At 39.4% G+C, this 63,092-nt stretch overlaps 7 protein-coding genes across 8 annotated transcripts; 5 read left to right on the top strand and 2 right to left on the bottom strand.

Annotated features, from left to right (window-relative positions):
- The first annotated feature begins 10,307 nt into the window (after positions 1 to 10,307).
- Positions 10,308 to 15,433, top strand: mpx (myeloid-specific peroxidase). Its single transcript, XM_041058891.1, has 16 exons — positions 10,308 to 10,425; positions 10,556 to 10,621; positions 10,746 to 10,833; positions 11,051 to 11,226; positions 11,408 to 11,540; positions 11,961 to 12,087; positions 12,192 to 12,398; positions 12,490 to 12,853; positions 13,217 to 13,377; positions 13,464 to 13,722; positions 13,808 to 13,978; positions 14,082 to 14,319; positions 14,431 to 14,648; positions 14,821 to 14,843; positions 15,094 to 15,135; positions 15,291 to 15,433. The coding sequence occupies exons 2-16, from the start codon at positions 10,558 to 10,560 to the stop codon at positions 15,297 to 15,299; spliced, it is 2,280 nt and encodes a 759-aa protein (XP_040914825.1). The 5' UTR covers positions 10,308 to 10,425; positions 10,556 to 10,557; the 3' UTR covers positions 15,300 to 15,433.
- A 7,086-nt stretch (positions 15,434 to 22,519) lies between these two features.
- Positions 22,520 to 28,071, top strand: loxa (lysyl oxidase a). Its single transcript, XM_041059782.1, has 7 exons — positions 22,520 to 23,343; positions 23,675 to 23,783; positions 24,263 to 24,400; positions 26,093 to 26,249; positions 27,046 to 27,141; positions 27,306 to 27,421; positions 27,522 to 28,071. Exons 1-7 carry the CDS (start codon positions 22,716 to 22,718, stop codon positions 27,526 to 27,528), a joined length of 1,251 nt encoding a protein of 416 aa, XP_040915716.1. The 5' UTR covers positions 22,520 to 22,715; the 3' UTR covers positions 27,529 to 28,071.
- Positions 28,072 to 28,722: 651 nt separating this feature from the next.
- Positions 28,723 to 32,541, top strand: snx24 (sorting nexin 24). Its single transcript, XM_041059580.1, has 7 exons — positions 28,723 to 28,908; positions 30,657 to 30,740; positions 30,967 to 31,071; positions 31,312 to 31,406; positions 31,538 to 31,567; positions 31,784 to 31,848; positions 31,994 to 32,541. Exons 1-7 carry the CDS (start codon positions 28,840 to 28,842, stop codon positions 32,062 to 32,064), a joined length of 519 nt encoding a protein of 172 aa, XP_040915514.1. The 5' UTR covers positions 28,723 to 28,839; the 3' UTR covers positions 32,065 to 32,541.
- Positions 32,542 to 34,204: 1,663 nt separating this feature from the next.
- Positions 34,205 to 41,014, bottom strand: ggcx (gamma-glutamyl carboxylase). Its single transcript, XM_041059534.1, has 15 exons — positions 40,767 to 41,014; positions 40,280 to 40,480; positions 39,520 to 39,678; positions 38,612 to 38,777; positions 38,430 to 38,508; positions 38,200 to 38,306; positions 37,925 to 38,088; positions 37,537 to 37,838; positions 37,040 to 37,171; positions 36,631 to 36,782; positions 36,318 to 36,487; positions 36,091 to 36,221; positions 35,846 to 35,993; positions 35,378 to 35,582; positions 34,205 to 35,260 (listed from the first exon to the last, which is right to left on the bottom strand). Exons 1-15 carry the CDS (start codon positions 40,789 to 40,791, stop codon positions 35,101 to 35,103), a joined length of 2,301 nt encoding a protein of 766 aa, XP_040915468.1. The 5' UTR covers positions 40,792 to 41,014; the 3' UTR covers positions 34,205 to 35,100.
- A 688-nt stretch (positions 41,015 to 41,702) lies between these two features.
- Positions 41,703 to 48,791, top strand: gmcl1 (germ cell-less, spermatogenesis associated). Of its 2 annotated transcripts, XR_005895522.1 has the most exons (16): positions 41,703 to 42,042; positions 42,891 to 43,073; positions 43,194 to 43,317; positions 43,424 to 43,520; positions 43,618 to 43,715; positions 43,835 to 43,947; positions 44,050 to 44,115; positions 44,322 to 44,406; positions 44,504 to 44,594; positions 44,698 to 44,838; positions 45,273 to 45,342; positions 45,488 to 45,563; positions 45,669 to 45,814; positions 46,272 to 46,359; positions 46,465 to 46,660; positions 46,976 to 48,791. XR_005895522.1 is itself a non-coding variant. In XM_041059633.1 (15 exons), exons 2-15 carry the CDS (start codon positions 42,898 to 42,900, stop codon positions 46,603 to 46,605), a joined length of 1,512 nt encoding a protein of 503 aa, XP_040915567.1. In that variant the 5' UTR covers positions 41,703 to 42,042; positions 42,891 to 42,897; the 3' UTR covers positions 46,606 to 48,791. The 2 variants fall into 2 exon arrangements, 1 of the variants encoding a protein (XP_040915567.1); XM_041059633.1 differs by having other exon boundaries at positions 46,465 to 48,791.
- A 1,374-nt stretch (positions 48,792 to 50,165) lies between these two features.
- Positions 50,166 to 51,489, bottom strand: fam136a (family with sequence similarity 136 member A). The gene is made up of 3 exons (XM_041059115.1): positions 51,189 to 51,489; positions 50,952 to 51,092; positions 50,166 to 50,796 (listed from the first exon to the last, which is right to left on the bottom strand). The coding sequence occupies exons 1-3, from the start codon at positions 51,273 to 51,275 to the stop codon at positions 50,608 to 50,610; spliced, it is 417 nt and encodes a 138-aa protein (XP_040915049.1). The 5' UTR covers positions 51,276 to 51,489; the 3' UTR covers positions 50,166 to 50,607.
- Positions 51,490 to 52,279: 790 nt separating this feature from the next.
- pcyox1 (prenylcysteine oxidase 1) lies at positions 52,280 to 55,580 on the top strand. Its single transcript, XM_041059814.1, has 7 exons — positions 52,280 to 52,487; positions 52,714 to 52,858; positions 53,326 to 53,532; positions 53,644 to 53,818; positions 53,943 to 54,154; positions 54,268 to 54,420; positions 54,538 to 55,580. The coding sequence occupies exons 2-7, from the start codon at positions 52,744 to 52,746 to the stop codon at positions 55,206 to 55,208; spliced, it is 1,533 nt and encodes a 510-aa protein (XP_040915748.1). The 5' UTR covers positions 52,280 to 52,487; positions 52,714 to 52,743; the 3' UTR covers positions 55,209 to 55,580.
- Positions 55,581 to 63,092: the final 7,512 nt, after the last annotated feature.

The raw sequence follows: 63,092 nt of genomic DNA, 5'->3' as shown, positions 1-63,092 counted from the left end.
AACAGTAATGGAACAAATGATGCTCCTGCTTTGAGACAACCCTTTCAGCTTTCCAAGAACTGTACTGTGTCAGCAAATAGACAAAACATCTAAGGCATTCAGCGCCACCTGATTTCTCTCCTCTAACCTTAAAGAAGTATTTATTTAAACCTGAACCATGATCTTTTCCAAAACATAAAATAAAATAAAATAACCAAGTTGTTTTCAAACTATATCAGATATCAACTTTATGCATTCATGGTCCCCAGGGGACGAGTTTTTCTTTAGCACCACCATCAGGTCAAAGTTTTCACCTACCCAGTAAAATACCTCAACATCTACTACGTTAATTCAAAGGTTCATGTGTCCCAGGTGATATAGCCTAATGACTTTGGTGATCCACTATTCACTGGATTGCCATGAAAGTTGTTTAAATCTATCCTAGATTTTCCATTTTCTGTAAACTTCACAGTTGTGTTTTTAGTAGTTGCCCACACTTCTCAGTAGTAGCAGTAACTTCTCATTTAAACCTCTTTTCTTGCACTGCTTCATTCTTTCTACCTGTTCAGCCTGAGAAACTGCTTTGACATTTCTAGCTTGAGTTATCTTTGTTCCACATGTAGCTTCCTTGTTTTTTTTTTAGTTTGTTTTTTTTTTTTTTTGTAGTTACCAAACCACGAGCCTGTTATGTCATAGACCTCTAAAGAAATTCTAACACAAATGCTCTTGTTTTTCTCTTGTGAGCTTTTTTTCCCTCTCTCTGTCAAATAATCAGTCAGGAGCTAGAACAGTTAAAGCAATGATGTTAGATATACTGTAGAGGCCCAAAGAGAAAATGTTAAGATGAAAATATAAAAATCACATGACATGAAGTCTCAATGGGAAGAGGCTGTAAAAATGAGCACATCGTAAAGCAGAAAACCAAGAATATCGTTCCTGTTCTGGTTTTCTGCTTATGTTATAAACAATGACTGGTAAAACTGGCTACAGCGGACGTATAGATTGATGTACACACACCTTAACGTCGTCAGTAATGGACAGTTGTTTAAATGTATTCACCTCAAAAGCTGATGAGACTTTCACAAACTGATTTGGGTGAAATAAAGTAAAAAAAAAAACACAGAATGGTCACCAAATATTTATTTGTTACAGTATTGTTTGGATGCAGTATGTTTTCAATATTCTTTTCATTTGAAGATCACATCCTTTTTATGTTCTCAATATTAAGTCAAGCTAAGTTCTGGTTAATATAGACTATATAAGTCAAAAGAGGAATTTGGAAATATAGTCATATGGTGTTGTTTGCTTATTATCTATTTCATTTGTCACAAAATTGTCACAGCGTCCCTACCTTAACTCACAACTGGAAGAAACATAATAATTCAGGACATATAGGATCCAATTAGCAGCGATTATTCATATCCTCTTGATAGCACACACAAAGAAAATGACTTGACAACTGTTTTGATAATGGATCAATAACGTAAATCATTTTTCAGAGATCATTAAGTATTTGCTGATTTCAGCTTCTCAAACGTGAGGAATTGCTGCTTCTTTCTGTTTTATCTCATTGTTCTATACACTGAATACTTTTTTGACTGTTGATCAGAAATAAAAAAAAAAAAAACACGTGCCCCTGGAAGCCATGCAGTTCACTTTTCCCAATTTTCTTTAATAGATGAAACAATCAATTAGTCAAATAATAATAATAACTAAGATATAATGACATCAGTGGAGATCTTTATTGAAAATAATCATTAGCTCATCATTATGAGTGAATGTGTGCATTGCAGCGGGGGAGTCCATCCACTCGATATGCTTATCAGTTATGTTCTGATGGTACAGATGATCTCCAGCACACTCCAGCTGTGTGTGTCTGTATGCAGCACTAAGAGATGTTGTTTGTATTTGTGTGCACTTGTGTTGCTTCCCTGAATGAGTGTGACTCACCTCAGTTCTTTTATTAGGCAGCAGGTTGATATTCGCTCAGCAGAGTGTGTATGTGGGCAGCACGTGACTCACAGACACAAACAGTAGAGGGAGTTAATCACAATGAGATCAAACTGACAGATAACATTGTGATGTTCGGGTGTTCTCACCCAAGCTGTAATCAACTGGCGTTTTCACTTCACTGCAATGAGAGACCTCAGCTTAGTAGCTGAGCAGCTTCTTCTGATAGTCACAGGGGTCATGGGCCCCGAAGGGTTCTGCAGACCTGACCCAGCTCCTTTCAGACAAAGACACTTTTTAACATTTATTGTTTGGCTTGCAGATCTCACAGATTCATCTGAAATACAGAAGAAGCAAAGAAACTTAATATCAGTCTGGGAAATATTCCAGACTGCATCTTATCGTGACAGTAATAATCATGAGGATGGCCACTGGAAGCATTATGTTCATGTCTCCATGGCAGACTTTTGAAATAGCGTGTGGCCCAGACAGTTGATTTGATCACAGAGATATTCAAAGCCATCTCTGATCTATTCCTGGAATAGTTATATTAGCTACGCTGGCACCGTTGTTGCTCTGTTCTTTTTATGTGTGTCTGGTTATGTTTGTTTTTCTTTCTCTTTGCTGACCTCAGGCATCTCCTGCAAAAGAGATCTCAATCTCAATCTCATTAGTGAGATTACATTCTTTAATTTATTTAACATTCTCTTTGTTCTTTCTTTCTTTTTTTTCTTTTTTTTTGATGACAGGTTCGACTCTTCTGGGCATGGATGGCACCGGTCATGAACAGATTCTGGAGAAATGTTCTGCCATCCTTCACAAAGGATTCATCTCAGTGCTCTCTGGACACACTTGGTCAGTTCAATTTTTCTTTTTTTCTTTTTTTTTTTTTTTTTACCTTTAAAAACTGCTGTGTTCTCTATGCAGTGTGTTTGGGATCATTGTCATGTTGGAAAGTCCTTCTCTTGAGCTTCTTATTTTTGCTCAGTGTTTGGTCCCCCATACACCTTTTCCACTCATAAGTTTGAGTTTAAGTTTATACTTTATTGATCCCTCCTGGGGAAATTACTCTCTGCATTTTACATGCAGCCCAGTGCACCCCCTTCTCCTGGCTAGGTCCACACAAACATGCTGGACCCTATATTATCTAAGCAAATTTACTATATTTTCATCTGACCAAAGGATGTTATATTCATCAGTCTTAGGGGTTTTTACAAGAAAGATATAAAATGATCCTTTTCCCCTGTCTCACCACAACAGGGGTCGAGGTCAGCTGTAAAAGGTCTTGCCATGTGTCACTCACAGTTTTTTATTTTATTCAGAAAAGGAACAAAAACTTCCTCTGAAAGTTAATTTCAGTCTTTGTTCAGTTCTCAGTTCTCTAACATAGGAACGGACCGCTCCATCACTGTGTGTATGTTCACTATTGTGGGAGTTCTCTCCAAGTGTGAAGAATGTCTTTTATCTGATAAAAGAACATGTGTAAAGATTATCCATTTGATTAAAGTGTTTTTTTTTTGTAATGAAAACTATGCAAGCACTTATCTTAACAAGCACTTCAGACAGTACAACTGTACTTCAATTTTGACGAACGAACATGGAAATACACAGTATCAACTATATTGTCACTGACAAATAGTATTCAGTAATCCTTGGGAATGTTTAGTTGATTGTTGCACTCACCTCAAGATCTGTATTAGATCACAAGTCAATAAGACGTTTAAATATTTGAGTGCAGCCCCGGCAGACTTCTCCTGTCTGAGTGACCTATAAAGTTATATAATGAAACTAAATCAACACTTTAAACTGGTTTAATGACTTACACACACAAGATGCCTCGTTCAAACTAGTTGCGTGCGTCAGACACATTTGTGAATGGCACCTCTTTGTAACTGCTGAAGTGAAAAATCTATTTAATGTTCATTCAACGTGTTTTTTTGTTTTTTGTTTTTGTTTTTGTTTCGGTGTTACTAAGAACAAAACTGAAACACTAAAAACCAAACCAAATAGCAAGTTGCTATGCACATGATGTGTAAGTCACATTAAATTTCAGTAGTGAAGAGTTACCCAAGTAACAGTTTTTACAGTTTTAAGGTGCTTGTATTTTATAAGTATCTTTCAAATTAAGATCTAATATACAAAACATATGATCACTTTGTAATACGTTACAAGTTAATATACAGAATTAAGAAGCAGTTAACCCTGAATGACTACAACATCAAAGTACTCCTTACATGTTAACACAGAGAGGGGCCATTCTGCATAAGAGCTACTTTAACAACCTGCTCTAAGTAAAATGTGTTGTTAGTACTTTTGAACTTTCAGTTAAGTGCAATTCTAAATGCAGGACTTTGACTTGTAATTAAGTATTTCTACCCTTTGGTATTGTTATAGTTTAATTAAGTGAAGGATCTGAGTATTTCCTTCATCACTGTGGACCTGTTCCCATTTTTAAGTTTTATATTGACTCAGAGTGTTTCCCTTTCTTATGAAAACCAGTCCTTTATTAATGTAATACAGTTATCATTAGCACTGGGAGAAGAACAATCGGTGAAACCATGTCAGTATTGTTTCAATATAGACTGAAAAGATGAAAAAATACTCACATTTGTTAAACTGATTGCTCCTCTGCTATGTGCTATGTACATTACAGTAGTATTAAAGGATAGATTCACCTTTTTTTTTTTCAAGTTTCAAGTCTTAAATCAGTACTCACATGTCCAGGGAATAAACTCTTTTAGCAATCAGTCAAATCAAGCAGGATTACTTCTGAGGAAAAAAAACTGAGGCCAGTTTGTTACAGTAAACAGGTCCTTCACCTTTTAAAGAGGATGTTAATATTTGTGGTCAACATGACGAATGTTTCATAATCAGTTTCTCATGTGAAAGCAGAAAAACTCAATACTGTAAATTTGTAATGTGTGAGATGTAGTTAGATGTACATTTAAAATATCCAGTCAGTTTAGTCAGTTCATCCTACTCTGTTTCTTTATAGTTATCAAGGTCTCCAGTCACAACTAAATATCAGTGCTGTAGTATATTATACAATATTAACCAAGAAACATCCACTTTTACTGAATTGTATCTCAAGACAATGAGATAGTGTCAAGGTGCCACTTTCCAGACACTGTGACCCTTTCCTGTCTTCCTTTATTTTGAAGCATCTTTCCCACAGCTGTCATTTTTTGACTTTTACTTTTTGCCACTTCTGCAAATAACATTATCTAAGTACAGAGGAACTAATCTCCAAATTTAATACTAATTTAACCATTTTAGATTTATTTTAGTAACTTTCAGGTCCACTGTCCACATATCCAACAGATCTCCTCAAGGTTGGAGTCGTTTCCCCCAAATCTTTTTTATGTGCTCATGTGACTGTTGGAAACAGTAATGAGAAGGCATATAAAACAAAGTTTATATGTCACGGTATGACATCAATGTCCAGGTGTCAATGTCAATGTCCAGGCTTTGTTGCTTGCGAGGTAGCTGAGGAGACTTGACTGGTTTGTTGGTGGTTCATGTTTTTCATCTGAAAAAGACACAGTTTGACTTCCTCATGTGATGCTGTGTGTTTTATTGTTTCCCAAACATGATTCTAGACTTATCTTAATAAGTAATTTATGGCTGAGTGAGATTGTCATTCCAGTAATTCAGCAGGTCTCATGTGCATGTATTTATCTCAACCTGCAGACTGATAAACACATGCTTGAGGTGAGTACGATTGCATTCTTACAATATAAGATTGTACTTCCCGTTGAGCATGTAGTGAGGTGAGCAGCCTATATCACTTTATAAGGGTTAGGCTTAGGGGGTTAGGGTGAGTGCTGATAGAGGCTAATAATAGAAATCATTAGAACTGTGTCCACAGGCCGTTGAGTGATCCAAATACCTGGCATCACAATAGCCATGAGGGAGGAACAGTCAGTGAGATTCCATGAGCCATTGCAACATTTTTTTTTCCATTCTGAGTTTCTTCCTCCTCATTTTTCAAGTTAGTACTTTTTCCTTTGCGTTGGTTTCACTTGTGAAATCACTTTGGCCTTCTGTGCGTAGCTGCTCCCTCCAAACACAGTTCGCAAGTTTTACTAACTCCAGGCAAAATATAGGCTTTTCTTTGCCAAATGTAGTTCACCTGGATACACTGAAGCATGTTTGTCTGTGCAGTTTTAGACTGAACAGTGACCACAAAACATAAAGCAAACATAATCAATTACGGCTGCCAAGGAATCAATATCCATCTAATCTACCCTCCACTACGTGTTTATCTGACAAATATTTCTGAGGTTCAACCAAACATCTGTCCTGTGTGTTTGTGATGTTCGAATGCATGCTGGAATACAGATGTCCAGATGTTAAAATGTAACTGCACTGAATCCAGTAGCAAATAAATTTCAGTTTGACTTGTAGAACATTTGTAGAACATCTGCTCTGTCAATGAGAGTAATACACCGTAGCGGCCATGAGAGTATTTTATCTCATTCTGGGGAAAATTTGTTTGTGGAAAGGCTTTGGCAATAACTTTTCCTGTTTTTAAACATGAAAGGACATTGTACATGTAGAGTACATGTACAATTAGTACAATTAGTAGTTACTTCCTCACAGAGGTCATTAAATGTTCATAAAAGTAGCTTTGTCAAATATGTACATAAATATAGAAGCTATATTGAAATTTCATGCAGACACTACAGAACATTTTTACTGGGTGGGATGTCCTTGAAAAATTCATGACTGAATGACATTTCAGCAGATTTTGTGAGAAACTCTTTAACCATCTTTACTGTTTAAATAGAGTAACGTTAATGTTTACCTACTGCTCACTGATCAGGAAACAAAAATCTAAAAACCTTTTGTGTAACTCTGCTGGTCAAGGATGAGATCATCCCAAAAGTTTTCCAGTTCAAAAAGGGAAAAGAGAGGAAAAAGCCAGTAACCTCATACTGAAGCTTGGCTTTGTCACATGCAGGACAACAGCAAGACCATATCTGTGTTTATGTGTAACAACAGCAATCGTGAGCAGTCTCTCAAACCAAGAACTAAAAAATTCAGAGGCCAGAGAGGGTGGACACAGTGTTGGGGTGCGGTTGGGAGAAGTGTAAGTTTGTCATTGTAATTTAGTAAGTTACTGAAAAATTTGCAATTGAATGAGTGCAAATGCTGATTCACACAGTACATCTCCAGGTCGGGCTTCCTCTCTGAGAGTAATTTTGCTTTTGGGTGAAAAAAGGAAATGTGCACACAAAAAAAAGAAAAAAAAGAACCATGCAAGATGTGACCTTGTGTTCCTCAAACTGACTTTTAGTTAAGCAAGATGGCACAACACTGCTGCTTAAAATTAATACACAAAATGCTTTTTAATTATGTTTTAATTAATGCAGCTGCTAAGATGCCACATGTCAGTCAGGATGATGAACCACTCATACAGGTCGCCAGTTTCAAGAAAAACCAGTGCATGTGGCTTTTATAATAACACTGAAACATATCCGGCCTGTCTGTGCCAGCTTGTGCTTGTATCTGCTCACCGCTAATAATTTCACTGTCGCTGCAACAAGATGGACTCAGACAAGAGATCTGTCATACGAGAAAAATCCATTTTCTCTGCAATTTTTGTTGCCCAATCTGTCTAGTTTCTTTTATCCATTGAGGTTTGCTGCAGAAATGATGTTATTTAGTGTTGTATTTATTAGCTTTGGGCAAGTTGCATCTTTGTTCATAAAACCTCAAGTTTTGCACATGGATGGACACAGAAGCTCCTTCACTTGTTTTCTATATTCTATATGCATTCATAAAATAAAACAGGGTTTAATTAAAAATAAAATAGTTGAAATAATTGCATAAAAGTGATCAATAGTAAGATAAGATAAGATTTCCCGCACGGTGTAGACTTTTTGTCGTGATCAGTTTGGAGAGAGATGCCTTGAATAACTGCATCCAGTACTAAGTATACTTCTTCCTTATTGCGTTCATGGAACAAGTGAGGCCCGCATTTCTTAACATTGTATACTAAGTTATTGTTATTACAAATGGCATAAATGACTCAGTGATCCATTGTCAAAAACAGATCTGCTTCCTTGACACGGGGAATTACAATAATCAACAACAGAAGTATGATTGTAAAAGCAGAGTGTCCTAACAGCTCGCCAAATAAACAAAGGCTGGCATCACTCTAAGCAACCCACGGGTGAAATGTGATTTCTTGCTAAACTCTGAGGTTGACTAACAACATTTCAGCCAATGCTGTTTATTTCTGCTTTTTTTTTTTCCTAACTTCTTTTCTAACTTTTCTAACTTCTTTGAAAGAAGGAACTGGACGGGGCTAGTGCAACGCTCCTGTGGATGTTGCAAACACATTATTGTTCTGACAGAAAATTGACCCTTTTCTTAGACAATAAGTAGACAAAGTGAACAAGTTCCTTTACATGTGAGGAAACCAAAGAATCCCGCGCACTGTCAGTCACTTGTGCTGGCTTTATTGACAGTTATTGCAGAGTTTATGATCCCATGCACCTGTGAATCAGACTTAATCCTGTGTCAGAACTTTTGTTGTAAAGCTCTTGGTACTTTGCTTTAGCATAAGGATGCATCCTTTAAAGCAAGCACATAGAAATATGTGTGTAATGTTCAAACTATTACTCAGGTTTTTATTGTGAATGAATGAAGAATGAAGCTGCTCTAATTAACAGTTGTGTTTTAAAAAATAAAAGTTGGGTTCAGGTTTAGGATGAATAAAAAAAAGTTTGGGAGCTTGCAGATTTCTTTACCACTGAACAATATTTCCTTTTTCTTTAAATAGTTTTCACACCTCACTTGGTTGGATCAGACTGCAGGATGTTTAACAACAGAAATCTGAATCCAGTTTGTTAGTCTGTGGCTATAAACTGTCATCAAACATGTAATGCTGGCTTCTTCATAGACAGTGAGGATTTTTGAGGTTTTCCAGTGTGTTTAGGGCTTCAACAGTGTGGCAGTGTGGTGGTGCTCTCTCAGTCCTTTTATCAGAGTCAGTCAGTCAGTTATTGTAACTCAGGTTTTTCAAGGGCCAATGGACTTTCCCCTAACCTCTTTTCCTTGTGTTGTTATCATTAAAAAGTATGAACAAGTCTTTGTATGGACAGTAGCCACAAGGCTTCACACCCTAACACACTTCACACATACAGTTTCAAGGAAAATTTACATTTGACAATATATCTGCTTTTCCTTTTCCTCATTGCCTGCATGTCTCACCCAAATAACCTGTTACTTATCTACCTACAGTAGGCTTCTCTGTAGTGAACTCCTTAGGTTAATACAGTTTTGAACTCTTGTGTGTACGTCAGTGGTTGTTTGTCTTTGTGTGTCAGGCCTGCGATTGACTGGCAACCAGTCCAGGGTGTACCCCGCCTTTTGCCCATAGTCAACTGGGATAGGTTCCAGACCCCCAGCGACCCTGATGGATCAAGTGGTATAGAAAATAGATGGATGGATGGATGGTTCTTTCAGAGGCTTTCAAGTTTGTTAATATTTTGATATGTTATTATAAGTGAGGAGAGTGAATTGCTTCCTCTTTTTAAAGACTTTCTCAAGTTTATCAGTTTGTGTTTCAACATGACAGCCCGTCAGCCACAGCATGGCAACATCAGTAAAGTAGTAAAACGAAGAAAAACACTGCAAACTGCACAAATCCTCATTTTAACAATTAAATTAATGAGGTGACATTAACATTTCTCCGAAGAGGAGAGTAGGAGAACAGTTAGGTTAAATATAATGACAAGAAACAGAAAAATGTAAGAATGCAGTCCAAAACAAAATTGTAAAAGTGCAAAAATCAAGGTAAATGGTATCCCTGGTGGTCAAGGGGTCACCACGATTCATGGCTGCATCCAAGACGGGGCCTTTTTTTTGCTATTCTCATTTTACTTTCATCTCTCCACTGTATATCATTAATAGAATAAAATGCCCCCTGAGGACTAGACAACTGAGAAAAGACTAAACTTAATCTAGTTGTGTCAGATTATGTCTTTGAAAAAGACAAAGTATGTGTGATTTACACAAAGATGAAGTTAGATGAATAATGTCAGAAAAGTAGACCAAATCATTTCTAAAGTTTGACATTAAAATGATAATAAAATAAAAATAAAAAAAATTCTATTTATTGAAATAGATTCATACTAAAAACAAAACAAAAAAAAAAACAACAAAACAACTTCAAGTACTGACAATGCAAATACAATATAATGACTGTTACTAACTGACTGTTATCAACAGGGCCATTAGTACAATTCGTTTTGCTGCTCATTGAAGAGTTTGTACTATCAGTTTGCCAGAAATAGCAACTGATAATGATGAAAGATTTTCTATAGCACAAAGAGAAGGAAGAAGGAACTCCTCTTTACTGACAGTAGCTTCACCTGGACAGCCCAAGGGCGAGGCCACACTGTATATAAGGAAGGTGACAACGTTGGACACAACATTAGTCTTCTCACAGATCTCAAAGACCTTCTGAAGTCTTCACAGGCACAGGTAACAAGATTCTTTTTTCTATGTTTTTTAATGTGTAGGGGATGTTTAGATTTTTTTAAATGTTACATGGTGCTTAAGAAGGTTTTTGTGCATGCCTTTTGACAGATAAACTTTTTCTTTTTTTGTCCAGAGATGCTTTACTCTGTCCTTCTGGTGCTGGGCGTCTGCCTGGTGCCTACTCAGTCTAAACCAACAGGTAGGCTCCGTCCTTCACACTGTAGACATGTTTCTAATTCCCATTTATTTCCCCCTCCCCTTATTTTATTTTTTTTTTCTTGTCAAATTTTAAATCCTTTGGACCCATGTGTTGTTTTTTGCAGGAGAATATCTTGGCAGTCGTTTCCTTGAACACTGTTTTGAGCAGGCAAAGAAAATTGTGGATGACTCTTACATGTACTCCAGAGAAGAGTGAGTTCAACTTATGGCTTATTTCATCTCACAGAGTAAAATACTAGATTATCTTTGAAATGGAAACAACATGCGTTAATACTGAAGGGCTGTTTCTTTGGCATGTCAGCCATTCATCTGTAGCTCAATAATTGTGAGAAAAAGTTGCAGAATTAACAAAAAAAAAGTCCAGTTTGGACTTTATTGTTCAACTGTGTGACTTTTTCTCCCCCTCCAGGAGTCTGAGGCGCGTCCGCCGTGAGGTGGTGAATCCTCACGATGCTCTTCGTCTCCTGAAGCAGCCTCGGGGTGACACCCGCTCAGCTGTGAGATCTGCAGACTACATGGAACAAACCCTTCGCCTGCTGCGCGACAAGGTGCACCGTGTGCACAAACGCTCGCTCAACGCAACAGGTCAGACATGCAGCACCCACACAAAGACAACACACAGCGCCTGCACTGTTTTTGTGACAACTTTTTGGCTGAGGATCAGTGATTTACTGTTTTGTGATGTGGTGCAGCACAGACTACGTATAGCTGACAGACATGTATGCACCCTGTGAGTGAGTGACAATATGTCATTCGCATTCCTCAGATTTGCTGTCTGAAGAAGACCTGAGAAAGCTTGCCAATATCACGGGGTGTGCAGCTCGAACCCGCCCTCCACAATGCCGCTCCACACCAAACATTAACAAGTATCGCACAGCCACCAGCGTCTGCAACAACCTGTAAGTAACTTTAAGTAGCTTTCCTCTGCATTTTCACTTCTGTACGATCGTCTTTTTCAGGTCCCTCGGACAACTGGGACATTTTAAAGGGACAGAATTTCTGCAGCATCGGCTTTGGTTACCTATCTTGGCTTCTTGCTTTCCAGAATAAGTTTCCCCAGTATATGTAGGAAAAAGGGAGTTGTGTGGTTTCTTTTCAAAAAGCAATTTGTGTTGAATTAATGGAAACGTGGCAGGACTCAGTAGATTCTGTGACCGGATGAGACTCAGTTTATGAGACTGAGTGGTGCTTGCATCCACAGGACATGCTTGTGAAATGCACATTAACATCTTAGGCCATACACCGCAGAGGATGTGTACACTTCTGTGGGATTTCTCAAATAGTGTTTCTAAACATGGATGCTTCTTGTTTGTCTTTAGAAATAATCCTCGCCTTGGAGCCTCCAACACCCCTTTCACCCGCTGGCTGCCTACCGAATACGACGACGGCATCTCCCAACCAAAAGGCTGGAACAACCGAACAGTGAACAACTTCTTGCTCCCACTGGTACCACCTTGAAATTACAGAAGATCACCCTGATTAATACATGTAAATTCTGATTTGAAATTAAAACAATTCCCAAATAAAATACAATTCCCCTCCACTCTCAGGTGCGACAGGTGTCCAACAACATCCTAAGCACAACTGATGCAGGTGTGGTCAGCGACAGAGAGTTATCTTACATGGTGACCTTCTTTGGCCAGTGGAACGACCACGATCTGTCCTTCACGCCCTTCTCTCCCAGCATCCGGTCCTTCAGCAACGGAGTGAACTGTGACGACAGCTGTGAGAAAACCGAGCCTTGCATCCCCATCCCGGTTGGTGTCACAGCTCAAACCCAAGCACTGAGATGGCTTTTTCACTAAAAAATTCACTTCACGACCTTTGACCTCTCTTTCCCACAAACAGATTCCTCCTGGTGATCCTCGCCTGCCCTCCCGCCCAGACAGCTGCATCCCTTCATTCAGGTCTGCCCCTACTTGCGGAACAGGATACTCGGCCTACAATTTTGGCGGAGAGCCCAATAAGAGAGAGCAGATCAATGCCTTGACAGCCTTCTTGGATCTCGGCCAGGTGTATGGCTCAGAGGAAAAGCTTGCCCTCTCTCTTCGCGACCTGACTAATGATGGCGGCCTGATGCGTGTGAACACAGAGTACAAGGACAATGGGCGTGAGCTGCTGCCCTTCCATCCTCTCCAGGTGAACATGTGTGCCACTCGCAAGAGAGTCACCAATGACACAAACGCCAAGGAGGTGCCCTGTTTCATCGCAGGTCAGTCGTGCCCTGAGTTGGTTTATGAGTTGTAAATGGTTAATTGATGATTTATTAACAGGTAGATGAATAACAAACCATAGGAGTGGTCATGAGAATTTTGGGTTGCCAGGTTGTGAAAAACTGTTCTAGCCTCTAACCTGCTGTCTGTCCAAATTATCTGGCAACACTTTATTTTAAACCCCCCATTGCAGCACTTGTAAGAAGTATGCAAACACTTAACACATGGTTCATAAACCATGAAGAACCCGTATAAACATCTTAACTAGATGCTGGTCTGATGAATGATGATCTAATATAGCACAGTTGTAATAATTTTAAACTATGTGAACACCTCTGTATTTTCCATTTCTGTCCGTGAAGGTGATGTCCGCGTGGACGAGAACATCGCTCTGACGTCCATTCACACTCTGTTTTTGCGTGAGCATAACCGCCTGGCTCGTGCGCTGAAAGCACTGAACCCACACTGGGACAGCGAGACCCTCTACCAAGAGGCCCGCAAGATCATGGGCGCTTACACGCAGGTAGACAATCAGCACTCGACTTTACACTTTCACATCTCTAAAGCATGTGACAAACACTGAAATTAAAAATCTCTCTGTCTCTCCAGGTGATTGTGTTCAGGGACTATCTGCCACACATTGTGGGTACTGATGCCATGCGTAGACAGCTTGGCCGTTACCCCGGCTACAATCCCAACGTCGACCCCACCATCTCCAATGTCTTTGCAACAGCGGCTTACCGCTTCGCCCACTTAGCCATCCAGCCATTCTTGCCCCGTCTGGATCCAAATTACAGGGATAATGCTCAGTTCCCCAATGTGCCCTTGTTCAGGGCCTTCTTCACCCCCTGGAGAGTCATCTTTGAAGGTGAGCTGTGCAGAGAAAACTGTAGCAACCGTTCTGTGATTCAATCTTAAACCATCGCCCTAATTTTTCATTGACATCTCTCCAGGTGGTATTGACCCTCTGCTGCGTGGTTTGCTCGGCCGTCCTGCTAAACTGAACACCCAGGATCACATGATGGTGGATGCTCTGAGGGAGAGGCTCTTCCAGTTTGTGCAGCATTTAGCTTTGGACTTGGCCTCTCTCAACATGCAGAGGGGACGTGACCATGGCTTGCCTGGTACATCGCTCACTCTGATTTTCATCCTATTAAATTCTCCTTCCAATGTTTCCTCTCTTTCTTAATTGCACTCTTTGTTCTTACTTGTTCTTTACTCCTTCAGGCTACAATGCCTGGCGCAGGTTCTGTGGTCTGTCTCAGCCCAGAAACCAGGCAGAGCTCGGTCGAGTTCTGAACAACAGCGATCTGGCCCGAAAGCTGCTGCAGCTCTACGGTACGGCCGACAACATTGATATCTGGCTTGGAGGTGTGGCAGAACCATTTGTCACAGGCGGCCGTGTGGGGCCTCTGTTTGCCTGCCTCATTGCAACCCAGTTCCAGAGGATCCGCCAGGGTGACAGGTCAGTATGTGTGTGGTTACATATAGTACACTATCACAAACCTAAATGCATTTCAAATACAGTTTCTGTTGACACAAATTTTTTTTTTCTCTTCTTGTTTGAAATTTTCAGGCTGTGGTATGAGAAACCAGGCGTCTTCACCCCAAGACAGAGAGCTGCTCTGTCTTCTATCAGCTTGTCCAAGATCATCTGTGACAACTCTGGCATCACGTCTGTCTACAGAGACGCCTTCAGCGTGCCCTCAAACAGTAACCAGCTTGTCCTCTGCCGAACACTCCGAGGCCTGGACCTGTCGGCCTGGAGGGAGAGACCCTGCTCCGAGAACTCAGGTGAACCAACACTGGATCCAACTTTCTGACTGCGGGGAAAACTCTCAGCACCAAATTCACAATCATTTGTCACTCACTGTATTTTGAATTCTGATTTTAACCTGGTGTATTTACTTCTTCTCTGATCACTTGAATGAAAATCGTTCTTCTTATGTGGTGTTTGATGTTGCAGGCCCGGGTGATAGCTGTTATGAGGTCAGTGGAACTGAGGACGGTTTTAAGCATTGAAAAGTGGTAGTCACATTTTAAGAGCACCCTGCAGCCACACCTCCTTAAAAAGTGCACATTCAAATCACGCAACACTTATACTTAACTCTGTCATTTTGGTGAAGGTGATCCTCACTCCAAAAAAAAAAAGTCTCATGGTTTTACTGATACAAGCACATTTTGAAAAATTCCTTAAATGATGAGGCTGCATATGTTTAACAATCTTCTTGATGTACAGGATGCTACCCAGCAGGACCCCCAGGGCCTCCAGGACAACGAGGTAATCGATTCTGTTATCTTATGCACTGTTCATGTGAAAGCTCCGGATTTTATCAACGTAGATTCAAAGTTGAAAATATGGACAATTACAAATCGTTGACATGCTGTACATTTTGACAAAATTTTTAAGTAATCTATTCTTTCGTTTCTCTGCAGGTCCAGTAGGACCTCCAGGCCCGAGAGGCCCTCCTGGACCACCAGCACTCAACATCAATGCCACACAGCCTCAGTCTGCCTTCTCCATCATCCTGGGCGAGTATAACCCATCCTCAGAGAAAATCCTCCGTTTCCGTCAGGTCATCTACAACGAACAGAACCACTACAGCACACAGACAGGCTTGTTCACATGTGTCATCCCTGGTGTCTATCAGTTCAGCTTTCTCTGCACGTCCTTCATCGGTGCAGGAAGCGTGGACCTTCAGCGAAACAAAGAGCTGGTGCTGCGTAGCTTCAAAGCTTATCAGGGAGGTCGCTACTTGTATTCAGGGGACACGCTGCTAAGGCTGGAGACAGGAGACAAAGTGTGGTTGGAGGCCAGCGACGGGACCACCGGCCTGAGCACCACAAGCTTCTTCTCAGGACATCTGCTCTTCACTGTGTGACACAAAACCTCTTCTCCAAACTGAAATGCTACCCTGTTACATACCGGTGGTTTGTCCAGTTTATGATCTGTTTTCAATTCTCTCTGCACTGAAATTTGCTTTCCATTAATCTGGTCATTCCAGTTTATTATTAATACTTATCTGTTTTTTTTTTTTCTTCTAAGCCAAAGGACCAGACTAGGGCACAACAACTATGCACTTGTTTTATACTTTAGTGAAAAATGAACAAATTTTGGATAGTTTTAGTGTGTAGTTTCATGAACAAGAATTGTGACAAATCTGTTAACTTCTGTTACAGCAGGCAGTCTACTGGACCAAAAAATTTATCAGTGGGCAATTTTTGAAGGTGGGATTTACAAGTATTATTACGAATATTTTATGCACTGATTAAATGTAAGTGTGCCTTGAAAGAGTTATGGTTTGTTTGCAAAGCTTGTTTTACTGTAACTTTCTTATCTGTTGTATTTTTAATTCAATAAAATCTGTAGAAGCTGAGCTGCAGATAATGGGTTTTCATTTACGAGACATTAGGAATTCTTTCATGAACATACAATGTGATTCACATTGCATGTTCATGAAATTAAAAAAAAAAAACAAAATGAATGTAGGCTACTGCTGTGAAGTATGAAAGTACCGGATAAATGTACAGAACATTAAAACCTAAGCTCAATTTGTACAAAAAAGATGTGCAAAAAAAAAAAAACACCTAACCAACCTTATGTGCTGCATGTCTCCTGTAGATGGAGCCATTGTTCTTTTTCAAACTAACAAAAAAAAGAATGAATGTATGACAAATGAAGTGACACCACTGGTTCATTTTGACAGCTAAGCCTTGAAAACACTGCATCTGATGACCAGTTTTGGGGGGGGGGGGGGGGGGTTTAGCACTGCATTTATTTTACATCAATGCTGAATTATCCCCTTGATCGTGAACTTGACTCTTTATCTTGACTCATGCTGTCACAGTCTATTTGCTGCACTGATTTTGACCATGCTTTCTTTAATCTGTCTCTGCAAGCCTCCCAACTTCATGCAAAGTGTCAAACTACACAGAGAAACAACTTGTCCTTTATGTTTTTGTTTTCTCTGTCTCACATATTATATATATTTCAAATGTTATATTAACTAACACGCTAACATTTACTCCTGTGGCTAAAGTACCTGTGGGCCGGAGTTAGTGGTATCTAGCGGTGAGGTTGCAGATTGCATCCTGCTGAATACCCTTGGCCTCACCTTTCCCTTTCCAAGCATGTAGGAGACTCTATGGTGGCCTTCAGGTAATGTGAAAACGCAAAAGGCCCCTTTCTAAAGCAAGCCTATGTTTGGTTTGTCTGTTCTGGGCTATTGTAGAAACATGGTGGGGCAACACGGCAAGTTCCATGGAGGACCTTCCATTTCTGCCAATAGATCCACCTAAATCCCACACAATGGTCCTTTAACTTAGCGTCTGTTCTTCAGCCCACCTGGGGTGCATGTGTTTGCACTGCAGAAGGAAAAGGGAGAGTCCACAGGAAACCGAGGGGAACGTGGGAAGAAACATGCAAACTTTGTATGGGAAAGGGTTGAGATTCAAAATCGGTTCTGTTTTGCAGAGAGGTGACAGTGTTAACCACTGAACCTGTGTCTTTAAAATTCTACAGTACATTTGGGAGGGATTTGACAAGTGTAAGATTTCTTTTTTTTTTTTTATCTGACACTTGAATGCTTTACTAACTGCACACCTTTAAACCTTTCAAGACTCAATAAATCTGTACATACTCTTTTCATTCAGATAGACTCAAAGCTACAATAAATCCATCCTCCAGAGAACCCGTATGTGGTGTGATAGGACATAGATGTACAGTAGCTGATAGATGGTCCAACTTAAAGCTTCCATACTAACCGCTTTTATATTACCAGTAGATCACATGACTTCTTGTGTGTGTGTGTGAAAGGTGTCATTCATGGCAATGAACCCAAATATCACCCAACACCCAACTTTTCCCTCTGCTCTCCTTTCGGAGCATTGTTTTAGCAAACAAGTCTCGTTATTGCTGGATTTACTGGAATCTCTCCCTGTATCTCAAGAGACAGTGGGAGTGTAAAAGAAAAAGTACATCTGCATGAGTCACCGCACAATGTAAAGTTTGCTGGGTTGTGTCTAGATAAAGTGCTCCTCCTCCTGGTTGCAGAGGCTACAGTGCATGTGCAGAATGCCACGTAGTCCACCAGACTGTCTGCGTGTGTGTGTGTGTGTGTGATGAGTGAAAGTGTGTGTGTGTGTGTGGTGCAAGCCCCAACTTGGTGCTCCAAGAGTAATGGAAACCCAGTATTTATGAAAGAGGAGAAAATATTTGAATTGTCTGTTTCTGTCGTTGAGTTTCGAGCTGAGCAGAACTTGGGCTCATTTGAGTAGCTTGAGCTTTGCAGAAAGGTGGAGGGAAAATCTACAGCCAGAAGGAAATGTAAGAGTGTAAATCTGAGTGTGTAAATATCTGAAAAGGAGATTAACAGAAGCGGAGATGTTATGGGACAGAGCGTGTGGGGTTTAAGTAGAGGGATGTGTGTTTGGAATAGATCAGAGACAGCAGGCCTTACCGTGGATGTTTTGAGAGATGTGTGTGGTCCTGCTTCACTGTGAAGGGCTCATAATGATGACACGATGAAAATTAATAATTAAATGCAAATGGGAACAAAAATCAGAACTCAAAGTGATACTTCTGAAGCTGGATTTTTAAAAGGTTTTCAAGGACTCATTTGAAAAAAATAAAAACAGAGCCACTAAAGTTGCAGCAAAGTGGATCTTATAGCAGTAACTGTTATAATATTTAATAAAATGTCTATATTTGCCTTAAATAGAGATGTTGCCCAAATATAGGCCTCACGTCTCAGGGAAAGTGGCAAGTGTCTGCCAGATGTTGACTCAGTGATGGCACTGAAAAATTGATGTTGGTTTTATGGTAAATTTAGCATCATGAAAGGATGGAGACCTTTTTTTTTCTCCTCTTTACACAATGACGTGTCTTAGGCAGGAGGCCTTGTCACTACTTTCTCTCCTTATTGTGCAACTGAGATGTGGATTTATTCAAATTCTTTCAGCTCAATCGAGTGCCCAAAAATCAGGAAAGGGGGTGAATTCCAGCAACGTGGACAAAAGAACTCAGTTAATTTCTTGCAGATGTGTTTCTGAGCAGTGCGAGGGAACACTGCGCTGCCCTAGCTGCAGAGAAAAAGGGCTCTGCATGGAGAAAGTTCAACGAGTTACGAGTGAAAAACATTGGTGACCGAGTACAGCTGGTTCTGACTGTCTGTCTGGTGTTCCAGGGAAAAGAAAGGAGGCAACCCAGGAACACATGCACATAGTTTTCACTCTCTGGAGGAACTGTCGGTATGCAGAATCACAGAGGTGTACATTAGTCATCCTCTTAGCAAAAATGCAATCACATATCGGCCAAAAAAAGTGCATCCATAGCTGTTTTCTACTGGAAACTAACTCTACATAGTTGAAAGAAAGTACTGCTAGAGGGCATCTCTGAGGACAAAACAGGAAACATTTACAAAAGAACAGTCAAATTCATTCCTGTGATTCAGTCAGGAAGGGTTTTTACATGAGTGAAAAGGCTTTTGTTCATTTCTTTTCATTTTTTTGAACCTCAGGAACTGATTACTACAAAACTATAAACGTCTCTGTTTTGCAAGTACATCTTGTAGTACATCTGGATTAATGACCCACTGACATCCTCATCCAGTGTCTGCATCAAATATTTTATCTGTAACTCTTGAACAGCTGAAATAAGTCTGCAAGGAGGACACATTTTCAGGAGCTCATGTAACTCCACTTGGCGCTCAATCAGCCCCACAGATTACACAAACTGAAAAGTAACCGCACGTGACTGCAAACCCTCTGTCATACAAGAACAACACAACTAGCTAAACTGTTTGCATGTTTTAATCAGTTGTCTTAGCATGTTTTAATCAGTTTGCTCTACCGTTGAATAGAACCCATTGTCACATGGTAAAGTATTTATTTGTCTGCCCTTCTTTGTCTTTATGTGTCCTTCAGCTAGTTTTTATGTAGAATAGATTTTCACTGGAATCATGTTTACGTTAATTCACAAACCACCCACACTGTGTTTTTAAAGCTCCTGAAATAATTTGATATGAAGTAATTCTCTTTAAAATTAAACGTTCATGACAAAAAGAAATGCAACAATCAAAGTTAAAGGTGCCTTGTGGAGTTTTTTTGTTCAACACATTCGTATGACCTCAACGATACATACAATGCATTGTGTGTATTTAAACGCACAGGCACTTTGTCTGTGCGTTTAAATACACCGCATCTTTAAAGGTTGGAATAAAAACCTTCTGAGTTACTATTTATTTTACTACTTAGTTGCTAGTGATTGAGGAAATATTTTTTGAGCCTTTAAATGGGGCAGCGGTGGCCTACAGGTAATGGCTCAAAATGAATGTAAAAGTGTGTATAACTGTTCTGGACTGTCTGAAAGCTGAGGCACAGTCTGCCATTATAGAAAGAGGTGAGACATGATAATTGCTCAAATGAGGACATGGGTTCACACTGTAAAACAGTCTGTCCACAAAGGCATTCATAGTGTTGTGCTCCTCTTCATAGGCAAAAAGTTCAAATCCTGCCTCATTTCTAACCTACGCACATGTGGCCAGTCGCTGCCTTGAGGTGGATGTGAATGTCAGATTGTCTGTTTTCTGAAAGTTACACACATTTTTGGACAATACCAGTTTAATCTGTACAAAAAACAAAGTGTAAAAATAACAACTTGCTATTTTTTTTGGTGGGGATTATGAGCCAAATTTGTTACCTTCAGTGTGACCAGCTGTTTCCCATTGTTTACAGTCTTTGTGCTAAGCTAAGCTTGGCTGTAGGCTTGCAGTACAATTAGCAGGGGTGAAAACTATTTCTTTAAAGGATAGAGAAGCAGGCTTGTGAACGGACTGTTGCCACTTCAACTGTAGGACTGACTGGGTCAGTTTCAGCTGCAAAAGTGAAAGAGCAAATCTTGTCCCTCCCTCATTAACCACCACTGAGGTGAGCAAGGCCCTCAACCCCCAGCTGCTCCAGTGGAGCTGCTCAGTGGAAAACTGGTCAGACTGTGATTGTACTGGGCAGCTTCCAGGTGTAAATGTGGGTATAGCTGTGTGACTGCGAACAAAACATTCCTGAAAAAGAAAGCATAGCCCTATTACTCTGGATAAATAAAGGCTAGGAAACTGCTCAAACTGCTGCTGTTAGAATTTTTTTTTTCAAGTTCATACATAATGAGAGGCACTTGACTTGATTTGTATTGAGCCTCTGTGGGAGCTACCGGCAACTATTTTTGTTTTTAAGTCTGTTTATGTTTCTCCAGTATTTGGTTCTAGACACAAGTTCATGAATCAGAAAAGTAACTAAATCTGAAGAAATGTGTGAAGTTTGTCTAAGGCCATAATCCCTCACTTCCCAAACTCCCTCAGGTCCTGATAAGAAAATGGCACAAAGCAGTCCAATATTATTTGCAGTCACCTGCCCCCTAGTGTCAGGATGTAGGACACTGTAATAGATCTCAGAGGATCTTTACTTAATTCTGCATCTATCATCATCTATCTGTGGCATGAGGTTGGGGTCTTATGTTAGCAAAAAGCCTTGGCTTCGTTATTTTCTTTTCTACTTTTCTTTAACTCTTTCTTTAGAACCAGTGAACTGTTCCAAGTACATTATGGAGAAAACCCATCTGATTTAATCCATATTGTTTTGCTTTTAAGTCAGTAGCTCTCATAAAACTTTGCGATTTGAGAAACTGTAAAATCCCTGTGAGCATTTGCTGTGGTTTAGCAGCAGCCATCCTGTGGTCAATTGTGTAGATGCTAGAAAGAATTTCCTGGTTTGCTAGTTGGAGTAAATGAATACTTTGCATGAAGTTTCCCAAGCTATGCATTATACCTCTGGTGTTAACAGTAGGGCAGTGATTTGACTGGGCTGCAGCAAATGATTTAGATTCATCAGGAGAGGAGCTTGGGGTCACCAGTCTGCCACTAGATGCAGTAATACAGATATCACGTATCACCACAGCCTCATTTGTTTATTGCTCAGAGCAGGGTAATTATGATCTTATAGGAGATTGCCATGAGATGCATGTGATGAGTCGTTCACGTTTTCAGCAAAGCTCCAGCAGACAGGACTGAGGCGCGGCTGGGTTGGAGGGGGGGGGGGGGGGGTTGTGGGAGATGGTTTCCCAGAAAAAAGCAGAAAATGTTGCAGGGCCATCAAAGAATCATGTTTAGGTTTCTGAGATCCTCCTATGAGAAAGTGGATGAGTGTAGACACTTCTGGCAGAGTGTGCTGCAATTTGGTTGGGAGTTCATCCAACAGTCAGGGAAAAAGCAGTTTATCATGACTTTCTCCTGATCTGGCAGAGAGAGAAAAAAACATAAAGACAATATACAGTAGTTTCTAGGAAATGGGTCATGGTATTCATATACTATCATAAATAAATAGGATGAATTTCACAAGACAAACAAACAAAACAAAAAATAACAGTGTCTGACTGTTTTCATAAAATTCTGAGTGAATGTGCATCTGTGGCTGGATGAAGAAGTTTAAGTGTTTGTCATTAACACACACTGACCACCTTTCAGGGTCAGACAGAGCAGTTATCAAACACACTTGGCTGAGCATGATCAGACATCACGTATCCAATGGTTATATGAGCTGCAGCACCAGACTTGTATAATAGATTCAAAAACTCCAAATGCTGAACTCCTCCTCTCTCCTCCTCCTCATCAGCTCACAGGACGCATCTGCAGGCTGCAGGAGCAGAGCATTATGAGTTTACACGGATACTCTGAAACTTAGCTTTTCTTCTCAGCTCACCGGATATCCTTCAAACAGAGATGAAGGATATTTAAGTGAAAGACAAGTGGCAACCCCGGCTCATTTGAAAAATACTTGCTTTGTCACATTCAGTCTCCTTTAATTGCGTTCATAATGGGATTACACATATTTGGCACGCCATTTTACGCATATGCGTGCGTCTATTTATTTGTTTTCCTCCTGCAAGCTGCCCAGTCTCAGAGAAATCCGGGGACACAACGAGAAAATAGCCAAAGAGGGGTTCTACAGTGGTCACACAACGGCAAGATTTTTAGAATTGTAAGCCATGGCTCGGAGTATCGGCCACCGAGGCGGAGGGGCGCACCTCAGGAGCAAGTGCAGGAGCGACCTGTCACCATCATCCGAGATGCGGACGTGAGACATCCGGACTCCCAGAGCCAGCCGGCGACCCAACCGCAGCAGCCTCCCCGTCGTGGCCCCACTCCGCACAGACCCCGCGACCGAGTGCCTCTGTCCCAAAGGCTCCTGACAGGGCATGAGCGCGATGACCGGCCCGGTGAGCGCCCGGGGACGCAGAGGAGCAACAGAGTCAATGAGACCCAGGAGAAAGTCACTGTCAGTCCACCTCTTCCCAGGAGAGAAGACATGATGGTCGGTGACGATCCCTACGACCCATACAAGTCCATTGACGGTGATAATCCATATTACAATTACTATGACGTTTACGAGAGACCGAGGCCGAGATCGAGACCCGGATATGGCACAAGTTATCATCAGTACGGTAAGAGTGGGGAAAGGGTTTTCCAAGCAGCATTCAGATCATCAATGAGAAAGATTTTACCTCTTAAAGTGATGTGTATGATGCTAAAGTACTTTAAATCAATCAATTAATCAGTCAGCTAATCGACTGTGAGCACTGACTAATCAGTGTGCTCATCTTGTGTCTCCTTGTCTTCAAGTTTCTGCATGTAAATATCTATTTGCCATCTGTTAAAGTGTTTGTTGATTGGTTATTGGTTGATTTATGTTTAATGTCCCAGTTTTATTTGCTTGTCTTATTTATTTAATATCATTATTATCATCATGTTGCTGTTGTTGTTATGTTGCCGTAGGTCTTCCTGACCTTGTACCTGACCCGTACTACATTCAGGCCTCGGCTTATGCCCAGAGAGTCCCGATGTATAACCTGAGATGTGCAGCGGAGGAAAACTGTTTGTCAAGGTATAGGCTGCTGTCAGGACTAATTCACGGGGAGAGAGAAAAAAAACAGAGTTTGCAGCCAAGTCTGAGTGTGATTCACAGAGCTTTGAGCCATAACAACCACCTAAAGTGTTTGTGGGTGAGGGCTGCCCAGTGGAAGCATGAGATGAGGTAAAATTAACCGAACCCTGCCACTGATGGTGGAGAGGGGTGGAGTGGTGGATTTCTGTAAAAGTTTAATCATAGTTTGCCTGAGAGGAGAGAGCCTGTATGGTAAACACATTATCGAAAACTAACCCAAATAACCATGTTCCCCCCACACGTTTTTTTCCACCCGCCATTTATTTACACATAGGCTGTGTTCACTCAGACTGCTCCACTCGAGAGGAGGGGATGTAGCATGAAAAACAATTCCAGTGATGTCACTGTGTCCATATATGACCACTGCCTTTTGTTTTTCCACATACACATATCCTCTTTCTTTGGTTTGTGCCACGCAGCTCAGCCTACAGATCCAGTGTTAGAGACTATGACACCCGTATGCTGCTGAGGTTCCCTCAAAGAGTCAAGAACCAGGGGACAGCTGACTTCCTCCCCAGCAGGCCACGCTACTCCTGGGAGTGGCACAGCTGTCACCAGTGAGTGTAATGTCATGTCAGTGTCCACCTCACAATCACACAAAGAGAGAGTATAAAGCTCCCAGGATACCAAATACAAGAGAATGACACAGGTGCCTTTTAAATTGTCTGTAGTGATAATCACTAAACATATCATTATAGAACAGTTGTAGGTTCTAAAACATATTGTTTCGCCATCCAAACAGACAAATATCCCAGAAAACCATAAGAAATAAAACAACAATACAGTCTGTTTACTTGTAATGTGATTTTATTCACCATTTGTTTTTGTGCCGTTTTCATTGAAAATCTATGTTTGTCTGTAAATCACTGAAAATATGAATCATTTACATTTACATTTAAATTTATTTAAAAAGCGTTTTATGGTCTACAGACAAATGAGTTAGTATGTGAAAGATCCACACCAGCACTTTGAAGAGGTTTTTGCAGCTCATCTCTACACAATATATCAATAAAATTGTGTTATAATAAATAAAATGTGCTCAGTGTCTTCACAGATGAATAGACAGACTCCAGAGGGTTTTAATCAGTGTCGAGTGCAAGTAATATTCATGCATGAATATTTAAACCAGTGCTCAGTCTGAGAATTCTGCTGTGAGCGTGAAGTGAGAGGTTTTGAGTTAGGTTCAGACTTTTACATTTCCATACTTAGTAAGAGTATGAATTGGAGAAAGAGACGTTTGTTTGTAGTTGTTTTGTTCATCAGTCATGTGCGTTATGAATATAAATAACTGCAGCAGTTCTTTCCAAGAGATGCCATCATCACGATTTGTCTTTTCCAGTCTGTTGCTGTGGTATGGCACCCCCTGTTGAGCCACAGTTGTGCTACTTTTGGCTCTTTTATAATTTTTGTTGGCTGTTTTATTGCTTTGTAGAGATTTTCATATCAGAACTGACATATTAACATGAGTTTTATTTGTATCTTTAGGCTTTTAAAGATGTAATTTTCTATTTTCACAATCTCTACACAAAGACAGTAAAATCTGCTTTGGGCTTTCACAAAGTGACGTGACTGAACCTCACGTGACCTTTGAGTTCAGATAATTTACAACTGCAGAGCCAGACACTGTAAAATAAACTTGTGTGATGAAGATAATGAGCCAAAAAGGGAAACCGCTGGTATATTTGTCCCTTTATTGAGCTCATGGAAAAGTGCCTAGTTTTTCCTTGATTCCACAGCAGCTACCTCAGTCCATAGTTATGTTGTGAATCAAGCAGTCCCCTGTGCTAATCCCCAGAATGGAGCACATTTGGCAGCAGTCCAATGCACTGTTGATGTAGACGGTATATATTTTTTGTCAGTGTTTTGAAAGTCAACTAAAGTTAAAATCCAGGCTGTTATTGTCTCACTAAACAAACTCTGTCTTTTAGATAAAGGAGTGAAACCAGATTCAGATTCATTTATGGGTCAACATAACCATATAAATGATAAATAAAATAAACACCTGTGATGTTTTCAGTCATGGTGACTAGTAGCCATTTGACTGAACATCAGGAAACGTCCAACAAAATGTGGTTGAATGTTAATCAGCACATATATAAAGGAGGCTCAGTAACAAAAACAATCCCTGGTGGGTCTCTCAACATGAGAAACAGTGACTGGTTGGTTTGAAAAAAAGTCCCAGATTGATGTGGAACTCACTCAGTTTAGGTTGAAAATGTCCTGTTGAACACTGTGCTGCTGATCCACAGGCACTACCACAGCATGGACGAGTTCAGCCACTACGACCTGCTGGATGCCATGACTCAGCGGTCAGTGGCTGAGGGCCACAAGGCCAGCTTCTGCTTGGAGGACACCTCATGTGACTATGGATACTACAGGCGGTATGCCTGCACCTCGCACACCCAGGTGTAAAGAGAACTGCTGGAAACAGAACTGCAAATGTTATTTCTGACTTTAAACCACAGATGATCACCACCCAATTCTACATATTCCCTCAGCGCTATTGAGCATTTTCGCTTCTTTTAGCTCATTGTTTTGGTTTTACGGCCTGCAGCTTGACTGTTTTGGTTCAGTCTCATCGCTCTAATCAGTGTCGTTTTCAGATGCAGCAGCAGACCAAAAGAAAGTTCTAAAAACCAACTGCACGCTATCTACCCAGCAAGACAAAGTTAGCAATCGGGTGTTGAACACAGCGGATCATTTGGCCCACACAGATCTGCTCTGATCTGAATGAGGATAATCACTTTACTGAATTGCTTTTCACTAAATGGCCTGGTTGTAGAGTTTGTGGTTCATAAGTTTCTAACCCAGCTCCAGTATTTCCTTTTCTGCATGAGCCAGTGGTGATGGTGATTTAATGATTTCCTGTTTCTCCTGTAAGATGACCCCACCTGCCTGAACGTCTGTGATCAGCTGTTTTGCATGTGTTCTCTTTTTCCATCCTTTTTCTTTTTTTTCCTATATTTTGACTGGCTGATTTTCTTTTCTTTTTTGTTGAAAAACACTTCACTAATTATTGTTTTTTTTATTATAGGTATTTTATTCTTCTCATAAAAGATTAGACAGTAAAAACATTAAAACTTTGTTTTTAATGTTTACAGTTGGTAACTGTTAGTTTGTTCTATACATAAAACTGCCTTGTTTTGCTTAATAAGAAGTTTGTTTTTATAATGTTTTTTTATTGTTACTGTCCAATGTGCAGGGCCTGAGCCCAGGATGTTATGATACCTACAACGCAGACATCGACTGCCAGTGGATTGACATCACAGATGTGAAACCTGGAAACTATATCCTCAAGGTTTGTTGGAAATAACAGATGACATTTGGCTTCCTCCTGAGACAATAAAAAAAAACTGCTTTAAAAGATTTATACCTCTCTGGAATCACATTGCATTTGTGAACATTTATCTTTGCTGCTGTGTTACTGATTCTTATACATTTTGCTGCTATTGTTCTCCACAGATCAGTGTAAATCCAAACTACCATGTTCCAGAATCAGACTACAGCAACAACAATGTGCGCTGTGACGTTCGCTACACTGGCAACTATGCCTACGTGTCAGGTTGTCACATGTCAGCGTAAGGATCCTGTCTCAGTTGGCAAATATTTGTCTAATATTTCTTGTGTTTTGTCCTTTATGTGGTTTTATTCTTCTCTTTATATATATATTTCTTTCAGATATTAAGAGATGACGTCATTCACAGCAACTCAGCTGAGGGATTCTGTAAAAGACAATGAAGAGGACTGCATACGAAAACATGAAAAAACAACACAAAATAAAATTTGTAAGACTTGCATTCATTTTATAATTTAAAATACTCCCAATTTATATAAAAATAAAACATCTGACATCGTAGTGCCAGATAATTTTGAATTCTTCTTTTTTTTTCCTTGTGGGGAGAAAGTAGTTTTCTTTTCCTCCTTACTGAAAGGTATGTTCTTTTTTCTGCCTTTCTTTGAGACTTTTCACTTTCCTTACTTTCTTTTGCATTGCACTATCTGCTTGCATTTCTAAGATAGCTAAGGAATAAAATCCTTGAAACTTAGAAGCCTAAAACAGCTAAATGCACACATAAGCGAGCTTGCCCTCATTTTCAAGTCAATATCAATTATATCACAATTTTAGAATGAACCACTAGTTTAAGGGAAAATGTATTTGTTATATTTATATGCAACGGAAGAAACTCTCTTTACTCCAAAGCTTTTGATGAAACTTGAATAAAACTTTGTGATATTGTATAACTTTTTAGACTGAACAGTTTGTGTGTTTCATTGTCTTTCCCCCACATGCACACAGACACACATATGCCATGCGAAAAAGCTAGTGATTATTTTCATTATTTATGAATCAGCTGATTATTTTTTAGTCAATAAAATGTCAAAACAGTGACAAATGCCCATCACACTTTATTTCAAGTCAAGTATTTATAACTCCTTGTGTCGGCACCCATAACCAGAGGCAGCTGTATGAACAGATGTTAAATGACAATATAGTAAAACATAGTTGTAAAAATATAAAATATGTTCTTATGGAAGAAATTATGATTGTTGCCAAATATTCTACATTAGTAAACTCTTAAAAATGTCCTTACAGCTGCTTATAACTACACAATGTTATGTTTTAAAGCATTTATAAAATGTTTTTTAAATCCCAAATAAGGGGACTTAAGCTCATACAATTTCAGGAAACCATCAACATGACCTCAGTGATTGAGATACAGACATTTGGAGGATTTTCTGAATTGCACAACGTTGTAAAAAAAAACACAAAGGCAGCACCTCAGCCCGTGTATTGCTTCATCCTCCGCTCCACCAGGGCGCGCCACTGAGACTTTAACATCTTATTTGAATTCAGTGATTTTAATCAGGCAGCCAGAGACACTGGAGTAAACCACCAGCAGTGAGTGCGTGCGTGCGTGTGTGATTGTTTGTGTATGAGTGTGTGCACCATAGGATTAAAATATTACTTGAAAAATTATACGTCTTTCAAGTCGAAATGCATCCAGTGAGGGTGTCGATCCCGTCTTTCCGTTCAGAAAACAACTCGATCGAGAAGGGATACACGGTAAGCTGCTCAGCCGTAACCTCTGCCTGTCTGCTCTGCTGCTGTCTTCAGCTTTTCATGTTAACTCTTACGCTATTTATTTACCCTTTATATAATGATATTAATAATAGTAACAGCAGTTTAAAAGGCGTACATGTCGCTGTTCATTTAGAGTCGTTGCCTGTTTATTTACCGACTGTTCAGATGCCTCAAAATCAGCTGTGAGTTCACCTTGTTGTTATGCATTTTGAAAATCGAAGTGTTCATATCTATTGATCAAAGAATCTGTACAGCAAGCAGCTCCATTCAGCGTCGCGTTTACACAGGGACGTCTGGATTGGTATGAGATTAAAATCCGATCCGGTTTGGCATGTGAACCAAACTAAAACGCCCCGGTCAGCAGATCAGAGGGTCCTCAGCTGTCTGCCATTAAGGGGGAAAAAAAGGAAAATAATCAATAAAGAAAAAAAAAATCAATAAAAACCGAAAAATAATCAGATGTTCACATACGTTTTTCTTGCTGTTATCATTTCTCAGGTCCACGTTGAATCATTTAAAGTTTGTTTGGTTTTTTTTAAGTAAGTGACAGTGGACAAAATCCTCCAGTGGGGTAAAACCCATTTAAAAAGTTTATTTGAAACTGTTGTGAGGCTTCAGAGCTAAAGTCTTTTTAGTACAAATTTTTGTCTTTTTCTTACTATCCCTCCACTGCAGCACAACGGGGAAACTCAAAGAGGGAATTTCATACTAATTGGAAGATATACACTTGACTTGACTAAGTTAGACTGCTGAAACCTCACATTTGCTTCAAATGACAACTTTGTCCCCAATCATTTCCTTTAAATGTAAGGGATAGAGGAAGAGATGAGCAGGAGGAATGATTACAGCAAGAAAAACCTGTTTCAGCGTTTATATAGGATGCCTGATGACTGATAAAAGACAGAACTGAGAGATTGTCCCTTAGATTGAACTGTTTTAGATTAAGTTTGCCTCTTTTAATTTCTTCTTAAAGGGTTAAACCAACAATTTAGAATGCAACTCCCATAAAGACATATCAAAAACAAATGGCTGAATGGTAGCCAGGTTTCAAAATCATGTGGGTTTCCAAAAGGATGTAAGCATGTTAATGCCTATGGTTCAGATGGAGGTGTTTATCAGTCACAGGTGGCCATGTACTCTACTTTAAAGAAATAGATTTTTTTATTTTATTACAACAAGCAGACACTATGAACAAATGGAACACTTTCCACACCGTTTTTATTGACGTGCTGTTGTCTCATTTAAAGCTCTTTGAGATGTTCCAGGATTTCTTAATACTTATTACTCTTTGGCTGTGTTTCTTGGGAGATCGTAGTCGTATGTGTTTATGTAACCAGTCTAGAATTGCATTAACAGCACTGCCGTCATTTAAGAGTGGATTTCCTCCTTTACAAATCGCTGGCAAGAACAGTGACGTGTGTGAAGTAAAACGGCTGCTTTTCAGGAAGAATCCAGCAAAGTGAGGGAAGTAGAAAACAGTCTGTTTAAGGATGTTAACAGTAACTCTGACAGATCTTTTTTTTTTTCAATCCAACAGCCAGATGTTTCCTCTTGGTAACTAGCTGACATAAACAGTAACTGACAGATCCGCAGTCAGCTGGTCAGACAGTCACACGCTGACTGTGTGAACTGGGAGGGGACATTTTTGGCTGATGGACTCCGGTGATAAATCATGATTCCCTCAACTGACTCTTGATAAGTAGCGCAAACGTTTTTTTTTTTTCTTTCAGGTCTTTAAAATTGACGTGCTGATGAATGGCAGACAGCACACTGTTGAGAAACGCTACAGCGAATTCCACGCTTTGCATAAAATGGTGAGATTTAGTGCATCCCCAGAGTTGCATAATATTTACAAATCCTGATTTCTCATGAGTTCAGCTTTAGTGTTCAGGTCTTCAACTTTAGCCTTTTATAAGTGACAATCTTTAGGCAGCTGGAAGGTGACACAGTACGTAGATGAATTAGTAACTGAAACAGTCATTTGTTAAAGCCCTGATCTGCCATCAACATTTTCTAAATGATATTTTTAATTCCCTCCAGCTAAAGAAGAACATTAAGCCACCTGAGATCCCTTCAAAACATGTTAGAAACTGGGTTCCCAAAGTCCTGGAGCAGAGGAGGCAAGGTCTGGAGCTCTACCTGCAGGTACTGTGACACACCTTCACTCTGCCGACCGGGAATGAAAGCTGTCATGCATGCAGCCATTCTGCTTTTACCAAATACAAATTTAGTCAAACCCACAGTAAACATATAAACTACAGTACAAATGTAGAGCAGCTAAACAAATTCAAACCATCAAAAAAAAAGTCATGTAGGTCACTTCAGCTCTGTACAGATACTTTGTGCGCACATTGCAATTTGCTTTTGTTTTGTCTGTTTTGTCAGACTATAATTATGGAAAATGAGGTTCTTCCAAAGATATTCCTGGATTTCCTGAATATCCGCCACTTTCCTTCAGTGCCAAAAACAGAAAGCTGTGGGTGAGTTGGAACTGTGGGTTTTCTATAAAATAAAAGACCAATTTGTGGCTTTTTTTTTTCCATCTGTGATGGTGTTTGTTCCCAGGCTGCTGGAAGGTTATATGTCTGAACTATTACTTTTCTTCTTTAAGGTCGTTTGATACGGAATCAGAGGAATCAAGGTGAGTTGTTTTGTTTCAGATTTTGATGAATATTTTTTTGAAAACCTCTTGGTTTGGACTTTAACCAGTAAAAAAAAACTTCAGCCATTATTTGCTCTGCACTTGAACTTCACCCAGCATGTCAGTGGCACCACCTGTATCTTCGTGCTGGTTATTTATATGCAGGATGAATCTGCCTAGAAACTGTATGACTTCTTCTTTTCTGACTGTTTTTAGTAAACTTTCACATCAGCCTGTCATGCTGTTTCTGAGAGACCCCTACCTGCTGCCATCTGCACATGGTGAGTTATACATGATTAGTTGGCCTTTACTTAAAAAAAAACACTCTAATATTTTTATTATTTATAGTAAATTAACTATAAATCTTCTGGTTCATCTTACCTTTTGTTTACCTCATAAAAACTTTGTTTTCTTCTTTACTTTCAGATGCGTTTTCTAATGTTGTGATTGAAGGTGTGGTGCATGGAGTTTTCTACCCAGATCTTCAGCCAAGGTAGAGATGCAGAGTCAAATCTGAGGATACACATCTACAAAAGGATGCTTTATATTTTCACACCATTTTAGGTGTGCATCAGCAAGAACATGTTAAGATACACTGAGCCTCATTTATATTTCCCAAAGCATATAACAAAAATCCAAGCATTAAAAAAAGGTGCCTACTCTCTCAATAAATCACTGGCACCACATTTTAAAACATAAACATATAATCTATTGTCCTTAACAGCCAGTAATTTTTATAGATTAACATCAGTTTTCCTTAAAATCCACATGACCCACATTTTAATTTTGCCAGCTATAAAATTAAAAACTGTGTGTGACTTAGTTAGGCAGGTTAACTTTGATGTTATGAGACATCATAATCCAAACAATTAGGAAGGCATCAAAAAGATTATTTTCGGGAATGATAGAAATTAATACATTTTAAGAAATGATCTTATATTTTCCTTCTTTCTCAATGAAGCAGTGACTGAAAATATAAATAAGAGGATAATCAAAGTAAGGAATACCTGGAGTGTTGTTTTGGGTTTTTTTTGACTAGTAAATGTCATAACTTTTTGAATGGCACTACAACTGTGGAGAACCTGAAGGGAATGTAGAGTTGGATTGTGGCCTTTGAACAGGGAGGTGCCACCAGTCCCTACGAGTCTGTTTTGAGCTGCCAGCTGAGGGAGTGCAGTGGGTCAACGTGGATGCATTTTTGAGGAGGGTGTTCTGGTGGAGTTGGCAGCAATGTGCCACATGATAGCTTGGAAATAATCTGAGCTTTTTGAGGAAGTTGTGGCAGTGACATGGACCTCCTCTTACTGGGCATCAGATGTCTGTGAAGGAGTACTTTAGTATCGACAGCAGTGTTAGTGAGCAGCTCAGTTTGATCTGGTGAGAAGCTTGAGGTTTTGGGCACAGAGCCACTTTGAAATGCAACCATGTGGCACAACCTGTGAATGAGGAAAGACACGTTTAGCTTGAGATGGGTGGCACTGGAGTTGTAGAAACAAGATGTTGAAAGAGCAGCTAAAAGAAGATTAGGGTGACTTGTCCATTTCATAGTTATGGCTCTGTGCTCTCTTCACTTGCATATTCTCCTCCCTCTTCAGCTCTGTGCACATTTAACATATGAGGGAGAGAAGCAGTGAAATATGAGCCTTTAAAAACAGCCTGTTGGAACTAATCACAGGGTTTTGAACTGCTATTGCCATCCCACACTACACATGACTTGTCTTCTACTAAGGCCAATAAGAAGAACCTAAGTATGACATTTTAATCTAGTTATAGTCCGTGCAAATAATGTTAACTTGAGAAAAAGAAGAACTATATCATTAAATCAAAAGCAGAAACTATTTCATTACTGGTAGCCATAGGTGCAGATAGATTTTCATACCACAGTTTCATGGAAATGAGGATCATGTTGATTTGTGTATAGGGGCAGGAAAAAATTTGCTAAAGGCCAGTATCTAACACTAATACCAGTCATTTTCCATTTAATGTTGGTTTTACACATAATAGAGAAGGCCAGTTTTTTAATTTGTGGTGACTGGAGGCGTAAGTCACCCAGGGTGTAAAGGGATTGGTGAGGGAGGATGATATTTAAAACACAACCAGTAAAATACTGTGCAATATGAAATAAATAAAATACAGATAGAGTTTAAGTTGTTCACTGTAAATGATTGTCTGTGAAACTACAAATCATCTGTTGTGAACACTGTAAATGACTTGTAGTGAAGCGTTGTGTTGCATGTCACATCATGGACAGTACTTGATGACAGAACACTTGTCTGACCTGCCTTTAGTGTTTCCTTATGTGACTGGACCTCCACTACAGCACAGTGATCACTACACATTGATGTTAAATGACTCTTGAACAGTAAACCTCAGCTAAACAGATCACGATTCTATGTTTTAACGACGTCCACCTTGTAGATTTATGTGTTTATATTGTGTAACGTTGTGCTCTTTGTGCTCTGAATATGTGAAAAGTACCATTAATGTGCCATAATGTTAACTAACAGTGAACAATGGGATTCTGCTGTAGCACTTTAAAATGGGCGACATGTAAAAATACTGACACCAATAAAACTATAAAATAAAATTATTTCCACAAACCACCTTTGTCAGACTGAAAGTTCAAGTTGACTTTCAATTCAAATCACATCAGGTTTATTGACAGCATAAACTCTTTATTAGAAAAGTGATTTAAAAAAAGGCCGTCAACTGACAAGCTAACAATTGTTTTCTTCCCATTTTTATCACATTATAGGGTTAGCATAGACACTCAGAGAAGTGTATTCCCTGAAAACAGAGTAAACCTCCACACTTGTATATTTGTAAATCTGCAAACTGAAAATTATTTAGGCAGAATTTCTGAAATTACAGCTGAGCAATAAAATGTAAATGTACCAACAGGAGTTGACCGGTCTTATCATGCCATCATGCCTGTCATGGTGCTCTTTAAAATGCGTCCCCTTCTAAATATATATATAAAAAAAAACATACAGCCATTCATCATTCAGTCATGTTTCCACCTCTGATCTATATCTTCATTCAAAACAAAGCAGCATTAATGGTTTAGCGTTGTTAACATATGATCTTCCAGCAGATCATATAATGCAAACTTGTAACTGTCATAGAGCGCTGATTTTTAAATAGCTCTCAATTTAATGTCAATGCCTTGGATTTTCTTTTTGGTCATATCACCCAGCTATAATGCTATTCTAAAATTCCTAAACAAAATTAAACCAAAGACAAAATTTATTACACAGCAAAGCAGTGAATCTCTGTGAACGTACTGCATATTGTTTTTGCTGCAACTGTAACAGAAACTCAGCAAAAATTCAGATTCATAAGCAAATGCTATGGTAAAATACTGAAAATAATCTGAAATGCCAAATATTTCAGAAGCATAGAAAATTAAAAATTCTTTGATTTCTGGGCAGCGGTGTCCTAATGTAGTAACAGTCCAGTAGTGATAACACACACATTTCTTAGGAATGTGTGATCCAGCATCTGCTGGAGTATCTCTGGTCCCAGCAGGAGCTTCAAAGTTCTCCGTGACCAACTTCATCTTTGAGTCGCTCATCCTGGTTGGCTTCAGCCTGAGGTTCTTTCATGTTGGCAAAGGCAACTTCTCTTGTCAGCTGTTCCAGAGGAGGCAGGCCCACAGCCAGGTTCCTCATAGCAATAGCTGTCATCAAGAATCTTAGGGAAAAGGGGACAAAGTAAAAGAGATACAGCATATGCACGGATTAATTTTGCGGTTGTTTGGAGAATTTCTGCACACAAACAACAACAACCTTTCACACTGACAACACTCACCCCCTCCGTATTGTATAGTACTTTTTCACAGCAAACCGTTCCAGTCGCTCCAGCATGCCGGCCTCCCTGCGTTTCTTCACTTCCTTCATGCGACGCTGCCTTTTCAGGAACAGCCGCACAATCGGGTCGGTGGCATTGACCTCCGACCCTTCGTGATCGTCCACAGCCATAAGAGGCTGCAGCTCAGGAGGAAGAGGCTCGGTTTCTGTGGGATGAACACCCAGTCAGCGTCTGATGATCGTAATGATGTTAAGCAACACTTTATTTGCATTTGGACGAAAAAGGAGAAAGTTGACACACTCAGTTGACACTGAACAAGACATAAGAAGCCACTTTTACTACACTTTTTTTTTTTTTTTTTTTTAACAAATTTGCATTGGATCCTAGTTTTTTTAAAAATACAATCTTCCACTATTAAGTGCTACACCTTGTGATGTGAACTGCCTGCTGATATGAACATGTTTTCACCTGTCCCGTTGCGAATGCGCTCCTGGAGCTCAAACAGCTTGGTGAAGTTCTCCTGCAGCGCCGCCTCTGTAGTGTTGACATAGATGTACATGTAGCATGAAGGATCTTCAGACACTGTGTACACCTTATGATAAGCCCCTGCAGGTACCTGCACACATACACACACATTCACATTACTGTAAAATCTTAAGTGTGATCAGGTTACACATTTTGATGTTAATGGTGATGACGTTGTATAACTGTACCTTCATCTGCTCACCAGGCTGAAGACTGTAATTCCTTTTCTCCTCCACTATCTCAACGTTCACCTTGCCCTGCAACACATGGATGCTGGTGTTGCCCAGATCTTCGCTCACAAAGTTTTCCAAGTGGAGACCTAAAAGGTAACATACTGTCAGTTAGCACAAAGGCAATACTATTGCTATACTTTTGCAGCTGTATGAACAGATGTGACATGGGGGACATTCCTAACCCGAGAAATCGGCAATAAAGACAATCTCAGTCTGGTTGTCCAAACTGCTCTCAATTTCCTGGAACTTGGTCCTCCAAGGTGAGAGATCCACCAGGAGAGGCATCAGCCATGGGTTTGGTTGGAAAGGCGACCAATCAGCCTTCACGATGTCCACGCGGGGATCGAAGATCCTTAGAGAAGAGTTCAGGGCAAATTCGTAATACAACATTTCAACATGATTTAAAAATTATAATTTAATTAATAATTTCATACATCTGAAGTAATTATTATTATTATTACTGATATCATTTTCTCACAGAAAAAGCTCTTATACCTTTGCTGGAATCGGTCATTGATGGACACCCAGATGTCAAAGTAAATTTCTGGATCAGAGATATTATAGCGAGGCAGAAACTGACTGAGGCACGTGGCATACTGCTTCAGCATGTCGCCGTGATCTTTCCACCGACGGCTTTGTGTGAACACCTACGGCACACAGGCCATACGGTTATTCACTTATAACCAAGATGAAATGTTTTTATAAAGAAAAAATATAACAATCTCAATAGTTGAGGCAGAAGGTGGTTTAAATAACGATAACAGTGATAAGTAAAAATGCAATAGTCAGCAGGTAAGTCATTTAAAACTGGTCTGTTAACATTACTTATTATCTCTTTAATGTTGTTAACGACTGATACATTGTCACATTGTCTTTCTCTGCCACTGTTTTCCCCGAAACTCACCCCTGGGTTCAGATATCCGATTTCTCCAGTTTTCCCATCTTTGTAGGTGATCTTAACATGCTGGTGGGTGCGGGAGTGAACCATCATGTCCCAAGAGTAGCCATACAAGCCATTGGTCCAGTTGTTGTAACCCTGAACAATAACAAAATATTAGGATAATTTCTTGCCTATAAAACAATAATATCGATAAAGACTTTCAACGTTTTCATTAGTTTTTATTAAGTCAGTATATAAGACCAAGTGTTCATATCTGCTTAGGGCTTTTACCCTTCTGACAACACCGGTCTGAGCTGTTGTTTGCTGTGGATGAATGATTGCTGACTCTGATTGATCAGTCTGGTGACTCAGAGAAGAGGCCCTGACATTAAAGTAAAATCCTTTTAAACAGAAGCTCTCAGTGTAGAAAAATATTAAAAGAAATTTATGCAACAATTTACTAATTGTTTTTTTACAGGCTGTTTTAGGCTAAACAACAACAACATGAGAGGCAGATGTACCTGTGTGATGAAGTGGGAGTAAGGCAGGAAGAACTGTTCCATTATGTAGATAATAGTAAAAATGGCTCCCAACTTGTGCTTGAGCTTCAGTTTGGAAGCTCTGGTGACAGGCTGGGTCTCCTGGCCTTCGGACCTGGTGCTCTGGGTCTCATGGTAAACACAAGAAGGGCTGGGCTGAGAGTCCGGTGAGGTGAATGGCAGGACCGCCCTGAGGAACGCTGGGAAATGGGCAAAGAATCTTCTCGGCCAGTCAGGATAGCAGAAGAGAGGACTGGTGGCCAGCATTGTGTATGAAAACATTCCTGAGGAGGGTTAACATTAACTCAATAAGATGCATGTAAAATGACATAAGAAACATGTTTTCAGCGAAGCGAGGTGACAGACTTACCAATGCTGAAGAGCTGAGAGTTCATACAGTGGAAGTAGGAGACAAAGAAAAACGCATAAGGTCGCGTGGCGTCAAAAAAAAGCAGGTAGCCGGCTGTCAGATCCAGAACAAGACCACCTCCATGCACCACAAGTAGACTTACTAACTCCACAGGGAAAATCACTCTGAAAAATAATGTGTGGTATGGTGAGATCAGAGTGGGAGCACTGGGATACAACCGTATGCGATTATTAGCTTAAAAAAAACTTTGGACTCAGCTGCTTCATAACACCTACTTGAAAGGATCAAAAAGCCAGTGGTGTGCCAAGTAAGACATGGAGTATCCCTCTACCCAATCAGCATCCAACTTTTTGATTCCAGCGATGAAGTATACTATAAATATCTTTAAGGAACAACAAACAGACATTTTTGACTATCTGTGCCGAAACCATGTTCACACATAATTCAAGTTTAAAAATATATTATCTGTTTGACCGAAAATGTAAAAAGCCACCGATGTACAAACCTGTGTCCTCAACACAGTGTAATTCCACAGAGGCACATGAGCGTTTCTTATAGAAGGTCTCCGCAATCCATCGACTGACCTACAAACAGACACAAGCTTTAAATATCTCCCTCTGTTAGGCTCACACATGTAGACAGGACAGAAATACATGTGTAGAGACAGCACGACAAACATCATCTCACCAGTATCTGTTGCCATCCATGAGTATGAGCTGAAATCCAACCAGGCCATAAAGGTACGAGTGATTGTTCCAGGCCGTTTTGTCCAGAAAGAAGATGTACCAGTAGGTTGAGATGAACATTAGGCAGGAGAGACGGTAGAAACAGCCAAGCATGATGCCCAAGGCGCCTTCAGTTAGAAACATAAACGAACAACTTAAGTTATGATAATAATTATAACAGTAAAACACCTGCTGCTGCTATTAATGTCTTTTTGTTTTTCTTTTTTACACAGAAATGTCTGTTAACTAGTCCGTGTGACATCCAACTCAGCTGGTTCGAGAGAGGTGGGAATTTGCCAGGTAAGGAGAGTCTAATTGAAGTCATTGAGTTGTACAATGGGAAATGCAGGAGTTTGGTGAATTTTTATATATATTTTATATATTAAAGGAGTAATAATATAGAACTGCAATGATTAACTGGTTGGTCTATTCAAAAAAATTAATCAGCAACTATTCTGATAAACAATTCATCGTTTATGAATTTGTACCCAAGCTACCCAAGTGTGTCCACCTTGTAAAGTAATTGCTTTGTGGCCTTAATGAATTTTTTTTTAATCCGTATAGATTTACTTTGATTATCATTGCGTTCTGCTCCATGTTTAACTTCTTACTTAAGCTACTGTATTTTTTCAAAATCTTGCATAGGTTAGTTGGCCTAAGGGAAAAATAACAGTGGAAAATTGCAGGTCTGGTATATGTGCTTTCATCTTCACCACAGACAGCTGCCCCACAGAGACTGCCTCCTATAAAACGGCTGCATTAGTTTAGACTCAAAAATGAAGGGGGACCCCTTTGTTCACAAAACCTCTGTAAACACTGTGAACCTTTGAACGTCAAAGCTTTTAATATAAAACCAGGAGTGATACCCACCAAGGAACATCACCACATACACCAGGTACATCCAGTCCAGTGGTAGCGGCTGTAAAAAATTGAAGAGGGGAAAGCGGCAAACTGGAGCCCCATCTAGGTACTTGTAGTCCAGGTGGCTGAGGCCACGCTCCTGTGTGACATCGATGGCCATCAGCAAACCTGCATGAAAGACACATGATGAAAGAGGACACTGTTTCAACAGTTGCGCAATCCTCCTTTGACCACCTGAGATATTTAACTAAGATTAAGTCATTCCCTTTTTCTGCAGATCAAGAAAACCATTTCTATGCTTTTATCTCCTTCAGACTGGACTATAGCAACACTCTTTATTCTAGTATCAGCAGATGAAATATCCAAAGACTACAGCTGACACAAAACAGTGCTGCAAGGCTTTTAACATGTTCAACACCAATCCTTACTGCCTTTCACTGCTTACCTGAGTTTTACAATTGGTTTTAAGACATTACTGCTTGTTTTTTTCTGATGCTTTTCACACTACAGCTTTTTCATAACTGATGGTATTTGTTGTGATGGTTTTAATTGTTTATCTTGTTTTAGATTAATGTTTTTGACTTATTGCTTTTATCCATTGTTTTTATATATTTATATATATCTATAAAGCCCCTTGTCTTCAAAGGTGCTCCGTCAATTAAGTTTTTATTATTACTTTGCAACAGATTTGAGATCAATCTCAGACCTGTTGCAAAGTCAGTCCAGACCCAGTGAGTGGACTGAGCAAATGGCTGCTAGCTTAACTCACCAAAGAGGCAGCGGAAGATGCCGAGGGATGCAGGGTCAGTGGGACGGTTCAGGAGGGCCACCAGGCTATGCCAGGAGGTCAGGTCCTCCTTCTTGAAGCCGAAGATCTGCTCCATCTTGCTTTTAGTCTGTGGTTTGTCTTTTTTAGGAGCTGCGTCCTTCTTTGCAGTGTGTTCCTCTCCATCACTGCTCACTAGAGCACCTAGAGGTTCAACAAGACCATAAATATGATACCGTTTTGTTTATGGCTAAGAGCAGGACATTGTGAGCCAAACACAATGTGAACTAACTTACTGTGCTTTATGGAGACGACCTGAAAATCAGTACACGATTTACAAAACATCCACCCATATTTATACACCAAACAAGGCTATGGTTTAAATAACAGCTTATCCCTGCTTAAATGCAGGTCTAACTGGTTGTTACACTGGTTAAACAGCAACGCAACACAACACCACACCGACTGTCACTGCCAACACCAACCTCACCTGCTACTGCGTCCCTCGGCTCCATGCTGCGAAATATTCAGAATAAAACAGATTTTGACTCGGGACAATGGGGGGGGGGCGGGGGGGTCCCTCTGCTCTCCCTGCCCGAGGTGGAGGTATCCTGCCTGGTCACGTCAACGGACAAAGTTACGTGTCACAGTCCCACGCATACACACATACGCATACACATACACATTAACGGGCTGGTCGGGACAGGGGAGGAGGAGGAAGATGGTTTGGGAGGGATTGGAATGTTGTGAAAGAGGTGCTCGCCATTTATTGGCTGGTTTCTCGGGTGACCACGCCCCCAGATGGAGCACCTCACACGTCACATCCTGCTGTTGGTGGATTCCTTACGATGCCCCCCCGCCCCCCTTTTTTTTTTTTTTTAATAATTAAACATTTAGGCAAAAATGTATGGTATGTATATAATGCATAAGTAACACAAGAAAAGAGTTTCAAAAACGAGCAAAACGAGCTGTTAAATTAAGACCATAAATACTATGAATGCACTGTATATATACACAGTATAAAATACACTACTGTGCGAAGGTGAGAATGTTTTCAAATAATAGTTTATGGTTTTGAAATGGTTTTCATTTTGTTTTTGTTGCTTAACTTCAAGCAACAAAAACAATTAAATAAATGGGGTTCAGCTAGCTGCTGCTTACTGCCTAAAATGCTAAAAAATGTAAGATGGGTCATCGAGTTTTCATATACGTCTATGATGATTAATATACGATATAAGGGCTGATTAAATTTAAAAAAAAGGGTTAGGGTTAGAAGAAGGGTTAAAAGAAAAAACAAAACGAGTGGTGAAGGGTTCGACCGGTTTTTCAGACTTGTGTAATCCGCCCGTCTCACACTAGGTGGCGCCGTCGAGCAGAGCAGCCGCCTTTGACGTAGACATGCCACTGGTAACTAGCGAGAGAAGAAGAATAACAAAAGCAGCCACAGACTTTCAGGATAGTTACACACCTTCTCCTACCTCTGTGTTTTAATCAGCTCCAATTTAGAAAAATGTAACTGGAACTAAAGAGGGGTTTGCCGTCTGGAGGCTTGTGTGGAGGAGCAGCTTGTCCGGAGTAACGCTGTTACTGCTTTCGGACGTGTTTTTGTGTGTGAATTTGGCAGCTAAGCTAGCTTTGAGGTTAGCTCCTCCTCAGCTGGCTCGTCGGTGTCTGACAGACTGTCTGACCGGGGGATAATCAGCCGGTGTTTACCGTCCAAATTAACCTTACACCTCACCCTCAGCCTGCCCGGTGCTGATCATCTGGTGAGTCAGCTGAGTCGTTGTTTGTTGTTCAGTACGTGTGGTTTGCAGATGCTGAGGGTTCCCTCCCTCAGCATCTGCAAGAGTCTAACGATTAGACTCTTGTCATGGACATCTGTAGCCAATTACACTTAATTTAGGTTAAATTTTGTTTTGTTGCGTCCTCAGACTCATAGTACAGGAAAATCTCGTGGCGTCTGTTGCCACAGTGGACCTTTCTTTTAGTTAGCGAGATGATAACAGCACCACATTAACTAACAAATTTGATCTGATGTCATTTGCTTTTTTCTTGAACATTTAACTAGATGATGGCTTTTCTGATGAAGAGTATTGGCATCGTTTTAATGGCGAGAAAGATAGTATCGATAAAATTATATATCAGTGTTTTTGAATACCACACTGTAAGTAATATGATGTCCAAACATTCTGTTCCTTTCATAACACATTCAGACAAGTTCATGAAATTGTAACATAGTGTAAAAAAATAAATGTGCTGAAATTAATTCTCAGTTAGTCTAGAAACAGAATTAATCAGCAACTGTTCTGAAAATCTGAATCATTTTCATGTGAACTTTTCATCTTTTTTTTTTTGACATTTTGTAGACTAAACAATCAGTTCATTAAAAAATAACTCAACTAACTGTTCAGGAATTAAATCCATTATTAGAGGGAGTAACAGAAAACTCCAACATAAGCTATATCACAGTACTGCAAGAGCCAAAGTCTACAGTATATGCTCTCGATGTATATCGATGTATTGATTTATATAGCCCTGTTGCTATGTGAAGATACAGTAAAGCTGACTTGTTATTTTTGACAATTGTTTTGTTTGTTTCATGTGTCTTTGAAAGGGAAGAGATGGGAAGTCTGGGCAGCAGGTTCCAGTCTCCCTCACAGGGGCCAGAGGAGGCTGGAGAAGGTTCAAGTACTGGTCGCAAACACAGTTGTGAGTGTAAGAAGAGGAAAAGAAATGCACAGTGTGACTGTGACAGTGAACAAGAGGAGGATGATGCCATACTAGATACACCTCGTAGGCAAGTCCAGTCAAAGAACCTGTGATCAGTTCAGTGTGAAATATCTTTCAGTCGTCAGTTTCTTGTCTTACCCTGATGTTGGTCTCTCCTGTGTTGTTTGTGTTTTCCAAACCTGAGTAGGAAGAAACTGAAAAGCACATCAAGATACATTTATCAAACCTTGTTCCTGAATGGTGAAAACAGTGACATTCGCATTTGTGCTTTGGGACAGGAGTGGAACCTCCACAAAGTGTACCTGTGCCAGGTAAAACATCAACAAACATGACACAAAAACAGTCAGTGATATGTCCTTATTTGTGGATTATCCTTATCATTTAATACTTGTTCTTCCTCTTTCTTGCATTATGCAGTCAGGATATTTCTCCAGTATGTTCAGTGGCTCTTGGAAGGAGTCTAACATGATGGAAATCAACTTGGAGATCCCGGACCAGAACATTGACACTGAAGGTGAGAGTATTTCAGTCTCAGAAGCCATCAGTTGACTGTTTTTGTTTGTTTTGTTTGTATGTTTTACTGATAGCACTGTACTGTTTTATGTGTGTAGCTCTACAGGTCGTATTTGGATCCCTGTACCGGGATGATGTTCTGATCAAGCCTAGCAGAGTCGTCAGTATTCTTGCTGCTGCTTGTATGCTACAGCTGGTAAGAACATTGAAAGAAGTCAGTTACTGTCGCAAATACATGCAAATATTTATAAATGTAGAAATGCAATCATATGACAGAAAACCTAATCAAGCCTTGTGGTTTGTTGTTGTCCACAGGATGGTTTGATCCAGCAGTGTGGAGAGACCATGAAGGAAAACATCAGTGCTAAGACTGTTTGCGGCTACTACGCTTGTGCCAGTATCTACGGCTTGGATTCAGTCATGAAAAAGTCAGATTTCAATAAATAAAAATAATTTCAAATTGCCATAATTAATAGGTATGTTTGTATGTAATTTATGCTGTATATGTGTTTGTCTCTTTCTTGCTGCAGGTGTCTTGAGTGGCTTCTGAACAACCTGATGACCCATCAAAATGTCGACCTGATGAAAGAACTTGGGTATGTGTGCTCAGCTCACAGTTCTTTAGTTTTCACATCAAATTAAAGCCTATGATTAAAATCATCTGTATAAGTTTTAATGCTGTGACTTTTTTTTTTCTATGAGGATGATGAAATAAAATGGCTTGAGAAATTATATTTCAAACCACAGTGTAAAATCATTGTCTGTGACCACACTTACATTTGTTTCTGCACTGCCTTCACAGGGCAGAGGTGATGGAGCAGCTCATTCAGTCCTCAGACCTGTTTGTCATGCAGGTGGAGATGGATGTATACACTGCTCTGAAAAAGGTAGAAGGAAACGTTATATACTTCATAATTTTCAAATACACACACTATACTATCAGAGTGTTTTAATAGCAGCTCTCATAATTTTCTCTCTGTGTAGTGGATGTTTCTGCAGCTCAATCCATCATGGGACGGCCCCATCAAGCAGCTTCTGGCTGATGCTGATGCTTGGCTTTGCAAACGCAGGACTGGTACTGTTAAGCCACATGATGAAATAATATAATGTGAAACTTTTTTGCGTTGACAACCAAGCACAGATGTTTGACTCTGTTTTCAAATAACCTTGGTCTGCAGACCTGTGTGAGAAAGAGCCCTTCTTGAACACAGATGAGGGTGCACCTTTTCGTTCAGTGTTCAAATACGTTCGTCTCCAGTACATCATCAACGATCTGGCATCTGCACGCATCCTGGAGAGGGATAACATTTTGCCACCTGGTGAGCTTTAGTTCTGCCTAACATCATGTATCTTCTATGCTTTGGAAAGAAAAGGTCCTTCATTTCATTACCTAATCTCAAAGCAGCAAAGTGGTTTTGAATCAACCGGACAATTTAATTTTAGCATTTTAATGCTTAAATATAGTTTTCATGGGTTTTTACATTACTTGGCTGAAAGTTCTGGGAAGAATGGGCCCAAATAAGTTGCCAATATTCTGTTTTCATGTTTGTATGCGATTCTGTTATCTAAATTGTCTCATTTCATTGCGAGCAGCAGTAAGAATCATACAGGTCTCCTTAAACTGAACTTGAATTCACCAGAAGCTAGCAGACAAAGTGTAAAGCAGTAAACAGTGTCATTACATTTTTGGGAACAGCCTCCTCCATGTGTTTGTGCACTGTGACCAACTTTCTGTTCATTCTCTATATTCCAGATTGGCTAACGTCGGTGTACAAAAACCAGTGGTTTGCCATGCTTCGGACAGAGTTTGACAATGACAATGGGTGGGTACCTGAGACTTAAAGAACTGTTATGAGTCAGTGGACTTACATTAATTGTAACTGCTGTGGCTTCTTGGTATAACCACAAAAACTATATGTATGAAATATGATTTTAAAGTTGTGCGATGACAAAGGTGTCTATCATTAGTCCCCAGGAAGCTAACAAAGAGGAGTTTGAGCTGAGCAGTATGAGGTGTGGAAGGAAGCTGACAAAAGATGGAGATGTAAGTCAGACAGTATCACTGTTACAGGAACTTTTGCTCTCTTGCAGTTAACGTATTTATTTTAATTTGTACAGAAAAAAAACAGTGATATTTTCCTTTCCTCAGTACTGCTGGCGGTGGACAGGTTTTAACTTTGGTTTCGACCTGTTGGTGACCTACACAAACCGCTTCATAGTCTTCAAGAGGAATACTCTGAGTCAGCCATGTGGGGGCGCTGTGAGTCTGCAACCTCGGAGGCATTTGGCCTACAGGTCAGTGGTATAGCCAACCTTTGAACATTTCCTGTGTCTAAATCCTGCATGTAACTGTGTGTGTATCATGCAGTTTTAAATACGGAAGCTAAAATGATCATTCTGTAAATTAAACAATAACGATTACAGGTATGATCTGAAAAATAAAATGTAATTCATCAGCAAGAAGAGTCGCAGACAAAACATATTCAGTGGTGTAGGTTTTGTTGCTTCCATTCACAATAGTTCAGTCAAAAAAAATGAAAAAGAAGTGGCACAGTAGAAAGTTGGGGATCTGTGTGAGTTCAGCTGCAGCAAAAGTGGGAACCTGAGCTTATTTGGTTATTAGAAATAAAAAGGATGTACTGAATCTCGGTTTTCAGTGTTTTTTTTAAAGGAATAATTTGACATTTCGAAAAAAGTAGCTTTAGTCTTGGGAAAACCTTAAACTTACAGTTTTCGATTTGTATTTATCCAGGTTACGTTTGGCCTCCTTTGATAGCCGTGGAAAGCTGGTCTGCAGTCGATCAACAGGTTACCAGCTTCTCACCCTTGAGAAAGACCAGGTCAGTGAAAGCTGTATAGAGATATAGATTTCAGGTGTAAGTGGCTCAGTTCTCACGACATTGTCTTGTGGACTTGCTGAATACTCTTTCCCTTCAATCATTCAGGAGTATGTGGTGATGAACCTGGACAGCCGCTTGTTATCATTCCCTCTCTACGTGTGCTGTAACTTCCTGTATACGTCGCCCCAGTCGGACAACCGTCCTGATTCCTCAGAACAAGAAAGCACTGCTCGCAGTGTGTCTTGATGCCTGTCCAACTGCTACCATTCCTCTGATGACGCCGAGACACTGACACAAGCTTGTATGTACAATCCACTGTCATATTTAACACCATTTACACATTGGACATATCGTCTGCATGCTTTGTAACTCAGTGAGGTGTGATGGAGAAAATGTTTTGTATCGATGTATCCAGTGTTTTGGCACATTCTGAGTAAGCTGTACATAGAGTCTACTGTATGATAGACACATCACAGTGGCCAGGAAGGATTAGGCCACCCTTTGCCTTCAGAGCAGCTTTACTTCTCCTCGGGTCTCTGTCAGGAACTGTCTGCACTGAGATGTCAGGCCATTCATCAAGATGGATAACCTCTAGTTTTTTTGTTTGTTTTTTGAGATGGTGGAAAACTGCTTGGGACTCTGCACTTCAGAACTTTGAAATAATGGCTACTTGATGTTTAGATCTGGTGTTTATGAAGACAGCAGAAAGATTTCGCCTTATACTTGTGTTAATGAAACCCCTCTGGAACTGGGTTGTCAGTATGAATGAGAGATTGATTATCCTGGAACATGGGAACATTGCCAGAGGGTGAAACTTGAAATGCCTCATCACACTGCAGGGTAAAGCTCAGACCTAGTGACTTCCATGAAATTAACTGGAATACAGATCCACTCTGGGCAAACAGAAATTGTTGGTTAATGTTTGGATGTCTCCAACTATAACCCTACATGATTCAAAATGAAAGACAGCTCAGCATTTCATCAGAATTAGTCCATTGCTCAGAGGTCAGTGGAATTTCTCAGCATCAGTAAGATAACTCTGAACTTAAAAGATGAAAAACCGTATAATGGTCTGTTAGAAGAGCAGTTGTTGCACTGACTTGCATGAGAAGTTTCAAGTCTGTTTGACCATATTTGGACTGGCGGTGCAGTCCTTCACTCTACTGATGGGTGCATTCGAAAACCCGTCCAGCACAGTGCCGTTATGAGACAGGGTGGAAATGTTTTCTACTCCATTTCTAATTTGCACTGAAAACTGCATCGTTGGTTTGTACTGACTGAATTGTTGGCTCAGTGCGGCAACCAAACAGCATACCACGGACAACAACAGTATTGTAGAGCGTCCAATAAATACTGATAAACACATATCTCACATGGCTCGTTGTGGCAGAACCCAAATGGAAAAAGGTACTGTACAATCTCAGCCAACACTTAAGAGCTGATAGAGATTCAGTGTCATACCTGCCACCTCATATTTTGCCTATTCCCCATTTCAGCTTTCCCTGCCATTGTTGCTACGCAGAAAGTTGCACACCAGCAGCTGATTTAAGTGCAGCCAATGACTACACCCAGCAGATATATAACAGATAGATGCAGTGAAAGCAGGATTTTCAGCCTATTTTCATTCTTAACTCTACAGGGTCCATGGGTTGATCTCGCTTTGGTCACTCAGTCTTAAGTTGGGCTTGTCTGCATGCGGCTTCTGTTAATGCTTTGCAATGCAAACATTTAATTTATAAAACTTAATGTGAAAAAAAAAACATTCAAATGAAGCAAGTAAACCAGCAAAGTTCAAGTACATACCTCTGAGTGAACCAGCATTATGAGGTCAGAAAAAGCCAGACTTAACCCAGTAATCTTTCTTCGTGAGACATGAGGCTCCAGGAGTCTTAAGGTGTTTGCCTCCTTTACACAGGTCACAGTTAGAATACCTGTCACTGACACCAGCGCCCTGATGTTCACTGCATGCTGCAGATATCCATTTAACTGTCCCCCTGCTTTTCTTTAGCAGTGCAGTCGGTTCATTTCATTATATAAACTTCATATTGTGTTGTACAGGCACTTGTGAGCATAACTTTTACACTGCTCCTTTCACAGCATCGAGAACCTTTGCAGTTATGTTGTACTTTTTTGATTAGTTCACTATTTGTGCGGCAGTTTTGAAAATTTGTTACCTCATGTTGTTTTGAAAACTGAATGTGGGGATTTTCATAAAGCAAACACGTACTGCTAATTCATTCTTGTCAGTATGACACCCCTGTATAGCTGCAACTGTAACTGTCATCAAGTTAAATGTTAAAGGTGTTTTTATTTGGCATTTATTTATTTTTTACTTCATTTGTATTTCTATGGATTTATTTTTTGCAAAGGAAAATATGTACACAATTCTCAACTGCCAATAAAACTGCCCATTCATGTGGGCTGTGGTGCTATCACATGATCCCATCTATTTTTCCAAAGTAGATCTTTACTACATCTGCTCAGTTAATTCTGTATTTATTCTTTTGTAGCCAGTTTTATATTGCCCTTCTTCCACAATTGTTTTTTTTTTTCTCTTGATATTCAGCAGTATGTGGTGCGCAGCTTAACATCTCTCCTGTCACTATGATTTCCTACTTGGTGATATTCACTGCAGCGTGCTCACAGTAACACATTTTACACTGCTGTCCAGCGGTTTGATTCCATTAATGTCAGTGATCATGCTCTGTCTAATCTAATATGGAATTACTCAGAACACTGCTGCACATAATTATCAGTTTGGCATGATGACTAATCCTGTAATGATTAATCCTTTATTGCTTAAAGGCTCATTTTAATTTATTAGATGATCACTGACAACCAACAACCCTAACACAACATATTCTCTGCAGAGTCCGTTTGATCCCCTCTGTGCCTGTTAGCAGTTGACATTCCTAACAAATACTGGTATTTGTTACCAGTATTTGTTAGGAATGAATAGAACTAATTAGAAATCCTGTCAATTAAGGATTAAGACACAATTTCCACAAGAAGCCTAGAGAGAATTTTATGTCTGTATTTTTAAGAGCCTCTAAAAAGTCAGATTAAATGTTTTGCAGCTTCCTCCTGTCAGAGTGGCTCAAAGTTCAGTGTGTAGGTGGCACAACTTTTCTTCTCAGTTGGCTCCTCTCTGTTCTGGTCACTGTAGTAAAGATAACAGAACAATTCCAGTTATTTGCTAAATGTTGATCATATTGTTTGGGTAAACCAGTCCCAGCTACTAAAGAGCTTTCTTTCTATGCAGGTTCAGAGAGGACACTTAGCCTCTAAGTCTGTTAAGGTTGGCTTAGTTGGCTAAACTGTTCTTTTTAACTCTTATCAGAAAAAGATGCTGTGGTTCATCCATTATTGATGGTTATTACTTCACTATATCTACTATAGACTATAAGTTTGTATAATCTACTGACTCTTATTCTCAGACTTGATGTAATGTTGTGTTACTGATATCCAGTTCAATTGTTGTGCAATTCAGCAGACAGGCTGCATAACTAAAATAGTTTCACTAGCTGTGAAATTAAAACATAAAATGAATATTGACATTGTATTAGATTTGGATTAGTTAAATGGGTTGTGGGATTTACATCAGGTCCACAATGTGTTCCTCCTGCAGTCACCTTACAGTGGTGCCTTTCTTGGACCATTATTTGTATATAATCAATAATATTCTTATTATACTATAGATGATATTCTGCAGTCATTAAAATACTTGTAACTAAAGTATCGCTGGTGTTTATCATTACCAGAGATCGTGTTGTTGATATTATAGAAGTAGTACAGTCCGAAACCAGTTCCATCTACAGTACTTTTAATTCCATTATATAATCACATCTCACCGTGGGAGGTAAGACAATAACAGAACAATTCATAATAAAAATGACCAAAAAAAAAGAACAAGGCATGAGGGGGCTCATTTCTCGTTGCATAAGAACCAGGATCTAACAAGCCAAAACCTTTCAGCTCCCTGTCTCCAAGGACATTACTGTTTGTACATTACACTGAGTACGATAATAAATCTCACACTGACCAGTTTTAAAATCTCCACAACACCAAAATTCAGCCTGTTAAACCTGTCAAAATGCTACTCTTTTTCTCGCATGACTTTAAACTCCACTCTCCCTGCCTTTTTAATGATGTTCCAGCTCCTGTATTCTTCAGTTGTTACTGGTCAAACTGGCTGAGTCGACTAACCCTGTGCCGCTGGATGGACCACAGCCACCCACCGGCTCATCATCATTGCTGTATAGAGTCCAAATTCTCTTTGAGCCGTCGGGTCATGCTGGGGATGAGGTTAATGTGATCGTCCACACAACTGCCCACACAGCGTTCCATCAGTGACTGAACAGCTGGCTCCTTGGCGCCGGAGTCAAAAAAATCCTTTGCCTTATCGTTGCAATGCATCGTGCATCTGGTCAGACGGTCCTGGGGAGGCAAAGAGGACAGAAGACGCGGTTTTTGGACATATAACGCGGTTTTGTCTAATAACTAAATAATAACTTTCATTAAAAGGATCACCTGTTACATGTGGCCCGAGTGCAGTGTGGTGGTGACAGTGGACAGATCTCTTTGTCACTCACCTGAAACTTCTCCAGCTCTGAAGTGACCAGTCCCTGAGCTTTGGCCAGCGGAGTGTGACACCTATCGATGCATTGATGCACCTGAGACATGGAGTCTGTGGGGCGATCACAGCAGTCTGCGCTGCACCGGAACATGCGACCCTGCAGCAGGAGCGACCAGACGAGATATGCGATGGATTCAGATGCTGCAGAGAGCGCTGCACGCACAGTTCACGTTTCTGCAGGTAAGACACCTACCTGCATTTTACGGATATGGTCTCTCTCCAGGCTTTGGACCATTTCTTCCACCACAGTCTGCATGCGTGCCTGGTGATCTCCAGCCATCTCTGCTCGCCCTGTGCACTCACTAGGCCCTCACGAATAGTTAAGCTAAACGAAACCGGACTGAAGCGATGTACCTGCTGTGTCCACGGCAAAGCTGTCGCCAAGTTCCCTTACTTTACAATTTTATAACAACCTAAGGTCACCTCCATTCAAGCATGGTTCAAAATGAGACATGATTGTACCACTTCCGCTTTTCTTCCGCAACCGGTTTAGAAAAAAAAGTTCTCTTCCGTTTTGTGTGATCAGACTTCAAAATTAGCTCCAAGGAGATTGATAGTTTTTATCCAGGCAGGATTGGAAAGTGTGCACACTCTGAATGATATGATAGAGTATCGCTGGCTTGTTCTTATGGCCAGAAATTTACTATTCACAATGTTTATTGATGTTTAACGAGAAGTGACAGAAAAGAAACGATCACTTCCGCTCAGCTTCTAGTCGCACAGATAAAGTGGCCTTTCAAAATAAAAGCTCCTTTGAATAGTATCCTTACTGGATTTGTCCTTCATTTACAGCCAACGCAAATATTAATACTCCAGTGCAGACAGATACGTAGTTCTACGCAAACGTTTGACCAGAATTTTTTGAAGTGAAAAGTAACGCTCCTTTTATTATATTATTAATTACACATTGATTATTAGATATTGTTCTTTAATGTTGTAATTGACCGGTGCTTTATACACTGCTGGTTAACATAGTAGCAAACACTGCATCATATTTTATAAGATCATCATATGTTTTGCATGAAACATCTTAATCTGTGAAGTAATTAAATCTAAAGTAGCTGAATACATGTAGGACATTGTAAAATAAAATGTTTGTAATTTTTCTGTTTACTTTTCATCTGTACAGGAACTAAAATCATATGTTTACGATGAAGTAATAAATTATTGTAATTTTTCATTATTAAATGGTTGCAAATTAACCATTAACCTTTAATCTTTTATTGTGAAACGGACGGAAACGCGAGCGTGTCCGGAAGTGTGTCTCAATATTTAGAGACGTTCACGGTGCTCCGACATGTTTCAATCTCGACACGAGTTTAGTGAGTTATTTCCGATTCGGATCTGTTTGTGGCGTTTGTCAGCGGTTCAGTTTTCTGTTTCAGTAAACGGAGGCGTTTTAGCAAAGCTTTAAAGTGATACTGAAGTGAAACGGTGAAGATAAATCATCTTCTGGATCGACGACAGACCTCTTGCAGTGACTTTTAAAATAGTGAGTCCACACTGTAACACTGAACACTTTCTCTTTATGAACTTAAAAAAAAAAAACGTTAGACAGACATGATAGTGTTGGACTCAGCTGTATAATCATTTATGTTACAGTTTCCCTTGTTATTATTTGCGTGAGCCTGAAATCCTCAGTGTGTAACCTTTGACCAAGACTGATTGAAACTCATTAACTGAACTGATCGCGGTTTATGTTTATTTCTCCTGCACAGATGCTCCTTAGTGCAGAGCTCTAGAAGCCCATGATGAGTCTACAAACCCTGTCACTGAGAGCACTGTTGTTCCTGGGGCTTTGGCACACAGGGAGGAGAAGTCTAGCCTCAGCCCCAGAGCTGCAGGACCAGCCCAAAAAGATAGGTAAGCGTAGTCACAGGCTGCACACAAACAAACAAATAGTGTTGTTAAGTACATAAAATATACCAAAGAGATTATCACACATTGTATAAATTGAATTAGAACTGTAACCATTAGTTGATTAATAGGTGATCAACAGAAAAATGACCAACTGTTTTGGTAATTGATTAATTTTTCTTGCAAAAATGGCCAAAAATACTGTTTTCAGCCCCTTAAATATAAAAATTTCCTGTTGTTATCTGTTTAATATCACTATAAACTGAAAATCTTTGGGTTTTGGACTATGGTGTAGTTTACTAATGTTTTATAGACATTTAATTGAGAAATCATTGAGCATGTAAGCTGGGTCTATTTGAAGTATCTCAAGAATATAAGATTGTCAGATCAAATGGAATTGGGACCACAAGAGAACAATTCCAGCTGAGCGTGTTACAAACATGGTTTACCCCGTTGTCATTGCTCCTTTAAAGCTGTGGTCGGAGCAGGCATTGGTGGCACAGCAGCAGCATATTACCTGAGGCAGGAGTTCGGGACCGGGGTGAAGATCGATGTGTTTGAATCTGACATTGTTGGTGGGCGACTAGCGACGGTGAAGATCGGAGATCATGAGTATGAGACGGGAGGCTCAGTGATACATCCTTTGAACCTACACATGAAGCACTTCATTGAAAAATTAGGTAAAGTCGACACATCCTGAATTAAACAGACTCAGCACAAATGCTTGAATAGTTGAAACCATAATTAGCATGGAGTCCATTATATTTCAGTACGTTTCCTATGTTTTTCAGGTATTCCTCAGAGGAAAGATGTCTCGTCTAAAGCTGCAATCTTTGATGGAAAGGAGCTCACATTTGAAGAGAGCGACTGGTTTATAGTTAATGTCTTTCGCATGCTCTGGCGATACGGGTTCAACTTTCTTCGAATGCAGATGTGGGTGGAGAGTATTTTGGACAAATTTATGAGGTAAGGAGGAAAAGCACTTGTCGTGGCTCCTAAATCTCACTCTTTTAGCATGGGATCAACACAGAATCACTGTTCTTTGATATGTTGGGTGTCTTAATGATCACGTAAATCCTGTTGTTCACAGGATCTACCAGTACCAGCAGTATGGTTACTCATTCTCCAGTGTGAACAGGCTCTTGCATGCCATGGGTGGCGATAGTTTTCTTACCCTGATGAATCAGACTCTGGAGGAAACCATGATAGGAGAAGGATTTTCCCAGATCTTCCTTAACGATATTGTTGCACCCATCACTCGTGTCAACTATGGTCAAAGTGTCCGCATCCACAGCTTTGTGGGTATGTTTTAGAGTGTAACAATTTGTTTTGGTTTATCCCATATTGTATGTAATAATACAGGATTTTTGTTGAAAGGTGTGAACTAGAGTTAACACTTATGTCTTGTCTTCTAGGGGCTGTGTCATTAGCAGGTGCAGATTCAGGTCAGTGGGCAGTGGATGGAGGCAATAAGAGAGTTTGCTCAGGACTGCTGTACCACAGTAAAAGTGAGCTCATCCCTGCCAGAGTGACTTCCATTGCAGTCAAGGTTCGACCTTCCAAGACAGGTAATATTCACATCTTTTGATAGCTTATCATTTTCTCTCCTTGATGGATTTGTCACGTGCACGTTCACACTTTTTGATTTTCAAACATTTCTTCGTCCCTTTGCATCTCGTTTTCAGGCACCACAGCCAGTTTCTATGAGGTCAGTTACGTTGGGGAATCGGGCTCAGCTCACTCTCTGTACGACATTGTGGTAATAGCAACGCCACTTCACCAGGGAAAGTCTGACATCACCTTCTCAGGCTTCTCCCCTCCAATCCCGTCTCACTATCCTGGGCGCTACCACCAGACAGTGTCAACTCTGGTCCACGGCTTGCTTAACGTGTCCTACCTCGGGACCACACAGCCAGCCTCAGAGTTCACTGTGTCTGATGTCTTCACCACTGACTCGAAGGGCTCCATCATCAACAGCCTGAGCTCCCTCGACCCCGTGCACATCCCTGAGGGTTACAAACAACCGCCCGCCAGCCACACCAAAGTGTGGAAGGTGTTCTCTCCAGAGCCGCTGTCTCAAGAGCAGCTGCAGAACATGTTCCTCTCTTGGGATTCGGTGTCCGAGACTCGGTGGCTGGCTTATCCTGATTACCGCTCACCGAATCGTAAGACCCCTCCCTTCATCCTGCATAACCGTCTGTACTACCTCAATGCTTTGGAGTGGGCAGCTAGCTGCATGGAGATAAGCGCAATCTCTGCCAGGAACGTGGCCCTGCTGGCACACCATCACTGGCACGGACAGGCCGGCAAGATCGACCAGGAGGACCTGCACACTCGACTGAGAGGGGAACTCTGAAAAGTGAGAAACTTGAGATGAGAACCAAGAGCTATAAAATACTATCAGTCAAATACAGTGTATACCCACACAGATGCTCATGAGCATGCCTGCTGCACTATAATAACTCTCCAGTCAGGGAAAATCCCAACAACTCTGGGCTTATTTTTGCAGTTTTTGCCATCATTTCTATTGGTCCGATAACAATGTACCCTCCAAAGTAATTGCTATGATCTTGGAACACCATGACATTAGAGCTGCAACATTAGTCGAATAAATGATTAGTCAATCGAAAGAAAATTAACCCAGAACTATTTTGATAACTGACTAATCATTTCAGTTTACAAGGGGAGAGAGAGAGAGAGAGAGAGAGTGCACATCTCTCTCTCTCTTTCTCTCTCTCTCTCTCTCTCTCTCTATCTATATCTATATCTATATATATATATATATCTATATATATATCTATATATATCTATATCTATATCTATATATATATATATATAGATATAGATATAGATATAGATAGATATATATAGATATATAGATATATATATATATTTTTTTAATGGTTTTTTAATGGTTGCTGCTTCTCAAATGGTAAAATTTCCTACTTGTCATTGTCTTACAGTATACAAACAGTTCAGGTAATAATTGTTCCATTTCTCTTTGTTTTTATTTGTAAATTGGATGATATGGAAAAAAGTATTAACAAATTAATGTATTTTCTTACTATTTAAACAGACTGATAATATGTTGTGCTTTAATTGTAGAGAATCTAATCACACTGACCAGTTAAAACTATTGTGGTGCCTTAAAGCTTCTAAAGTAATTGACTTACGTTGTGACAAATGGAGGCATATTGTGTGCCTGGGACTTATCTGATGTCATGTTGTTTAAAGACACTGTACCAACCTAGACCACTTTCATCTTTTTTAGCTACTGTGGGAAGAGCACTAGATTGCTGATTGTTTCTTAGCTGTTTTAGAGGTGTATTTTCTTTAGATTTTTGAAAGAAGTTCTCTGGTTGTGAGTATGCGTTAGGATATACAGATGCAAGGATATTAATGGTGCACTTTAATTGATAGAAAAAGCTTTGGTTTTACACTGAAGTCCAGTTACAATTGCCAACAAAAACTCACCAATGTGCAGTATATAGACTGGATTCTTCTGCACAAATAAAAATTAGACTTTTAATTGCAAATAAATTTGAAATCAGACAATACTGAAACTTCCTAGATGATACTGTATGTTTTTAAAGTGTTTACAATCACAATAAAGCGATGCAACCTCTTCTGCTTTATACTCTGGTTGGATATTTAATTCCAGACCCTAATTTGCCTAATTTAATTATGTCTGAATCACTTCTCATCACATATTGCACTCATAGAGACCTTTGCAAACTTGCTTTATAGATGAAGTTTGTCTTTTATATTATCATTCTTGTCTTTATAGTAGAATCTTTTATCCAGCTTTTTCTTGTGCTTTGTTTTCTTTCTTTCCCGTTTCACAGTCACATTTCAATTTAATTTAACACTGTTATCAAATAGAGATTTTTTGGGAATATAGCCTTGTTGTGACAGATTCAGGACTGAGATATCAGGATCTCTTTAATCTGCATGACTAATCGAGGAATTGTCTTACTGAGCCACATTGTGACCCATCATTCATCCATCATTCATCATTCATAAGCCATGGGTGTGCGGTGAAATCACCATTTCCAGTCCTAAAAGGAAATGAACATTGTTTTCAGCTCAGATGTAAGGACTCCCATTTTTTTTAATCAAACAGACACAGTAACATCCCAAATAAAGGCCCATGTGACTGAGGAGCCAACAATGGGTGGCATTGACAGCCTGAATAAGGATACGTCTGTGTGGTGATGTGCCATCCAGCTGTCCTCTCAGGTAGGGAGGGACAATGGTACCAGAGCCGCCTGTCCATGCAAAGCATGTGATCTGACTGAAGATATAAGAAGCTGTGAACTGAAAACAACACAAGACAGAGTTTGGAGTGACATCCCAAAATCTTCCCGGACCAACAGACCAGCAGTTAAAATGAGAGTCATAGTGCCAGTGTTTGTTTTCCTTGCTGTGGCAGCATTTCACACTGGTAAGAAGAATAAATATTTATGTTCATAATTTTCAGAAAATTGCTATAATTTAAAAATGTGCTGATTCCCATTGATGGAGGCTTTTGCCTGTTTTTATATGTTTGCTTGACTGTGCCAAAAAAAAACATTTTTGTTTGTTTACAGAGAAACCACATTAGATTTTCAGTAATATATATATCTGAAGCCTGATTGGTGTACATATGATGACTTTTAGCTCTCTCAGCATCTCTGGAATCTGCAGAGAAAGATGAAAAAGTTTCTCAGTACGGTGAGTATCAACAATAATAATAATAATAATGATAAAAGGGTGATAATGCTTGCTTGTCTCAAACCGATGTGATTCAATTCAAATGTCTTTTTTTTTCATACAGATGGGTTAACTAAACTGCAGAAAATAGGTACAGTGCATTGGCCCAGTTGAGATTCCATTTGAATTTGAAACTGATTTTTAATAAATGTTTTTAATTTATCATGTATTATATACTTTGTGTTCAAGTCTGTATATGTTAATTCACCTGGCTGCAAGAGAGGAAGCCTTTATTTTTATACAGGTAGACTGACTTAACCAAGACTGATACACTGGTTTGTTAAAGCCACCTACAAGACACTTTTATTTGTGTATTTATTTCACTTGTCGTTCATTTTTTTTGAAAGTTTATTTGGTTCTTAGTTCATCCATATCTATCTGCAACAGTTCATTTCCTCACTTTCTTTCTTCCAGTGTTTTTGTTTGGATCTTGCTTTGTATAATTTTACCTTTTTCATCTTTTCAGATCAGATGGAGTTTGAGGCAGCTCAAAAGAATGAGGCCGCTCAGATGAATGGTAAGTTTCTGTGACCCAGAGACCAAAGCTCAGGTCACTGACCGTTAAACCAAAATGAGAGCAAATATACCTTTAACCCAACATGTCAAGTACAGAATGTGAAATAATTTTCTGTCTCATCATTTTCACCTTTTCCTGTCAAGTGACAGAGGAACAGAATGAGGACACACACTACCTTGGTGAGAGGGAAAATGTGACCTTTAACTTCATGCAGAACTAATGAAGGCTGATCTAGGTTCAGCTGGTAATACTGTCTTTCGTATCTTTCACTTACAGAGGCTGTTCAGGATGAATCCGGTAGGTTCTGCTTAATCACATGATGAATACCTCAACACGTGCTGATTGTGTGTTAAAAGCCAGCATCACCTATTAAAATGTTTCCAACAGAGGAGGAGCACGTTGAACCTGAGGACAACAACACAGGTGTGTGAAAACATTTGTCTCACTCTGACAGACGTGACCTTTCTCTACCTGACATTCAACATTGCATAACTCTGAAATCCTCTTCCAGCAGAGGGAGGTGGCAACTCTGACGCTGCAGCTCATGAGGGTAAGAGAGGTTTTACTGTTCAACTCTGAGTCTGTAGATGGCAGTAAAGGACAGTTTAGAAAAGGCCTGAAAAGAAACAGATTGCAGGACTGGACCTCGAATTACACTGATATGTAAAATATCACAGTTTTTTGACTGAGTTCCCTCCCCTAATGTCCACAGGGTTAGAGTGTGAGTCTTCAGAGGAAGCAGATGGTGAGATTGTGACATTAACCATTTTTTCAGCACATTAACTCTTTAATTTCAGTTTCTATCTCTCTGACAATCATAACTTCTGTCTTTCTGATGTTTGACAGGGAGACAGAGGCGGGGTGAGTATCTCTACACTAACAGTAATTAGTAAACATATATGTAAATCACTACACTATGAGCTAGGATTTAAACATTAACCTATAATTGTGACAAATTCATGAACTTCAAGTCATTTTAAGCTTTTGTTGTTTTTTTTTGTTTTTTTAATTAATTTTCTTTCCAGAGCACCATGGGCCAGTTACAGAGACTATGAGCAGTTTCGGTAAGAGCAAGCAAAATGGTCACTGAAAACTACTCACTATACTTAAGAATCCCACACTCTATCTGCTGTAATTCCCCATTTTCTCGTTTCTCCTCTGCAGCTGAAGTCAGTCATGATTCAACCAAGGATGAAGGTGAATGTTACACACAAACATCAGTGATGATTTATTGTGAAAAAAAAAATCCACACATAAGTCTTAATATGTCTTTATCTGTTTACTAGAGTCATCCGAATGGTGATTAACATTTTTTGAGGCTGACTCAAATGTACCTGTTAAGGCAAGATGTGGTGGACTGTTTTGAGCAACCCAGCAAAAGTTAGATTGTATGTTATGCAATCAACTGGATGGTGAAAAACAGTCAGAGCCAGTCTCAGCTAGATTTAAATAGCAGCAAAACCTTTATATGCGGGTTTCTAAATCAAGTAAACAGTAAAATGCCTCAAGAGCAATCACAAATTTATAACCCCAACTTGTAAAAACTCTAGAACTGATTTTAGAGGGTTTTTTGCATCAGTTCAAGTCACTGCAGTGATGACAAAATTAGTTTACTGTCTGACCTCAAAAATAAGATGCTAGGATTGTTTATTTGAACACACTCCTTGTATGTGAGTAAATCTAGGACAAGAATCCAGGTCACTCCAAGACGTCCCTAGGTGCTTATTGTGCTTGATTCATACTGTATCACTGGCGTCCGGTTATTTTAAGACCAAGGATGCACTGCCCCTGTCCTAAAAGATGCTGAAAGGATTTTTAAAAAAAAAGAATAAACCTGATCAAATTCTTTTGATTCAAGATTGTGGATGTAGTGATAAAGATCATCTTTATCAGTCTCCATGTTAGAAAAGACACATTTTCAGAGAAGGAAAACCTTCTTACTCTGGTAAAAAAAGAAAAAAAAAAGAAATTCAATCTGTAGTAGTAAATCCTGATATTATGGGGGGTAGAGTAGGCCTTATTTTGTGCTTTACAGCAGTGAAATCATACACTGGTGCAGTGATCATTCATTAGAACAAGAGCAGGGGGGAGTGAGTCATACTAGAAAAACCTAGGAGAGATGTGATTCATATACTCGCTTTGAGAGCCCTGGAAAACTACTGAATTGTGGTGCTGTGTTTGCAATGTAAAGCTAGCGTAAAGGAATCCTCTGTCTGTCCCTGTGCCACAGATATACTGGAGTGAGAAAAGGCAGCAACATGCAGATCCCAGCGCTCGTTCATCGCCCGGTGCCTGAGCTCCACTGAACTTACTGTCAATAAAAAGGGAACCATCCCACCTATCTGTATAACCTGAGTGTCATCGTTTTATCTATGCACCACAACAAAATACTTAAACAGGATTAGAATATTCCAGGACTACCTTTGGGTGTGTCATACTTTAGTAAGGCCTCAAAATGTCATAAAAAACATCATAGTATAGTAAGGCATCAAAATATGCCATAAGAGTCATATTTTAGTATGACCTCAAGATGTCATAGTATAGTATAGTAAGTCGTCAAAATCGGCGAAAAAAAATCATTTTTTTATCACACCTCAAAATGTCAAAAAAAACCATCATAGTATAGTAAGGCTTAATAAATCGGCCAAAAAAAGTCTTTTTTTTTCAGACCTCAAAATGACATTTATGACTTTTTTAATGACATTTTGAGGTAAAAAAAAAAATGTGGACATTTTTTGGCTGAATTTGACGCCTTACTATACTATGACGATTTTTATGATTTTTTGAGGTCCAAAAAAATTTTGAATTTTTTTGGCCGATTTTGACACCTTACTATACTGTGATGTTTTTTATGACACTTTGAGGTCAAAAATTTTTTTGACTTTTTTTGTCCGATTTTGACGCCTTGTTATACTATGATGTTTTTTATGACATTTTGAGGTCGAAAAATTTTTTGACTTTTTTTGTCTGATTTTGACGCCTTATTATACTATGATGTTTTTTATGACATTTTGAGGTCAAAAAAAGTAAAAAAAAATTTTCGACCTCAAAATGTCATAAAAAACGTCATAGTATAGTATGGCGTCAAAATTGGACAAAAAAAGTCAAAAAATTTTTTGACCTCAAAATGTCATAAAAAACGTCATAGTATAGTATGGCGTTTTTTTTCGGCCAAAAAAAGTCAAAAATGTTTTTGACCTCAAAATGTCATAAAAAACGTCATAGTATAGTAAGACGTCAAAATTGGGCAAAAAAAGTCAAAAATTTTTTCGACCTCAAAATGTCATAAAAAACGTCATAGTATAGTAAGGCGTCAAAATTGGACAAAAAAAGACAAAAAATTTTTAAACCTTAAAATGTCATAAAAAACGTCATAGTATAGTATGGCGTTTTTTTCGGGCAAAAAAAGTCAAAAAATTTTTCGACCTCAAAATGTCATAAAAAACGTCATAGTATAGTAAGGCGTCAAAATTGGACAAAAAAAGTCAAAAAATTTTTCGACCTCAAAATGTCATAAAAAACGTCATAGTATAGTAAGGCGTCAAAATTGGACAAAAAAAGTCAAACAATTTTTCGACCTCAAAATGTCATAAAAAACGTCATGACGTTTTTTATGACATTTTGAGGTCGAAAAATTGTTTGACTTTTTTTGCCCGAAAAAAACGCCATACTATACTATGACGTTTTTTATGACATTTTAAGGTATGAAAAATTTTTTGACTTTTTTTGGCCGAAAAAAACGCCATACTATACTATGACGTTTTTTATGACATTTTGAGGTCGAAAAATTTTTTGACTTTTTCATAAAAAAAACGTCATAGTATAGTATGGCGTTTTTTTCGGCCAAAAAAAGTCAAAAAATTTTTCGACCTCAAAATGTCATAAAAAACGTCATAGTATAGTAAGGCGTCAAAATTGGACAAAAAAAGTCAAAAAAATTTTTGACCTCAAAATGTCATAAAAAACGTCATAGTATAGTATGGCGTTTTTTTCGGCCAAAAAAAGTCAAAAATTTTTTCGACCTCAAAATGTCATAAAGAACGTCATAGTATAGTAAGGCGTCAAAATTGGACAAAAAAAGTCAAAAAATTTTTAAACCTTAAAATGTCATAAAAAACGTCATAGTATAGTATGGCGTTTTTTTCGGCCAAAAAAAGTCAAAAATTTTTTCGACCTCAAAATGTCATAAAAAAACGTCATAGTATAGTAAGGCGTCAAAATTGGACAAAAAATGTCAAAAATTTTTTATACCTTAAAATGTCATAAAAAACGTCATAGTATAGTATGGCGTTTTTTTCGGCCAAAAAAAGTCAAAAAATTTTTCGACCTCAAAATGTCATAAAAAACGTCATAGTATAGTAAGGCGTCAAAATTGGACAAAAAAAGTCAAAAAAATTTTTTGACCTCAAAATGTCATAAAAAAACGTCATAGTATAGTAAGGCGTCAAAATTGGACAAAAAAAGTCAAAAAAATTTTTGACCTCAAAATGTCATAAAAAACGTCATAGTATAGTATGGCGTTTTTTCGGGCAAAAAAAGTCAAAAGTTTTTTCGACCTCAAAATGTCATAAAAAACGTCATAGTATAGTATGCCGTTTTTTTTGGGCAAAAAAAGTCAAAAAATTTTTCGACCTCAAAATGTCATAAAAAACGTCATAGTATAGTAAGGCGTCAAAATTGGACAAAAAAAGTCAAAAAATTTTTAAACCTTAAAATGTCATAAAAAACGTCATAGTGTAGTATGGCGTTTTTTTCGGGCAAAAAAAGTCAAAAAATTTTTCGACCTCAAAATGTCATAAAAAACGTCATAGTATAGTAAGGCGTCAAAATTGGACAAAAAAAGTCAAAAAATTTTTTGACCTCAAAATGTCATAAAAAACGTCAAAGTATAGTATGGCGTTTTTTTCGGGCAAAAAAAGTCAAAAAATTTTTTGACCTCAAAATGTCATAAAAAACGTCATAGTATAGTAT

The sequence above is a fragment of the Toxotes jaculatrix genome, chromosome 16 (genome assembly GCF_017976425.1).
Source record: "Toxotes jaculatrix isolate fToxJac2 chromosome 16, fToxJac2.pri, whole genome shotgun sequence".
NCBI classification, from domain to species: domain Eukaryota; kingdom Metazoa; phylum Chordata; class Actinopteri; family Toxotidae; genus Toxotes; species Toxotes jaculatrix.
This window is presented reverse-complemented; position numbering and strand designations above follow the sequence as displayed.

Bases quoted from the DNA above. Each gene is read 5' to 3' on its own strand.
- gmcl1 (XM_041059633.1), top strand. From the start codon at position 42,898: ATGGGAAGTCTGGGCAGCAGGTTCCAGTCTCCCTCACAGGGGCCAGAG. The intron at 43,948-44,049 runs GTCAGATTTCAA...TTCTTGCTGCAG, and splicing joins TTGGATTCAGTCATGAAAAA to GTGTCTTGAGTGGCTTCTGA. The intron at 44,116-44,321 runs GTATGTGTGCTC...CTGCCTTCACAG, and splicing joins GACCTGATGAAAGAACTTGG to GGCAGAGGTGATGGAGCAGC.
- fam136a (XM_041059115.1), bottom strand. From the start codon at position 51,275: ATGGCTGGAGATCACCAGGCACGCATGCAGACTGTGGTGGAAGAAATG. The intron at 51,093-51,188 runs GTAGGTGTCTTA...CTCCTGCTGCAG, and splicing joins ACCATATCCGTAAAATGCAG to GGTCGCATGTTCCGGTGCAG. The intron at 50,797-50,951 runs GTGAGTGACAAA...TTGCCTCCCCAG, and splicing joins CAGAGCTGGAGAAGTTTCAG to GACCGTCTGACCAGATGCAC.
- pcyox1 (XM_041059814.1), top strand. From the start codon at position 52,744: ATGATGAGTCTACAAACCCTGTCACTGAGAGCACTGTTGTTCCTGGGG. The intron at 52,859-53,325 runs GTAAGCGTAGTC...GCTCCTTTAAAG, and splicing joins GGACCAGCCCAAAAAGATAG to CTGTGGTCGGAGCAGGCATT. The intron at 53,533-53,643 runs GTAAAGTCGACA...TATGTTTTTCAG, and splicing joins GCACTTCATTGAAAAATTAG to GTATTCCTCAGAGGAAAGAT.
- snx24 (XM_041059580.1), top strand. From the start codon at position 28,840: ATGCATCCAGTGAGGGTGTCGATCCCGTCTTTCCGTTCAGAAAACAAC. The intron at 28,909-30,656 runs GTAAGCTGCTCA...TTTTTCTTTCAG, and splicing joins CGATCGAGAAGGGATACACG to GTCTTTAAAATTGACGTGCT. The intron at 31,407-31,537 runs GTGAGTTGGAAC...TTCTTCTTTAAG, and splicing joins CCAAAAACAGAAAGCTGTGG to GTCGTTTGATACGGAATCAG.
- mpx (XM_041058891.1), top strand. From the start codon at position 10,558: ATGCTTTACTCTGTCCTTCTGGTGCTGGGCGTCTGCCTGGTGCCTACT. The intron at 14,649-14,820 runs GTGAACCAACAC...TTGATGTTGCAG, and splicing joins ACCCTGCTCCGAGAACTCAG to GCCCGGGTGATAGCTGTTAT. The intron at 14,844-15,093 runs GTCAGTGGAACT...CTTGATGTACAG, and splicing joins CGGGTGATAGCTGTTATGAG to GATGCTACCCAGCAGGACCC.
- loxa (XM_041059782.1), top strand. From the start codon at position 22,716: ATGGGATTACACATATTTGGCACGCCATTTTACGCATATGCGTGCGTC. The intron at 23,344-23,674 runs GTAAGAGTGGGG...ATGTTGCCGTAG, and splicing joins CACAAGTTATCATCAGTACG to GTCTTCCTGACCTTGTACCT. The intron at 27,142-27,305 runs GTTTGTTGGAAA...TGTTCTCCACAG, and splicing joins CTGGAAACTATATCCTCAAG to ATCAGTGTAAATCCAAACTA.
- ggcx (XM_041059534.1), bottom strand. From the start codon at position 40,791: ATGGAGCCGAGGGACGCAGTAGCAG. The intron at 40,481-40,766 runs GTGAGGTTGGTG...TTGAACCTCTAG, and splicing joins GCCGAGGGACGCAGTAGCAG to GTGCTCTAGTGAGCAGTGAT. The intron at 35,583-35,845 runs GTGAAAACATGT...TTCATCCCACAG, and splicing joins GCGCATTCGCAACGGGACAG to AAACCGAGCCTCTTCCTCCT.